Source organism: Vigna angularis, chromosome 11, assembly GCF_016808095.1.
Source record: "Vigna angularis cultivar LongXiaoDou No.4 chromosome 11, ASM1680809v1, whole genome shotgun sequence".
Classification (NCBI taxonomy): Eukaryota; Viridiplantae; Streptophyta; class Magnoliopsida; order Fabales; family Fabaceae; genus Vigna; species Vigna angularis.
This window is the reverse complement of record NC_068980.1, coordinates 4,238,490-4,307,500: the sequence shown is the minus strand read 5'-3', so window position 1 is coordinate 4,307,500 and position 69,011 is coordinate 4,238,490. Positions and strand designations below refer to the sequence as shown.

General features: G+C 31.9%; 5 protein-coding genes across 10 annotated transcripts in view; 3 read left to right on the top strand and 2 right to left on the bottom strand.

Annotated features, from left to right (window-relative positions):
* LOC108332313 (interactor of constitutive active ROPs 3) overlaps positions 1–5,782 on the top strand; it is a 6,164-nt gene extending 382 nt beyond the window's left edge. The window contains exons 2-5 of one of the 3 annotated variants that reach the window (XM_017567500.2): positions 1–7; positions 1,592–1,688; positions 3,033–3,204; positions 3,863–5,782. The exon at positions 1–7 is cut by the window's left edge and continues 76 nt beyond it. In XM_017567500.2, the coding sequence (XP_017422989.1) occupies positions 1,666–1,688; positions 3,033–3,204; positions 3,863–5,518 (1,851 nt within the window). In that variant the 5' untranslated portion in view covers positions 1–7; positions 1,592–1,665 and the 3' untranslated portion in view covers positions 5,519–5,782. Of the gene's footprint in view, positions 8–75; positions 1,112–1,577; positions 1,689–3,032; positions 3,205–3,862 lie in introns of those variants that run through there. The other 2 variants (XM_017567497.2, XM_052871067.1) reach the window with 2 other exon arrangements.
* Positions 5,783–10,296: 4,514 nt separating this feature from the next.
* Positions 10,297–12,258, bottom strand: LOC108333286 (dof zinc finger protein DOF2.1). Of its 2 annotated transcripts, none has more exons than XM_017568686.2 (2): positions 11,868–12,258; positions 10,297–11,517 (listed from the first exon to the last, which is right to left on the bottom strand). In XM_017568686.2, exons 1-2 carry the CDS (start codon positions 11,892–11,894, stop codon positions 10,681–10,683), a joined length of 864 nt encoding a protein of 287 aa, XP_017424175.1. In that variant the 5' UTR covers positions 11,895–12,258; the 3' UTR covers positions 10,297–10,680. The 2 variants fall into 2 exon arrangements, with proteins under 2 accessions (XP_017424175.1, XP_017424176.1); XM_017568687.2 differs by lacking the exon at positions 11,868–12,258 and adding an exon at positions 11,629–11,846.
* A 13,142-nt stretch (positions 12,259–25,400) lies between these two features.
* LOC108334014 (V-type proton ATPase subunit a1) lies at positions 25,401–45,273 on the top strand. Of its 3 annotated transcripts, XM_017569593.2 has the most exons (19): positions 25,401–25,487; positions 25,600–25,877; positions 26,565–26,609; positions 26,988–27,110; positions 27,324–27,431; positions 27,761–27,874; positions 27,996–28,169; positions 28,341–28,478; positions 28,854–28,961; positions 33,967–34,074; positions 34,159–34,307; positions 39,745–39,898; positions 40,678–40,838; positions 42,474–42,680; positions 42,768–42,951; positions 43,043–43,126; positions 43,494–43,687; positions 43,778–43,837; positions 44,530–45,273. In XM_017569593.2, exons 2-19 carry the CDS (start codon positions 25,734–25,736, stop codon positions 44,732–44,734), a joined length of 2,460 nt encoding a protein of 819 aa, XP_017425082.1. In that variant the 5' UTR covers positions 25,401–25,487; positions 25,600–25,733; the 3' UTR covers positions 44,735–45,273. The 3 variants fall into 3 exon arrangements, with proteins under 3 accessions (XP_017425082.1, XP_017425081.1, XP_052726427.1); XM_017569592.2 differs by lacking the exon at positions 25,401–25,487 and having other exon boundaries at positions 25,494–25,877; XM_052870467.1 differs by lacking the exons at positions 25,401–25,487; positions 43,778–43,837; positions 44,530–45,273 and having other exon boundaries at positions 25,494–25,877; positions 43,043–43,148; positions 43,494–43,633.
* A 2,858-nt stretch (positions 45,274–48,131) lies between these two features.
* LOC108332381 (protein ALTERED SEED GERMINATION 2) lies at positions 48,132–51,023 on the top strand. Its single transcript, XM_017567617.2, has 5 exons — positions 48,132–48,514; positions 48,904–49,155; positions 49,386–49,529; positions 49,609–50,283; positions 50,423–51,023. Exons 1-5 carry the CDS (start codon positions 48,380–48,382, stop codon positions 50,666–50,668), a joined length of 1,452 nt encoding a protein of 483 aa, XP_017423106.1. The 5' UTR covers positions 48,132–48,379; the 3' UTR covers positions 50,669–51,023.
* A 6,486-nt stretch (positions 51,024–57,509) lies between these two features.
* On the bottom strand, positions 57,510–61,258 carry LOC108333522 (protein NRT1/ PTR FAMILY 2.6). The gene is made up of 4 exons (XM_017568988.2): positions 61,121–61,258; positions 60,804–61,021; positions 59,314–59,855; positions 57,510–58,418 (listed from the first exon to the last, which is right to left on the bottom strand). Exons 1-4 carry the CDS (start codon positions 61,170–61,172, stop codon positions 57,635–57,637), a joined length of 1,596 nt encoding a protein of 531 aa, XP_017424477.1. The 5' UTR covers positions 61,173–61,258; the 3' UTR covers positions 57,510–57,634.
* Positions 61,259–69,011: the final 7,753 nt, after the last annotated feature.

The following is a 69,011-nucleotide window of genomic DNA, read 5'->3' as shown; positions in this document are numbered from 1 at the left end:
CTCAGAGGTTCCAAGTTCTTCATCATCTCCTACTCCCTGTTCTTGCTAGGAATGTGAAATGTTTTTCTTTAATTTCTGGAAAATAAAAATAAAAATTTTGTTAGTGATGTTTCTGCGTTTCTTTTTTGACCGCTTTTTTCACTTTGGACTGCTACACAATTTATTTAATTGGAAAGTTACGCTAATATTAAAAGTGGCATTGACGCGGTTCTCTGTTTCAAAATTTAGGAGTTGCAAGGTTTCGTTGCTTTATGATTTAGCACATAATTTTCGAATTTGAGTACATATATTAATGAGGGAAAAGTTGTGTTTTGAACAGTAGAATACATAGTAAAATCTTGTTTCTTTTCATTTTGGAATGTGAGATTTTAGTGTTAAAAGAGCTGGATTGGTTCCACGATGTTCTTTTTTGTGCTTCTTTCTTTGTTGGTTAATTCCGTGCTTGTTTCTTCTTTTTCGATATGCTTAATAAATAGAACTTCCTTAACTTTCATTTTTAATTTCAAAAGATGAATCTTCCATTACCTATTTTTGTTGCCGATTCTTTCTCGTTTATTATCAAGATTTGATTCCTTTGTTCTAAATAAATGATAGTCCTTTTCATGAAGTGATTTTTCCCCTTTTTTCTACTTTGGTGTCTCCGTGTTCAATGCTCGTTGTCCACCAAGCACACATATCAAGTTGTTATAAGAATCCCTCATCTATATTATCATCATGTCTATCTTTTGTACTTACGATAATGTTCATGTCTATTCCCTTCCTCATTGAAAATATTAAGGGAAAATGTCAATGTGTAAGTCATTGGATGGCCACTGTGAAAGCCCTTCTTTCACGGCTAAATGGAGGTTAAGAATATTTTTTTTCATGTAATTACAGAAAAGCCCACAGCACATGAATGTGATTTCACTCACATAAATGGGTAAAATGGGTATCTTAGTCATTTACAAGATGAAGATTTGGACGTGTCTTTAATGGGGTGTCCTATCAGTAGAACGTGCCTCTTAAATATTCTCTGGGAGTTTTTGACACAAAGTTCTAGTCATTCATATCATCAGCTAATAAAAAGATACTTTTGTCTTTTAGAGCGTGATTACGATATCAAATTACACAGGTAAAACTGGTTTTGTGGGTTATTTTTCTGTAACTAAATTGATATATAACATGTTTATCCAACAATGCAAAGTGAATTCTATACATTTCACCCTAATATGCCAGTAGCAGTTTTTTAAGGACTTCATCCATACAAATATTTCAAGTGCCAAAACTCTTGTAATTTTCATTTCATCTTTTTACAATGCTGTCCAGAATCTCTGCCCTGACAGTATTTTTTTTAAGTGATGTCTTCAATTTTAGATATACTTTCTTCAGGTACGTCTAAAAGGGAGTAGTAAAGGAGTAACTTTTGGAAATGAAATAAAGTGAAATTTGGTGGATGCAATTGTTGTGCATTTATGGTTTGATATGTGATGATGATTAGGAGTGCATTCATCCTGCATGAACCTATTTATTTTCTCCCTACTTCATTGACCTTTACATTGGATTCCCTCAGTTAATGATATTTTTCTGAACTGTTATAGTCCTTGTGGGTCAGGGAGCATTCAAGTAGCAAGCAAGGTCCTAATTATTAACCCCTTTTACTTTCCTGGAACACAAGGCAGTTAAGCCATGCAGCAGACCCCAAAGACAAAGTAAGCTTCAATTTTCTATTCTTACTTCAAAATTATATTGGAATGTTTAAATGCTATGATAAGGCTAAATCAACGGGTTTGTTCACCTTAAATTATGCTCTCATTTCTCAATTCTCATACTTTCAAATTCAAATGTCAACTACTATATCTGGAACATAATGTGCTCATGGATGTAAAACTTTAATGCATGAACTATATATAACTCTGTTCCAATTGACGGGTATAGTTAAAAGTTCACACATGGTTACTAACCTAGCACCACCTCAAGCAAATGTTTTTCAACTATTCACAATTTGTCCTCTTCGATTCAACTTTTAACTCTCCCCACTTTTACAAATCTCCTCACATAGTTCGTGTCATTTGAATATTGAGCTATTAGCTATGGTGTTGAAATATTCTGCAATCTCGGTAGTAAGAATCTTAAATTTTGATGGTTGTCTTTTTTTTGTTTAATTTTATTCCTTAACATAAAGCTCATGTTTCTGACGTTAAATATGTTTGTTGGGCTTTTGTCGCTGACGGTTTAATTGTCATTTTCTTCAAAAGACTGATGATTTGTTGTTCAAGTGCGTTTTGTATAGGCGGCGTTAACTGCGGAATTGAAGATTGGACCTGGGGCTTTTATTCCCTGTTACAATTATAATTATAATCATTAATACTGTGCGCAAAAGTTTTAGTTTTTCTAAATGGAATTGATTTCGCTGCAGCAGTGTCTATTTCAAATGGCTATAATGTTTTATGTATCAACTTTATCGTATTTTCTTGGATGGAGGAAAAAGCATCAGACAGTCCAGTCGCTAATTATCATTGATTGTACGATGGTAAATGTTTGACGATAGATATGTAAATTTTAAAGTTCAAATTTGAATATTTTTTACCATGTAAATCAATAATCATAATACGGATGTCAATGCTTGGAGAAAGTTTTAATTTTGAAGTTGAATTAATTAATTAAATGGTTAATGACATTTACGTTCGTTACTTCTGACAAGACTTGATCGTAACTTTAAGCAGTACTACTCACGTATTTATTACTCAATTACTCATTACAGCAAAAGTAAATGTATTTAACTCAGCTACTTGTCTGTTTAAATCTGTCTAATGGTTTGGGTTTAGGAGCATCCACCGTACTCTATGTTCAAACCACATAAAGGAACTCTGTAACGTGTTAGCAACTACCAAGTTCAGATTTTCCTGTGATTTAAAGAAATTGGTTTTGATTTATATGGCAAATTGTTTATTGCTGGTCTTTATTGCTAGAGTTCAGAGATGCGCGTTTCCACATACCAATGCAACTTTTTGGCTAACATGATAATTCATAACGCTTAGATTTTATGATTTCAGAAGTAACTCCTCTGAAGTGCCTCAGAAAGTGTCCCCTCGTGGTGGTGGACGCCAACTCAGGCCTGCCACACTAGATACTGCATCTTCATCAAACCAAGCTCACAAAACTTCAAAGGATCATAGAAGTCCTAAAGTGACTGAGCGCAGATCACCCAGAAGTCCAGCTCCAGAGGTAGGTGACACTTCTTTTGTTTGTGTAACAAAATCAATGTTCTTTTTTATTAGAAAGTGCTTTTGTGAGAAGGTAGCAGGCACGGAAAATCTGTTTTTAGTTTCTTTCTTTATCTTTAATTAAAAATTTAGCTTTATGCTTACTTAAAGCGCTTTTGTTTTTTTGCCTAAATTGTCGGATGTTGTTATGATTATGTTTATATTTTTCAAGGCTTGCTTTTTGGAAAGGCGGTGTTAACTGCTGTCTAATTCGTTGAAGGGTTTAATTCTACTAATTTTTATTGATATTCTTGGACAATGTACTGGTATAGCTAATGAGAACGTAATAATGGGGCGTCTACTGATGTGGGCACTCAATTCCTGTACAAATGCACGTTATCTGTTAGATAGATATTAAAGTCGTCTTTTTGAAGGATTCTGTTCTCGAGCATCTGTTTGATGCATTCAAATAAATTGAGTTGGTAGAATAAGCTACTTCACTGCCATGTAATAACTTGTCATTGGTTCAATATACTATATTTGGTGGCATTGTATATTCAAGCTTTGTGGAAGATTAGGTTTCTTCTGGGCCTCTTTTGTTTTGTTATTTTGTTGGCGTAGGTTTTTCTAATCCTTGTTGTTTTATAAAATTCCTAATAACTAATCTATTGATGTTTTAGAGGAAGCGTCCTAGCAGAATATCTGAATTAGAATCTCAGATTTCTCAACTCAAAGAGGAATTGAAGGTTGTGAGGAACCAGCTCAGTTTGTCTGACTCATCCAAGAAGCAAGCTCAGCAAGATGCAGAAGAGTCCAAGAAACAACTATTTGACGTATCTGTGGAACTTGAAGAATCTCAACAGCAACTTCTGAAGTTCTCTGCTACTGAACAAGCTCGTGTTATTGAGCTCCAGAAAACTATAGAAGAGCATGATAAGGCGTGGCAATCGGAACTCAAGGCTGCCCAACAGAAGCTCTCAGACAACACTTCTGCACTGACCTCTGCTATCGATGAAATTCAGCAGCTCAAGGTTCAACTTGAATTGGTAGCTAATTGTGAGAATGCACACACCCAAATTGCAGAATCATCGGACGTGGAATTACTGAACTTGAAGGATAACTTGGCAGAATCACTTTCCCTTGTGGAGAACATGAAAAATCAACTCCGGGATTCTAAAGAGTCAGGTCAGGCACAAGCTTTGGTCAACGAGACTTTGCGACAACTTGAAGCTGCAAAAAGAACTGTTGAGTTCCTGAGAGCTGATGCTGCAAAAGCTGTGCATGGCTACAACTCTGCTGCTTCGGAATTAGACCAATCTAGAACACGGGTGGACACACTAGAGACACTAGTCAGTAAACTTGAGTTTGGCCTCATTAGTAACAAAGGCAACCATTCTTTAAATGTTGCAGATGATGGGAACATGGAGCTGAAAGCTGAGATATCACAAAAGGGTGAGGATCTTAATCACACTGAAGCAGAAATTTATTCTTTGAGGTCTTCCATAGAGACTGATGACGAGACTAAGCACCTGGAAGAACATATTCAGTGTTCAGTGAAGCTCAGGAAAGCCTATGAGTTGATTGAGCAGATAAAATCAGAATCAAGCCAGAGAGAATCCGAGCAAGAGGTAGAATTGAAAAGAAAGAATGCTGATATTGAACATTTGAAGGCTAACCTATTGGATAAGGAAACTGAGTTGCAGGGCATTGTGGAGGAGAATGAGAAGTTGAATTTGCAGCTTCAAAAGAGAAATTCATCCCAAAGAGAGCTTGAACTTAAAAAGGAGCTTCGAAAACTAGATGAATGTGTGGCTGAGTTAAAGGGTGATCTAATGGACAAGGAAACAACATTGCAAAACATATCAGAAGAGAATGAAATGCTGAAGTTGGAGCTTCGTAAGAGGTTTGGACACGGTGGTAAAGTGGGGGTGGAAGTTGCAGCAGAACTTGAGGCTGCTAAGGCTGCCGAACGTGAGGCTGTTATGAAACTTGGTATTTTGATGGAAGATGCAGAAAGGAGCAACCGAAAGGCGGAGAGGGTGGCTGAGCAGCTAGAAGCGTCTCAGGCAGCAAATTCAATAGTAGAAGCTGAACTGAGAAGATTGAAGGTGCAGTCTGATCAATGGAGGAAGGCTGCAGAAGCAGCTGCTGCTATGCTCTCAGCAGGGAACAATGGGAAGCTGACTGAGAGATCAATGTCTTTAGACAACAACTATAACTCTATGATGAATAAGTACTCACCTTTCTGTGAAGAACTTGATGATGATTTTCAGACCAAGAAAAATGGCAACATGCTGAAGAAGATTGGGATCTTGTGGAGGAAACCTCAAAAATAGTCACTGTTTGGTTTAGACCACTTTCTAATGTTGTAGTGCAATGTAATCTTATGTTACTGCAATGTTTATGTTATGCAATTTTGTCTGATCACAACATTTCTCCTTGTTTGGTGAACATGGTCTACTACTTCTGCCTTGTATTCTATTTATTTAGTTAAGCCCTTTTATATGATCTACCATTTCACTATCTAGAAAATCCAGGAAATTATATTTTCTCTGTGACTTTGTAGTATCAGGAAGCATTGATTTTATAATCTGTCTCAATGTTTGTTTCTTCTCCATTTCATGGAAATTCTCAATATTTGTACTCTCTAGCCAATTTTTTTTTTAATTATGTATGTTGGAATTAAAAAATATATACTAAAATTCACAAAAATATTTTTCCAAATTTTATTCAAACATAACCTAAGTAGTTGCACCTAAAAGCATTCTCCTTTTATAGATTAAGATATTCTCAATGTTTCATAGACCCAGGATTCAAAATGAGGCTCTTTGAGCTTTTGTTATGGGCTTTTTCTCCCTCCCCCTCCATAATTTTTAACTGCACCCACCCCATAATTTTTCCAATGGCTATTTTACCCTTTGAAAGAGTGAATTTCTAATGATTATCTCTTTTCTTCTTTTACAGCGAAAAATGGAGATACGACAGTGATGACAAAAAGAAAGTATATTATCAGTGTCTGTTTATTCTTTGACCTCCATAAATTTCCTCCGAACACAAAGAAACTTATGTTCTTGTCCTTTTTAACTAAAAATAAAAAATAACTTTCAATTTTTTAAAAAAATTATAGGAAAATAGTTTCTAAATTACATAATTCAATTTAGAAGTCATTTGGCATCCCAATTATATAATCCAAAAATCTTTTTTTAAAGGAAAAAGAATTATTTCTAAATTTTTCGTTTTTGTTCTTTTTCAAATTATAGAGTCTGAAAATATTCTAACTTTAAAAAATGACTTTCAGATTGTACTATTATACTTTTAAGAGAGGACAAAAATGAAATTTTATTCATATAGAAGTGAAGGGAGAAATTTATGGAAGTGCAGCTCGCGAGTTTATGAAAGGGGCCAAAGTCCAATTTAAAGTCCACACTTTTGCCCTTCGAAAGCTTTAAAAACCAGATGATATATATATATATATATATATATATATATATATATATATATATATATATATATATATATATCAACACTTAAATCAAATTAAACTAAATAACATGATGAAATACCATTAAGAAAAAATATACTTTTAACATAGACACATTATTCTTCATTTTTTCATTACAAAATCTATGTCAAATAGATCGAATGTAAGTTGTAAAACACCAGAAAATGGTGTTTTAGAAGTAGTGGTAGTCTAAAAATAGTGAGACTCGATTATTTTAATATTAAACGGTCTTATTATAAATAGTTTTGTTCTAAACGAGTTTCATTATTTTAAAACGTATCATCTCTCTAGAAACCACTTTCATAGAGTTCTCTGCCTTCTCTCTAGATTTTCTCTCTATTGAGTTATCTATTCGACGATCAGGAGGTGCCTAGGCGATCCTGGCGTTGAAGGCAACAATCTTGACCGATCAGTTTCTTATTCTTCAGCTGGTAAGTTGTCTCCCTTTTCTTTCGCTCATTTTGGGGCTGTGAGCATGCAGTAGATTTTGTTTGCATGTAGTTTGTTGTATCTTCCTTCAATTCTTGGCTTCAATTTGGTTTTAAGACTGGTTTTTCCTCACCAATCGGTGAATCGTAGGTTTTCTTAGAAATACCTTGTGGTGCAAGCAACTGTTGGGAAAAAACTCTTGAGTGGTGCCGCTGTGTAGAGGTAAGGGAAGCTAGATTATTGATTTAATTAGTAGTTTGGCATGTGTATGATAAAATCTGTATTATGGTGCTGTTTGAGTTGAACATTAGTTGTTAAGTAGATTTAATTGTGTGTTAATTGAACGCCAAATTCTGTAAACTGTAAAATGATGATTATGATCTGGTTTCGATGGATCTAATTGTTATAATTGTGCATGTTGGAGGTACTGGTTGTGAGTAATCTGTTGTGATAGTAATAAGATAGGAAGTGAAGTGAATGGTGCTTGTTTAAAGTCAATTTGGAGAAAGTGAGGTAGTGAATTTGAGTATTTGAGGTCAAGTGCTGTTAGGGTCTGCTGGGGCAGTCTAGATAAGTCATATATGACTTATTTGAGTCATCAAAATGGTCAAAAACAGGTTCAAAGTGGTAAAATTGGATTTGAGTTTCTAAGTTGATGAAATTGAGGTTTTAGAGTAGGATTTGGTGCATAAACACTTTATTGATGTTAGAAATGTTTAGAATCATTTAATATAATCTAATTAAGTTTGTACAACAATCTAGGAGGTTAGAAGTTGGGAAAATTGAGTATAATTGGTAAGTTGTGGTTGAGTTGCATAATTCTGCAGAATTTCGTTCTGCAGATTATGCAAACTCGCTGTGTGAATGGATTCGCATAGCGAGTCACCTTGGTGAGATGCTCTCTGCCAAGGCATTCGCACAGCGAATGGATTGAGAAGGTTGCTCTCTGTTTGATGATTCGCATAGCGAATCAAGTCGCTACGCTACTGGTTGGGGTCTGGGGTTATTATTCTTTTTATTCGAACAACGAATGAGTTTCGCTCTGCGAGTGCTTGAGGAGCATGAACCACTGTCTGGGGTTCTCGCATAGCGAGCTGGGACGCTATGCGAATGGTTTAAAGGGTTGGGTCTTTGTCTGAGGATTCGCACAACGAGTTAAGTCGCTGTGCGAGAAGCCTCTAGTTTCGCTATGCGAATGTGTGCGCTATGCGAGGGGTTCTGTTCTAGTTCACTTTTCTTGTGATCTTAAGTTGTTCTAAATGAAACATTGAGTGTTGTATGAAGTAAGTTGAAGTTGTGGTATGTAATATCATTGGTTATTGATGTATGTTGTATTTCAAAGTGTAAGTTGGTGATTTCAAAGTGTAAAGTTCAAAGTATGGTTGATGGACGTAATTCCATGGATCTCACAGGGAGATTACATGGTGGTGCCCTATGTTATGGACGTAATTCCATGGACCTCACGGGAAGGTTACATGGTGGTGCCTCATATTGCGGTCTAAAGTGAGTTCTCTTGTTGAGATTCAAGTATGTTTAGAATGAATGCAGGAGCTCAGTCTTGGAGGTTATCCTGAAACTCCAATGGTATTTCATTCTCAAGTAGAGAGGATTGATCCATGTCGTGAGGAGTAGCAGGAGGTCCTAGTCTTGGGTGCTTCCAGTATGGCCCAAGGTGAGTGATAACAGACTAACCTCGTGAGTGTGGTAGGGTGAAACCCATTGACAATGGCATTGCAAAGCAGGCCACCACGAGTGCATGACCCGCCATAGCTCGACAATCATTCTAAGTCCAGACGGTCAAAGTCAGTGTGGTGTTATGTATGAAGAGTTATGTGGTGTGAATGAATAAGTATGCTTGTATGAAACTTAGCAAATGAGTATATGATTAATCTTTATTTAAACTAGCTTACCCTTGATTTTCTGTTGTCTATCCTTGTATGTTTTCTGTTTTGCGATGATCACCTGATTGGTGTGAGCTTAGGGAGACATTTGTTTCAGTTACATCAGTGTTAGGTGATCGAGGAGATTCAGGAAAGAATTCGGACGAATCTATAAGTGTAGTTATTATCTTTCGTAGGTTTGTTTCTTATATTAGTTAGTTTATCATATATGTAATATTCATTTTAGTAGTATTTTACTATTAAAGATGGGATGTTACATGAGTGTGTGTCATAGTGTCATTATTCATATGATTACATATGTTACCGAAAGGTTGACTCAAATTCTGGATGAAACAAATGAATTCCTGAAAATAAATAGTAAATATTATTAATACATAAATTAGCAATTGTAAAAGAATTACCACAATGTCAGTCATATAATTTTAAATTACCGTTATACTAACGTTAGTACATTAAAAGTACTTGTTAATAATAGTTACACATTGACATATCATTATTTTTAGCTAACATGGTTGTCTTTTGTGCTTCGAGACTCGTTTTCTTAAAACAAAAACAGGATATTTCTATTTCATATTTTGCTGGTTTTAAAGTTCTTCACAAATGCAGTTGGACAGAACCCCTTTGTGTTTGTATTGTAGTACTTGTTTGTTAATTGTTACTGGCTCACATTCTGACATTCATAATTGTCAAACTTATGTGTGGCTGCTTTCTCACGCCCAAATCCTACGTTGGATTTGGTCTGCCCAATGCATTTATGGCCAAACAGATTTCTTTCCCAAAATTTTCTTGCCTAAAGCAACTAGAGATGAATTTGATTCTGAAGTTTTGTTTTTGGAGCTTGATTTTGTAAAGAAGAACTTGAATACTGCCTTGGCTTACTTCTATAAAGTACATAATCAGGAAGTATTTCATCATTTTAACTATCAGAAACTATATAGACAAACAAAAAAGTCAAACTCTTTCCGTGATTAGCTCACAAACAAAGGGAAACACAGATTCACAGTGGCCTCAAATCACCAAAGATGTAAAGCCATCACCCTATGAAGATGATCACAATGAAGAGAAACCAACCAGAAAAATTGGAGAAAGATACATGAGCAATCGGTTTTCCTTTCGCACAGGTATTTCCCATGATGAAAGGTGTGATGTTGTTAGACCAAACCAGCAAAACATGAAGGAAAAGAAGAAGAAGCAAAAGTGATTATCTGGTCTAGCCAAGAAGAAAATGTCCACAACAATGCCCTGGTTAATTAGCTCTCAAGAAGCAGAGTCGTCAAAACAATTAAAAATGGAATAGTTTGCTTTCATGAACCTTCACAGAAGCTTGTGTGTAAACCAGAATATGTAGTCATTACAGATGGACAGAACCTTAGTCAGGCATCCACGGTTTTCCATCTCCAGTGATCTTAATTTAGATATCTTGCAGTGAGCACAGCCACAGCAATCTCTCCTCTAAAATTTTATCCATATTCATCAATAAGAAGATAACAGTACAGAAAATTTGACAGTTTTGGGGAACTAAACAGGAGGAAAAAAAACACAAGAAAAGAAAGGATCCAAGTGAATCATATCCCTGTTAACCCAATACTAAAGAGGATTGACAGTTTGATAAAGACTGATATTTTAGTCAAGAAAGTGCCTTGTGATTTTTCTTGCAGTTGGGGTTCTACATTAGGGGACTCTGGAGAAGTCCATGCCAAGAAGATGTGAAATTGTTCCAACTTTCAATTGCTCTTCCTGAATCAATTTCAGCAATGTTTGTGTCTGCATTAAGCTGCCATGGCGAACCCCCCAACAGCTTCCTTTCACTTTGCTCACTGCCACCACACTGTTCTTGCTTCAGTAATGCACTCACTGATTGAGTGGCTGCATTGCTCATCACTTGATTATAAGGGAGCATCATCTCTTCACTGATTCCAACTCCACCAGAATTGCCATTATCTACCTCCCCAATGTCCCCATTTCCGTACATGTAATACAAATTCTGAAGATGGTTTTGCGTTTCAAGGAACCCACTTCGAATTGCGTCCAAAAATGAAGGGTGGTCTGAGTAGGGATTCATGCCTGAATTGCTCAGAACGTCACAGAACGAGCCTGTGGGGTTCCCCAGAGCAGAAATTTCACTGTCATTGTAACCCAATTGGCCACATGATTGTTTTTGAAGTCTTGCTAATGCTAGAGTGAAGTCATTGGAGCCATAACACAGCTGAGGGAATGTAGTGAGTGGGTTAAGATTCGGTTTGAAACTCTGATCATGATCCCTCTTTAACGATGATGATGATGATGATCGCTTCTTTCGGCATCCTCCTCCCACTGGAACATTCCTCAGTGTTCCTCCTTTGGTCCAATATCTCCTGCAAGACTTGCAGAAATATCTTGGCTGAGAAAGACTATAGTTGTTGTAGTAGCAAAATTTTGTGCTGGTGGAATCGCATCTTGGGCATTTCAGAGCTTGTTCTGGATTAGGCCTTGGTTTCTTCTCCACTGTCTGGCTAGACATTTGCTGCAACATAATACATAAAATCCTATCAGTATGAATGCATCATGAAATGGTTGCTGAATCACATAGACATATATAATCAGAAAAAAAGGAGAGTTCAATTGGAATACATACATCCAGTATAAGACCATAAAAGATAAAAATAACAAATCTTCAGTCAAATATACACATAAAAGAGCTTGATAAAAAAGTCTTGTACTGCATATATAACTAAAAAAGGGTAAGAATGAAAATCAATTGCCAATTGCTCAGGGTTTAAGATGGATATCCTTGCTTATACTTGTAAATTTCTTCTAAGGAACAACTTAAAAAGCCAACATCAACGTGTTTGCATGATGCATCCAAATTCCTACCTGGGGTTGTTCACTAGAAGGATCCATCCACAGAATCAGAATCAGAATCAGACTAAGCAGTCCTTGGTTGGAACCTGAAAAGGAGTGATTTTGTTATGTGGGTGGTTTCTATCTGCTTGTCTAAGGCGTGCTGGGACAAAAAGAGAAGGAGAACAGTGAGAGAGCAAATATAGAAAATCGAGATCGATAGACAGATGGATGGGGGAAGTTCTCATGCAAAGTGAGGGATGGTAATAGAAACAGAAGGACTTGTCTCTATATATAAAGCAAACAATCCCAATATATAGAGAGAGAGGAAGAGAAAAATGATTCTTTTTGTCGTACAATGTGGTCGATGAATGAGGTTAGCTTGCACGCAGAGAAGGTAAGTATTCGAAATTCGAGTAATTGTACTAAAATCTATTGTGCAACGGTTTCATACCATCACTAACCTCAGTCTTTGTCTTGTCCCTATAGTGGGTCAGTGGACCCAACCATCAATGGCCCCACCATGCATCCACCACCACCACCTACATACAAATTAACATGAGTATTAAGTGGTCCAAATCATTCAATAATTTTTGCATGCAGAGCCGATTTTCTCAGCCCTCAATCCTAAACCTCGTGCAATATGGATTCCCATGTTTCTAAGTTCTAACTAACATTCGAGCCAAATACCACGTCTGTGTATTTGGTGAATAAACAAAAGTATCATAATCAGACATAAAGAAAATCAGAGGTTTTGGTCCAAAAAAGAGGCGAGAACGTAGATGTTTTTGCTGGGTGTGACGAGGTGGTGGGGGCCACACAGCAAGCAATTAGACAATAATTATTCTTGACATTGTTTGTTGAATGTCTGCTTGATGTGGACAGGTAATGATGTTGCAGACACTGATGACTGTGAAAGAGGATCTTCAATTTTTTGTGTGTATTCATCACACTCAAATCATTCACATTCACTTGTTCACACACTAAGCTAGTATATCTTGTTGCTTCTTTTATCGTTTTAATTTGTTACACGGAACACGTTGTGCACTCATAATACCTATGCTACCTCACCAGTTATTCATCATCACTCACTCTCATTTCATCAATCACCTTTGCTTTTCTCAGTTTGTTGGGTCTTTTGGTCCTTCAATTTGGGTGCTGGTGGTCCCTCCTATACTCTCAATCTGATCATCATGAATTATAACGACGTGTCTTAACTCACACACCTATTCAATGGAACTCACTGGTTTTGTTTCTATTGCCACTCGAGAGACATAATTTCCATTGTAGTCAGTTCACACCAAAACCAATGTATTTCTTTTTATAAAGACGACCACGTCATACATTAACATATCTGAGAGTTTTTTATTTTATCTATGATCCATGCTGTCCCTGCTCTGGTTCAAATATTTGTATACTGTGATTTGTAAATGATATCCATCGTTGAACGTTGTAATCATGGCAACTTGCAAGCTAAGTTTGAGTATGTTGGCACATTCATTCCTTAAAAGATACTAAGTCAGTAACCAGAGGATGTTAATTTCAACTCACTGGAAATTTGTAGGAACAAAAGATCACACTCACCGAAGCATACTTTGAAAATACTTCAGACTCTCCTCTCTTTTGTAAACTGCATATCCAACATAAATCTGTGTAACAGATTCATGATTTTGGGAAGCTATGGAATGTGTTGTGATTCTTCTTATTTGGCAATGCATGATGAAATGATTAGATTCACTGTGTCGTTACTTTTTTTTATTGATCTACAAATAATTAAACATTTCCTCACATGCATGATGCTTGATTTGTCGCTTAGCTGCTAGAAAAAACACACTCTCTGTCCTTTTTCCACAAGCAATCCATACATATCTTGGACTTGTTTTTTTTATCCGAAATCAAGAGAAAAGTTAACTTCTGTTCTTTAATTTTATAATTATTTAAGCCTGATTAATTTAAATAATTCATATAATGAACACTTTTTTGGTCCTGGTTACAAAGAAGATATGAACATGCAATCCACCCAAACTGCATATATAGTCTCTGAGAGAATAAACTATGGCTATCACATCCGAATCCCGAAAATGGATTGATTATATAAAATAAGAAATAAATATGCATGGCATGTGACAGATGGTCAGAAACTTAAAATTATTAAAGTAAATATCGGAGATTTTAGGTTTTGACTCTCAGAAAAAGAAAAGGAAGAAGCTATAATATAGGAAACTGTAATATATTTTAATTTTTTATTGTTTTTGAATTCAGCTATATATATATATATATATATATATATATATATATATATATATATATATATATATATATATATATTATATTCCAAATGCAGGACAGAAATCTTGGAATGGACGACGTAAAAACCAAATAAGGTAGAATTTGATGTGATGATTTTTTAAGTTGCATTCACTATTTACTTAAAAGAAAAATGAATATTAGTGTATGATTTAATGGTTTTATTATGATTTGAATATGATTGTGGAATAAGTTAGGAAATGGTTTTGAAGGTGGCAGTGTTGGATAAAATATCCATTGGATACTGTGAAAATGTAAGTAGTGGTGTAGGTTTGTTGTTTGTTTTAATGGGGTGATTGAGATAAAGAAGATTTGTTTGTATTGTTTTGGAGGAGGAGAATGTTGAATATAAACAAGTTAATTAATGAAAGATTGATGGAAAATATGGTGGGTCAGATATGTTGGTTGACCAGTCAAATTTATTTGAGTGCAGGAAACACAAATGCATAAAGCAAAAGTTAGTGATGAAAATTGTGCCAACATCTCATGCCATAATACACTGTAAATATATCGTTTTTGTATGCCTTTTCTACATTTCTACTTTCGACTTCAACTAAGGTTAAATTCTAAAGAAAACCTTTACTTCACTTTAGTGATTTTACTCAAGTCAAATAAAAATAAAAATAAAGTGAAATGTGAAATTGTGGAGGTTTTAAGATACGAACAAAATTTCACTATGAATATACATTATATAATGAACGATGTTACGTTGATACACTTTTACATTTATTTGACATAAAGTAAAGGGTAAAATGGTCATAAAAATATAAATTTTTAATTTTTTCAAGAAAGAAAAATATAAAAAGTAAGTAAGGATAATACTAAATGAATGTAAAATTTTTAAGTATGTCAAAGAATATTTTTCTTACATAATAAGAAACTGGTGGTACTAAAAGCAAATTTACACAAAAAGGAACAATATCTTATGAAGACTAATCCAATAGTTTAACTTAATATAAAACGTAATTAAGTTTATTTGATGGAATGAGTTCACGAGTTTGATGTTTAAATGGTTTGGTGTAGTCGAATCGCCGAATTCATTTAATCGTCTTATATAAGTGATAAATTGATTAAGAGGTTGAGTTCGACTTTTAATCTTAGTTTCAGTGGAAGCATAAATCGAAAACGAAAACGAAAAAGTTTCTTAAAAAGCAATCATATCAACTTATAATCATTTAATTTAGACCAATCTGGCACTTATTAAAAAAGCACGTAGTATTATGATTATGAGTAAGATATGGCAAGGATGTTTGGTGAATGATGATAATTGCCACGTGAACAAAATGATGAAGACACGAATGAAGAGAATGCACATGAAATTTCAAAGAGTTAGGTGATCAAAATGATGAGTGAATAGGGAAATATTCATACTAATATTGATATCATCATGAAAACAAAACGGTGTTTCAATTACAGCTTCCAAACTCGTTTTCGTTTTGGTAATTAGCAATCGAGATTTTCAACGTAAAAGAGAAAAAGCTCCCCATGCAAGACATGAACTCTACAGTAATAATTTTTATGTAAGTGTTTGCTCTCTGTTTTGTTTTGTTTTTCTTATAAAAAAACATTTTATACTTTTAACTTGGAGAAAGTTAGACCACCCTATATTAAAAGGGCAACAAAGAAAAAAAATTGAGGTTTATCTTACAAATAGTTCGGTAGAGATAAGAAACATTTAGATTTGTAATTTATAAATCAGGTTAGGTTGAATTGGATTTATAATTTATTTTTAGTGACATCATAATTATTTAAAGAATTATTTTGGCAAAATTTATTTTTTGTTAAACTTATTATAATGTGATATATGTCTAAGAAAGAATATGATCATTTTTAAATTTAAATCCTAAAAAAACATAACAAAAATAAATCAGAGAATAAGATAATAATGAAAAATCACAATCTAGCATTGATAAGTGAATTTTGGCATGTTAATTTTTAATTAAAATCAGAGTTTTAATTAATAACAAAAAAAATTCTCTTTTAAATAATGTAAATGAATATAATATGACTTAAAAGTGTTTGCATGAGTTTTTGGTACCTCTGTATATGTTAACAAAACTTATAAACCCTAACATAAACCCCACAACATAAACTTAAAAGAAACCAAAAATTATTAAATTCTGTCTAATTAAACCCGCTCGCTTAATGGGCCTAACTAAATTTGTTAGTCTAACGAATACAAACTGATTTGTTGAACAAATTTAATATTATTTAAAATTAATATTATAATTTATTTAATTTTCTAAATTATTCTTCAATTGTGCTCATATAGTCTTCTTATATAAGATTTAACGAGACGTTAGGAGTTAGACTATCCATAAATATATGAGTCTCCCGTTTGAGATGTACATAATTCAATAATATAGTTAAAGATTAAATATGCTTCCTCAACTACTAAGCGATTTTAGTTTTAGTCTTTCTTTCAAACTTTGGTTTGAGAAACTATAATTTTTAGTTAAACTTTGGTACACTTTAATGCTTATCCTTTGATAAACTATAATTTTTACTCATCCACAGATAACGGCCGTTAAATTTTGGCTAAAAGCAGGCTAAGGGTGTACCTCATTTTTCCTTCTTTTTTTTTCTGAAACGATCCTTGCTTGCTTCCTTCATGTTCACCTTCACGCTTAGGGTTTTTTTCCTCCTTTATTCATCTCCATCATTCTCCGAACTCTCTTCATCATTGGGTCGCCCCCTCTGCCTCCATCTCCGCTCCTTAACTACGACTACGAGCAGAAAGGTGTGCTCCGGTTGCCATGTCGCGTCTACGATTTCAAGCACATGTAGTTTGACACAACCCAAAATCGCTTCTTGGCTGCTTGTGAAGATGGCCAAATCAAGTTTTCATGTTCTTCTTCTCCTTTTTCTGTTGACGGTGGCGTTGATCTAATAGGAATCCAGGATCCGATCACTACAGCAACAAGCAATGGCAGGGGCAGCCTCGGCTCTGTTCCTACTCGACATCAAAGGTCGCGTCCTCACCTGGCCTGACTACCGACGCAAAACGCTTCTTCACCAAGCTCATCGAGAAACAGGTTCCTTCCGCTTTACATCTCTTCTGTCTTCCACTCACTCTCGCAACGCGAATCCTCACTCTCTAGCTACTCTCCTTTCCATTGAAGGCCGATCCGCAGTCTCAAGATCTGGTCGTGGTCGACAACGGCGTAACCTACATGTTCGTTCAGCATAGCAACGTCTACATCATGATAGCCACCAGACAGAACTGCAATGCCGCCAGCCTCCTGTTCTTCCTGCACCGAATCGTCGACATACGCCTCCTTCTTATTAAATCCTTTCGAAATCCAGAGTTTCTCGATTTAGTTTGTGCGAATAATTATTGATCCTTGTTTTTGCAGCAGGTGTTTAAGCATTACTTCGAAGAATTGGAAGAGGAATCGCTTAGGGATAACTTTGTCTCGCTGGCAGTATGAACTACTTGATGAGATTATGGACTTTCGCTATCCTTAGTATACCGAGGCACAAATTCTTAGTGAGTTTATCAAGATTGATGCTTATAGAACGGAAGTTACGCAGAGACCTCCCATGGTTGTGACTAATAGAGCTTGATGATTATATTTAGTGGACAGATAAAAAAAAACATACTTAACTATGATTTTATGAGAATAGTGCGTATAAAATGGGAGGTGGATGCAGTGGAGAGAGGAAGCGAAAAGAGGGGAAGAAACATGGTGTACACATGTGACACGGATGCAGTAAAAGAAAGAGAGGGCCCACTGCGAAAAATGGTTGGACAAGTAGAGACGAGACACGCAGAGAAGAGAGAGAAGTCCGTGGCCAGGTGTTAGTCATGTAAACCTAATTTTAACCGATACTCTATTTTTTAAGACGAAAAATTATAGTTTCATTAAAAAGAACAAAAATCAAAATGTATCAAAGTTTGAAAGATGAACTAAAACTAAAATCGTTTGATAATTGAGGGATTAAAAGCATATTTAATTTCATAGTTAAAAATGTAACATCAACTAAAGATAAAATATTATAATATACAAGTAAATAAAAATATTACTTTAAACTTATTTTATAAAATTGAATTAAATTTAAATTTACTTTTTAATTATGAGACTGCTTGAAAGTTTATTCTAATTTTATTTATTATTTGTTAAATTTTTGGTATTATTCCTTATTAGATTATTATTAAATCATCCTTCATATATATAGTCTTCCACTCAATATTTATATTTCTCAATATAAAAGATATATATTAAAAATTTTACACCCTCAAATAAATTTTCTATATACATACTAAACCTCCACTTAATTTTAAATATAAATATCTAGGTAGACTTAATCATCATAACACCACTCCAACAATTTTGAAGCTCTACACCAATATAATATTTTTATCAGACAATATAGAATAGGGATGACAACGGGTCGAGTCGGACACGGACAGTGCCTACCCGCAACTTTACCCACAAAAAAAATCTGACTCACTACCCGTTTGTTACCTGCACGGATATCCGCTTAGAAAATATCCACTAGTATTTTAAAACCAGCGCCAGATACCCACAAAAAGTTAAAAAAATATATTTTACACATTTTTAAATAAAATTTAAATAAAATTACAAAAAATATATAATATAATATAAAATAAATTAAATATAAATTAAAATTTAATTTTAATTAAATTTAACTTAATAAAATATAAATTAATTTTAAATTTAATTTTAAAAATAAAAAATAAATTTTTATTTTATTTTTTATGGGTAGCACTACCCGCGGATAATTTAATACTCACATCCGATCCGTTTAAAAATAAATATTATAATACCCATAGGTAATAAATATCCGTAATTTTTATTTTTGTATATCTTCGGATTTTTTTTTTGTCTCCCTAATTAATAATTGATGATAAGAATAAACAATGTAGGAGGTGTCTTAAGAAAATGGATTTTTACGTGTGTCGGTGGAACTTGTTTCCGTCCTCATTTTTTTTTATGGGATTAGGTTTGCGTCACTTCAAATTTCGTTAGCCAGGCACGCATATTTGTGTTGTCCATTTAAAAAAAAGAAGAAGAAATTATATGAATTTTGAATTTGAACGAGATTGTAGAATGTTAAGTGAAGTGCTTACGGAGTTTTTGGCAATTGATTACAGAACATGTAACGCATGTGTAACTACTTGTTTTTAAAATCGTCATTCTAATTTCTTCATACTCATGCAACCACCAATGTTTGAAATTCATATCTAATTTAAAATATTTTATCAAATTAGTTAATGGGTTAGTTTAGTTTTCATCTAGGACAGATGTTTTTTTCTAAAACAAAAATTACGTTTATTATATATTTTTATTAAATATTTGGTTAAAATTTATTTAAAAAGCATAAGCTAAAAAGAAACTATTTTGAGAAACTATCTCATTTATCAAAATAAGTTAATGTAGATGTTGTTTTAAAGTACATGGAGGGACACACCTTTAATTAAAAAAAATCATTTTTTATTTATATTTGTAACCAGTACAAGTAATTTTTTCAAAATTACATATTTTGGTCGAAGTAAATTTAAGTAAGACGAGCTTATTTTCCTTCCGATTTTTTTTTAAGTATATAACAAATTAATTAAAAAATGGCTTTAACATATTTACACTTCATTCTCTCTCTTTTATTTCCTTTAAAATCTATAATTTTAATGAGTAGTTCTTATTTATCTCGTTGATTAAATTCAAATTGAAGTTGATGAATAAATTTTTAAAAATGCTTTTGGATCATCTCGATTACTCTTCTGTAAATACCAAATAGCAATTTTTAATATGTGGATATACAAATATATTGAAAACTTGTATAAAATGTTATCCGGTGTTTCTTCTTATATCCTATCAAATTTCTTCCTGCATGTCACACAGGCTTGCGAAAATTTTGATCCCAAATAGAGGTGAGATGAATTTCTTTCTGAAAAATATTTCCAAAATGTGTTTCAAAAAATAAAATTAGCATTCATGGTGCAGGAAAGAAATTTGATGGAGTGCGGAAAGAAACAGGATATGAGTGGACCTAGCCGAGGCCTAAAGCGTGTTCACAGCCCAATGGGCTTTATGTCTAAGTCGAGGAAACAGGCCCATTTTTATTTTTTGCAACCCTTGTGGGCTTCACCCTTTATGGGCTTTTGTTTTAAGATCTGTCAAGGTTTGCAGTTAGTTGTCTGTTTACAGAGTGTTTCTCCCTGCAACACTCCACCCTTTTTCCTGTACTCTCATCTTTTTTAAAAATTTCAAAACTATTTTTGTATTTAAAAAATCCTACACTCCACTTCTTTTAATGAATTTCGAAATTTTTTGAAAGAAAAATCTTTCAACAATTTTCAAAATTCGTTGAATTTTTTTTCAAAAGTTTCAATAAATTTCAAAATCCATTGAGAAAATGTATTTTTGGAATGGGAGTGTAAGGAAAAAAGTGGAGAAATGCACAGACACTTTTCTTTACATTGTCAGCACAATGGGTCTCCATGTTTGGATTAACTGTTTCTAAAACTTTTAAAAATCATTTACGATAAAAATATTTAAAAAATAATAATTTGATTAAAAAAGAAATATATTATTTAAAATATATCAATTAACTTATGAAAAAAATAATTAATAACTTCAGTATAGAATAACAAATATATTTTGCAATATTAAATGTTAAAATAATATACATATTTTTTCACAAACGTAAAATATTAACAAATTTATAATTTTGTAAATAGCAATAAGAATATCAGTCAATGAAGAAAATATTAAAAATAATCATATTATGAAACTAAAAATTAAATAATTTTTTATATAATTTTTTAAAATTATTTAATAAATTAAATATATTTTAAAAATTTAAACAGTTAAAAATTAAAATGATATAAGACGGAGACAAAAAATGATAAATACATACTTTTGTGTCTCATAACCAATTTAAAAATGGATATTATATATGTATTGTTACTATATAATAGACACTTTAGATATATTTTATATATTTTGTATTCCTAAAAATTTATATACATCTATATAGACACTTTAAAATATTTGTTTAAGAGTATTCATACTTATACGCATTTAATGTAAAAAATTTCATTCAAAATGGAAATAGATTTTAATAATACCCAATTTCGTTTATCATCCCCGATTATTATATCTGCATTCTTTTAACGGGCAACGTATGGAAAAAAAATTAACAAGTAATGATAAATATATTTGATTTAAATGAAAACAAAAGTGCTAAAAGTAGAAGAATATTCTTCTAAGCCTGGAAATTTTTGTTTAATTACTTGAAATATATTATTTTATCGAAATATATACACAATACAGATATTCAAAATGTTATGTTAAAATAGATAGATAAAGAAAAAAATGTTTTCAATCATAAAGTAAATTGAATTTTTTAAGTACTTATTAATGTAGTTTATATTAATCAAATTGGTTTAATCCAATATTAATATAGAATGTAATAGAAAATAAAATATATTCAATTCAACTAAATCCGGATTACTTCTATCAAATGAAACAAATTTTAAAATTCCCAACCTAACCTTACCCACGTGAAGCACAAATTCTATTTCTAACACATGGCTTCTATATTACGTTTATAACACACGGTTTCAAACTATCATGTTTAAAATTCAAGTTTTGTTAGGAAAGAAGGTATTTTAAAGTGCTCGGTCACGTAAACTCTATTTTGATATATGAATCAGTAATAAGAAAAATTCAGATATACGAATGAAAATTTTATATGACACCTTTGACATTATTCTGAATCAGGCAAATTGAAAACAACGTCATGTTTATTCGTGTTTTTAGGTTTTACTGAATTGTTTTTAGAACAATTCTCAAACATCTTTGGAATTCGTCATGTTTGAATAAATGATTTAAATATTGCTGATTTTGACAGAAAGAAAATAGCATTTTCTTAAAGGCTTTCTTTTAGTTAGTGCATGTGTGGTACGCAAAGTAATCTATCCGAAGTTTTAAGAAGAAAAGCGATGATGATGTTCGTAATGGGTAGAGCACTTAGAGCAAAATGAAATTAAAATTGACATTGATATATATGTTTATCACATCTAATAGTTTAGAGTCGAATTTAAATATTTTTTCACCTTTCAAAAAGAGTTTTTTTTTTCAATCTTTAAAATAAATAATATCTTAAATATATGATGATTAATTCTATCAATGTCTAGATTTTTTTTCACTTTTTAAAACGTGTTTTAAGATAAAACTAAGACGGAATTTGTCTCTAAAATTAATATATCAAATATATGGTGATTAATCCTAATGATGTTTAAACTTCTTTCATATTTTAAAGTGTTTTTTAGGGACAATACTATGATGAAACTTTAGTCTCTAAAATAAATAATATCTTGAATGTATGATGATTGATCGATTGATCCTAACAATTTCATTAAGTGAACTTATCTCATATGAATAATCCAATAAAAAATAATAAGCTTTTTTTTTTCTCCAAAATTATCATAGTTGTTGTTTTACCTAATAATCATTCCCTTTTTATTTATTTTTTTCATTACATGTTTGTAGTATTTGTTTGCATTCATATGAAATAACATTGGCTAATAATTGAAAGAAAATATGTAAGATATACTTTTTCTCCACAGTTCTTACAAAGAGCAACTAAAAAGTAGTGATAGATTCACTCCAAGAGATGTCATTTGAACTCCTTTTGGTTTGTTGTATATGTTGAAGTTATGTGCTTTAAAGTTTTTTCTTTTTGCAATAGTGCAAATACCACTCTGAAAAACAATAGACATTTAGTGCACTTGTATTGTAACCATATAATTTATTTGTTAATATTTGTGAAGAACATTCAACAATTACACTTGCATCGTTTATTTGTATTATTATAATTTTCTTCGAAGTAACATATTGAAAAAAATTTATGTTTGTTGTAATTTGTTGGTCTTTCATGGTTCATGTTATATTTAGTTTTTGTGATTTTATATGTGACTGTGAGAGACTCTCTTTTAATGTCTTTGAACAATTAGATATGTTGATTGTATTCACATATATATGTTTTTTTTTGTATATTTTATTGAGAATTATATGTTCTCTTAAATAATTGTATACATTCTAACAATTAAAAAGTCTATGTTTTAGGCTAGAGATACATACGTAATTAATTGTATTAACATAAATAATTATATAATATAATAAAAATAAAATAATAATCATAGTAATGAGATTTATTACATAGTAAAAATATAATTATGAATTGATAAGCAATGATAATAAAATTAATATTAAAATTCTTAAATAGTGACAATAACAATATAAATTTAATTTAATATTAATTAATATTAATTTATGATAAAAAAGGTCATAATTTTATTTTATAAATATATAATATCATAACTATTTTTAAATTTATTTTTATATAAATTAAATTATTCATATATTTTCACAATTTTTTTATTCCTCTCAAATTTTCACTTTCTTTCTCTTAAGCAACCCGTTCTCATTTTTTTTTCTTGTATTTTCTCATCAATCTGTGAGTAGTATAGCCTTAGTTAGAGAAAATGTTCGTTATGCACACTTTTAAAAAATAAAAGATATTAAGAGAAAAAAAAGTTATTTGAATTATATATTTAGCAAATTAATCAAATGTTGATATAAACTAATTTTATTTAAATATTACATTTTAATTTTATTATTATTTAATAATTTTATTATTATTTTAATATTTTATTATTGCTATATCATCATATTATTATTGTGTCTTTATTTTTATTATTATTGTTTTATGATTTTAATAATAATAATAATATCATTATTATTTACAATTTTGTATTATTACTATTGTTATTTTATGAATTTATTTTAATTGTCATTGTTGTTTTTTAAATTTTTGTATTTTATTATTATTAATGAGTTGTTATTATTATTAAAAAAAAACGCACCACGTCCATAAGAGACATAATCAGTTACCACCATGTCCATATTCTACTAATGTGGACAAGTTTCACATTCACGTCCTTTTTTTCTACTACCGTTTTAACTGACCAAATATTTGTTATTTTGTTCTACATCTACAAAAATGAAAATTATGAGCATAATTTAATATTTTTCGTTATGTTGGTTGATTTAAATTATATTATTGAAGTAAGTGTTTGTTTCAAAGTATCATTTTTATTCTATAGAAAAGTAAAACAAATTAATACTTGGTGAAAAACAAAATGTAAATATGCATAAAAAGACAAAAAGAAAAGAAAATAAAAACTAGTGTAATTCTAGTTCTAAATAAATAAAAACATACTAAATTAAAAACAAAAGAGACTTATCTTTGAATGCACCACAAAGTTTTTAGTCATTTTCAGACATAATGACATCTATTTTTAATCTTGTATTTATGCCATTAATAAATTAAAAAAAAAAATCCAGACTCTTTTTAAAGACTACCAATCTTTTATTTGTTTTTTTAGTTTATAACTATATTATATTATTACAGTATGTTAGGCAGAAATTAACCTTTATGATACTTAAAAAAAAATTGTGCAAAACTTTTAACCTATATAGTACATACGTTAAACTTTTTCTAGTCTTTATCATCTAAAGTTATAAAAAGTAAAAAATAAGAAGAGTGTCTATATAGACTAAAATAAATTGTGCAAATTTTTTAAGCTATATAGTACATATTTTTAGCTTTTTCTAGTTTTTATCATCTAAAGTTATAAAAGGTAAAAATAAAAAAAAAGTGTTTATACAGACTAAAATTAATTATTTATAAATATAGTTGCCAATTTGTAAAATTTGGTCAACTACATAAACCAATTAATTATTTTTATTTTAACTTAAAAAAAATTTAAAGAAAATCTGAGTAATTAAAATAATCTGTACAAATAAAAACGGTTAGTTATTTTGTCAAAATATTGTTTTTCTTTCAAGATCCAAAATATAAGGTGTGTGTTTAACATATATACATATACATTTATTGCAATACATATACATTTACTACAAATTCGGATTACAATAAAGTTTATATATTTAGAAAACTTTTCTTTTTCTATACATCAAAATAAATATTATCCTGTAAGATATAACCTTAGTAAATATAAATTTTAGTGGTAAGTATTTTCCATGATCACACACGTAAATAACTTCAGATGAGTGTTAAACTTGATTTTATAATTAGGTGGTAGTTAAAAAACCATTTTACTTGTGTTTAGATAGTGTTTTTACTCATTAAGATAAAAATTATTTTTTTTCAACTTCTAAAAGTGAAAAAGTCAATTAAAAAAATAAAGTCATACCAGATACACATTACTCCATTGACGGCTAAAATTACAGGGCGCATGCCATTAGATTGTGATATATGACCGCACCGTCACCCGGTGCATTCGTAGCGGACGAGGTTGGGGAATTTTTACTCAAAAGAGAGACAACTTATAGTTCTTCATATATATTTTATATAGTTATTATAAATATTTGTCCCACTTTATTTCTTTTCTATCATACTTTGCAAGGCACCGAAAATTTCCGATTCTAATTGCGGTTGGAGAGGGGAACTGAAAGCAGATAAACAGTGTCTTCTTCTCCCACTTCTCGAAACTTGACAGGGCTCAGATCTAGAGGAAGATCCATTTTCTCGATCGAGAAAATGGAGCAGTTCATCGAAAACTTGCCGCCGATGGATCTGATGCGATCTGAGAAGATGACCTTTATTCAGCTCATCATTCCGGCCGAGTCCGCACACCGCGCCATCTCCTATTTAGGCGAACTCGGTCTTCTCCAATTCCGCGACGTAAGTTCTCTTCCAGATCCGACCAAGCTCTTTCGAGATTCCTTGCCATTTCCTCTTTTCTTTGCACTTTTCTTCTTTGCATTGCTTCTCAAGGTCTTATTTGAGCTGAGTGTGGAGTTTTGGCGCTTATACATTCCTGCGTCGCGGTGTAGCTTGAATTAGTATGTTCTTTTGTTTGGATGTTAGTTGAACTGAGTGTGGACCTCTAGGAATGATGAAAACGCAGCACTGTGGGATTCAATGTATATTCAAATGCTGATGATAACGGTGAATTCGGCTAGTAATTCAGGACGTAGTGGTTTTTGGTTTCACTTATGGTTGACCAGTTTCATTGCTCAGGTCTTGTTGTGTTCGGGATTACTTTTTTTTTTCAGAACTGTTGTTTTTATTAGGTCATTAGCATCTGTTTTAGAATGTTATAGGGCGCCCTCCTCGGTAGTTGCTTAATAAGTGGTCGAGATCTGTCCACACAACATGCAATAATCGCTACGCGTCTTGAGAGTTGTTGGGCTTTTGATGGTCTTATAGGAAACATTTGTAGTTCAAACTAATTTCTTTCCTTCTTTGTATAGTAGAAATACATTTTGGCCGGCCTTGTAAATTTTATGGATTGGATGTTGCTGGAGTAAAAGTTTTCTGTGGTTTGTCATCATTGCATTTCTATTGATACTGTTTTCTTGTTTGCAGTTAAATGCTGATAAAAGTCCCTTCCAGAGAACATTTGTTAATCAGGTAATCTGCATTGCACAAATGAGAATTCCTGTTAATTTACTGGTACAATTATGATTGTGGTAATGTTTTTGTGTCCTCCCTTATTACAGTTGGAGATATAATCCCTGCAGGGGTTCGTTATATAGTGACTGTGTAATCATATAGCAGTATCTATAATAGAGAGACATGCCTTTTCTCAGTCAAGTTAGCCTAGCTGTTATGTCTGTCCTATATAGTGCTAAGTCATCAACTAGTATAGGTTTAGGTTGTTAGAGACAGTTCTCAGAGTCTATATAAATGTACTCCCTCTCGCATTGAGACATTGAGAATTACAACTTCACTTTAAGATTCTCTTTCCGATTCTTCTAATGATTAATATTAATTGCATCTCTTTGGCAGGTCAAACGATGTGCAGAAATGTCAAGAAAACTAAGATTCTTCAAGGATCAAATCAGTAAAGCTGGCCTCTTGTCTTCTTCTCGTACTGCATTGCAACCAGATATTGACTTGGAGGATTTGGAGGTCTGTTTCTATTTTTTATTCTTTTCTCACAATTGATTACTGCCTGACGGACTTAGAGTTAGCACTTGGGTTACATTGTGCCATGCTGTCAATAGTAACACGATGCTCTAACATAATTTAGTGGTAATCACTTTGCGGTTTTGCGAGTGTGATCAAAGATTTTCATTCTTAAATCTGACAATATACTTTTTGTTTGCTTTATTTTTATTCCAGATACAACTTGCTGAACATGAACATGAGCTGATTGAAATGAACTCTAATAGTGATAAACTCCGGCAATCATATAATGAACTCTTGGAATTCAAGATTGTATTACAAAAGGTATGTTTTTCCCTGGGTATATTTTGTGGTGAGCATATTCCAGGTTATCTTTAAGTACTGAAGATGTTTTTGCTTCCTGTTATTTTGGTTACATTAAGCTTCCTGTTGAAGTTGAGTTAGCAAATAATGATTATGATTATCATAATTTAACATTAGTTATACACTTTTTTTATATTATTTTATCTGCTTTCTTTATAATGTATTCCATCCAATTCCAGTATTGTATTTATTTTTAATTCATGAATTCACCATGTTCTTTTAATGAGTAAAATATCTTCGCAATGCCTTTTGTCATGTATTCAAGATATAAGTTTTTGGGTAAATTTCAGGCATGTGGCTTTCTTGTTTCAAGTCATAACCTTGCACTTTCAGATGAAAGAGAACTACAAGAGAATGTATTTTCAAATGATGCCTATGTAGAGACAGCATCTTTGCTTGAACAGGTTTTTTGTTGTATCCTTTATCATCCTTCATATCTTTTAGCATGATTAGGACAGATACTGTCACTAATTTTCAAATATTATTTCATTCTGCAAGTGCACTATTCTAAATTGTTTATTACAGGAAAGGAGGCCTCAGTCATCAAATTCGTCTGGTTTAAGATTTATCAGTGGGATAATCTGTAAATCCAAGGTTCTTAGGTTTGAAAGAATGTTATTTCGTGCTACAAGAGGCAATATGCTATTCAACCAGGAACCAGCTGATGAACAAATCATGGATCCTGCTTCAACTGAGATGGTTTTCTTCCTTCTTTTTACCTCTAAGAAGATTGATAATTGAGCTCTTTGTTTCCTTCTTCCCCCCTCCTCTTTCAATCTGTATTTGTCATTTTGAGTTCCTGATCCTAGTTGGCTTGTATTCCCATTTTCTATGCATAATAACTCTGACTTCTGTGGTTTTCCTTTTCAGATTGAAAAAACAGTGTTTGTCGTGTTTTTCTCTGGGGAACAGGCAAGAACAAAGATTCTGAAAATTTGTGAGGCATTCGGTGCAAATTGTTATCCTGTTCCTGAAGATATTAGCAAGCAGAGGCAAATAACTAGAGAGGTGAGTGTGCTTCAGCTAGGAATATGTTATTTTTGGTCTCTTAAATTATAGTGTTTTTTCATTATGAAATGTGGTTCGAGCGTATTTGTCTGTGATTTAAACTAATACTTTTGAACTCCATATATTGCTCTTGTAATACAGACTCTTTTTCAATTAGCAGCACCTATACCTAATTATATGCCATCAGTTTTTTGAGTTTCTTTTTTAGCAGTACCATTCATGGTATGAATGTGGTAAGTGTAGTTTGGATACTCAATCGAATTCAACTGTACCTTATACTTAATATTCATGTTGTATGTTTCACCTTAACTAACTACACATACAAATAGTTGCAAATATGATGCTTATAGTGGAAACGTTTATTTTTTGGTACAGGTTTCATCCCGTCTTACAGACTTAGAGGCAACTTTGGAAGCCGGGATTAGGCACCGGAACAAGGCTCTAGCTTCTGTTGCAGACCATCTAGGGAAATGGATGAACATGGTAAGAGTTTGCTTCTTTGTGTCTTATTCAATAAGATCTTTATTTTATCTAAGTTTCTACTACAAACCATTCCTAATGTTAGGATATTTATCCTATTTTATCATCATTATAGTGTGTCAAGGGTTACCCTATTTATCATGATTATATTATGTCTAGGATTACCCTATTTATCATGATTATATTGTGTCTAGGGTTACCCTATTTATCATGTATTTGTGTATCAATTTATTCTTATAAATAGAAGATTGTGAGAGGGATCAATCAAGCCCTCTAGAATTATTTTACAGTTTCAATCTTAAGTTGGTATCAGAGCGGGTCGATCCCGCTCTGGTTTCTGTCTCGTAATATATATTTGTCCGGCGCCACAGTTCTTTGTCGCCCGCCGCTGCCCGCCGCCGGCCACCGTCAACCGTCGGCCACCGTCGGCCGTCGCCGGCCACCGTCTCCGGCCACCGTCCGGCCACCGTCACCGCCGGCCACCGCCCGCCATTGCCGGCCACCGTCGTCCATCACTGTCAAAGTTTCCTTCGTCTAAACCCTTAGGGTTTTCTTGTTCTTCGTTAGTACTATTCGTCTTCTTCAGAAATGGCGTCTGGCAGTACTCTTTCCTTCTCTGGAAGTCCATCAATTACCTCCGAGAAGCTAAATGGAAAAAATTATCTATCATGGTCTGCTGCCGTTGAAATGTGGTTCCTTGGCCAAGGGCATTATGACCACCTTGAGCGAGATGGAAGCCATGTGCCTACTGAAAAAGCTGATCAGTGGAAACAAGCAGATTTCCAGTTGTGTGCCCTGTTATGGCAATCAGTGGAACCCAAACTTTTTGTATCTTTGAGGGCTTTCAAAACTTGTCACTCCTTTTGGAAGAAAGCCCAAAGCATTTATGCCAACGATATTCAACGTCTCTATGACACTACGAATAAACTTGCATCTCTTAAAATGACAGACCATGATATGGTGTCCTTCATGACTGAAGCCCAATCTGCTGTCGAAGAACTTAGGATGTTTTTGGAAGTAGATCCATTAGAGGATATAAAAAAGAAACTAGACAAATTCTACATGGTGTTGATCCTTCGTGCCCTACATCCCGATTTTGATCATCTCAGAGATCAACTTCTAACTAGTCATGAGGTCCCCTCTATGGAAACATTGACCACTCGCCTTCTGCGTGTCCCGGTATCTCAAACTCAAGAAGCGCATGAACTAGTGGAACCATCTGTCATGGTTGCCACACGAGGAAGAGGAGGACGTGGCACTAGAGGAGGAGGACGAGGAGGTCGGGGACGTACTCAATGCACATATTGTAAAAGGATGGGTCATACTCAAGAGAATTGCTACTCCTTACATGGTTTCCCTTCCAAAACCGCCAATATTTCGAAGACTGAAACTTCCACTTTGAAAACTGAAACCTCTACTTCTATGTTTTCTGAGGATGAATATCAAGAGTATTTAAGGTTAAAGTCTAACAGCTTGGCACAACCATCTCAATCTCCCAATACATCAACAACCTGCGTTTCTCAATCTATGGAATGTCAAAATTCATGGGTAATTGACTCAGGTGCTTCTGATCACATTTCTGGTAATACCTCTTTGTTCTCATCTATTTCCTTTCGAGAAAAACCTCATTTCATAACCCTTGCAAATGGATCTAAAACTTCTTCCAAAGGAGTCGGTCATGTTTCTTTGTCTCCCTCCCTCAATCTCAACTCAGTCCTTTTTGTCCCTAATTGTCCGTTTAATTTAATTTCCTTAAGCCAGTTGACTAAAATGTTAAATTGTTCAATAACCTTTGATCATAAATCTTTTGTTATACAGGAGCGTGGTTCGGGGAGACAGATTGGAGAAGGATATGAAGCTGGCGGATTATACCATTTTGGATCTCGTCCAAGGGTGTCTTGTGTTGCTGCTCTTAATCCTAAAGTGCTACATGATCGACTTGGCCATCCTCATTTGTCCAAATTAAAAAAGATGTGTCCTGAACTTAGTGGTCTCCAAACCTTAGAATGTGAGTCATGTCAATTAGGAAAACATGTTAGATCTTCCTTTCCTAAAAGGTCTCAATCAATATGTAATTCTAGTTTTTCCATCATCCATTCTGATATATGGGGACCTAGTCGTATCTCCTCCTTTGGTTATAGATATTTTGTTACCTTTATTGATGAATATTCAAGATGTACTTGGGTTTATCTTATGAAAAATCGTTCTGAATTGTTAGTTATCTTTACATCCTTTTTGAATGAAATCAAGAATCAATTTGGTCAAGTAATCAAAATATTAAGAAGTGATAATGCCAAAGAGTATTTTTCATCCTCCTTTTCTGCCATCTTGAGTTCCCATGGTATCTTACATCAGTCTACTTGTCCTCATACACCACAGCAAAATGGTATAGCAGAACGAAAAAATAGACACTTGGTTGAAACTGCTCGTACCCTTTTGCTTGGTGCCCATATTCCTGTCCATCACTGGGGGATGCCATCTTAACTGCATGTTATCTTATTAATAGGATGCCCTCCTCCTCTCTTGATAATAAAGTCCCTTTCTCCATTTTGTTTCCTAATGATCCTCTCTTTCATACATCTCCCCGAGTGTTTGGCTGTGTATGTTTTGTTCATGACATGTCTCCAGGTCTAGACAAACTCTCCGCTCGCGCTCTCAAATGTGTCTTCTTAGGCTATTCTCGACTTCAAAAAGGATATCGGTGTTACTCTCCTGAAACTAAGAAGTATTACATGTCTGCCAATGTCACATTCTTTGAACAGACTCCTTACTTCTCTCCATCTGTTCAGGATGTTTCTATCCTCCAGCAGGTCCTTCCTATTCCAATGGTTGAGTCAAATAGCTCCACTGTCTCTGTCATTCCCAGTCATGATCACAATCCTTCTACACCTGTTTCTCCACATACTGAGATCATCCCACACAGGGCCCCAATGGATAGTCCACCTCCCCAAGACAATGGTGAATCTCCTACTTCAGATTCTTCTCCCTCGTCACCTCCTCCCACGCCTCCTGGTGCAAATGATTCAGCATGGCCTATTGCCCTCAGAAAAGGTACTCGTTCCACTCGGAACCCTCATCCCATTTATAATTTTCTAAGCTATCATCGATTGTCGCCCTCCTATTTTTCTCTTTTATCCTCAGTGTCCTCTGTTGTTATACCCAAGAATGTGAAAGAAGCACTTGATCATCCTGGATGGCGACAAGCTATGATTGCAGAAATGCAGGCTCTTGACCACAGTAATACTTGGGAGCTGGTGCCCCTTCCCCCAGGAAAAAAGGCGGTTGGTTGTCGATGGGTGTATGCAGTTAAAGTTGGCCCTGATGGTGAAATTGATCGGCTCAAAGCTCGGCTTGTTGCAAAAGGTTACACTCAAGTTTATGGTCTTGATTATTGTGACACTTTCTCTCCTGTAGCCAAGATGACTACTATTCGTCTCTTCTTTGCCATGGCAGCCATTCGTCACTGGCCACTTCATCAATTGGATATCAAGAATGCCTTCCTACATGGTGATCTTGAGGAAGAAGTTTATATGGAGCAACCTCCAGGGTTTGTTGCTCAGGGGGAGTCTGGTATGGTATGCAAATTGCATCGATCTCTATATGGCCTCAAGCAATCCCCACGTGCTTGGTTTGGAAAGTTTAGCTCCATTGTTCAAAAATTTGGGCTAAAACGCAGTGAAGCAGACCATTCAGTTTTTTATTGTCATTCTTCTCTCGGGAAATGTGTTTACTTAATAGTATATGTTGATGATATTGTCATTACAGGAAATGATGCTGTTGGAATATCTCAACTAAAAGAGTACTTGTGTAGACATTTTCAAACCAAGGATCTTGGAAGTCTCAAATATTTCTTAGGCATTGAAGTAGCGCAATCAAAAGATGGAGTTGTAATCTCCCAAAGGAAGTATGCTCTTGATATATTACAAGAAACAGGCATGATTGATTGTAGACCGGTAGACAGTCCCATGGACCCAAACCAGAAATTAAGGACAGAAGAAGGTGAATTATTCTCCGATCCAGAGAGGTATAGGAGGCTGGTTGGCAAACTGATTTATCTCACTATTACAAGGCCAGATCTATCCTTTGCAGTTGGAGTGGTTAGTCAGTTCATGCAGGCTCCATGTATTGACCATTGGAATGCTCTCATTCGCATTCTAAGGTATGTAAAGAAGGCTCCCGGGCAAAGATTGTTATATGAAGATAAAGGAAGCATTCATGTCTCTGGGTATTGTGATGCAGATTGGGCAGGTTCACCTATTGATAGACGGTCTACAACAGGATATTGTGTTTTTCTGGGAGGAAACATTATTTCATGGAAAAGTAAGAAACAGAATGTAGTAGCTCGATCAACCGCAGAAGCCGAGTATAGGGCAATGGCATCACTAACATGTGAACTTATATGGGTGAAACAATTCCTTCAAGAGGTTAAATTTTGTGACATCCATACTATGAAGATGTATTGCGACAATCAAGCTGCTCTCCACATTGCATCAAATCCAGTGTTTCACGAGAGGACTAAACATATAGAAATTGATTGTCATTTTGTTCGTGAAAAGTTGTTGACCAAAGAAATATGTACTGAGTTTATTGGGTCAAACGATCAACTCGCAGATGTATTGACCAAGTCATTAAGGGGTCCTCGGATTGAGTTTATTTGTTCCAAGCTTGGTACATACAATTTGTATGCTCCAGCTTGAGGGGGAGTGTTAGGATATTTATCCTATTTTATCATCATTATAGTGTGTCAAGGGTTACCCTATTTATCATGATTATATTATGTCTAGGATTACCCTATTTATCATGATTATATTGTGTCTAGGGTTACCCTATTTATCATGTATTTGTGTATCAATTTATTCTTATAAATAGAAGATTGTGAGAGGGATCAATCAAGCCCTCTAGAATTATTTTACAGTTTCAATCTTAAGTCCTAATATCTGATTAATGTGCACGTGTAATAGATATATATTTTGTACCAATAGATCTCATCCTTATCAATTTGTCCTAGGTAAGAAGAGAGAAGGCTGTGTACGATACACTGAACATGTTAAACTTCGATGTTACAAAAAAATGTCTTGTGGGAGAGGGCTGGTGCCCTCTGCTTGCCAAAACACAGGTATTTCTTCCCAAAAATTTTAATAATTGAAAAATCATCAGTATTCATTTTCTAATAAAGAGCTTGCATTTAATGATTTTCCAGATGCAGGAGGCACTGCAACGTGCAACTTTTGATAGCAATTCTCAAGTTGGCATAATCTTCCATCCACTAGAGGCAGTGGAATCACCACCTACATACTTTCGGACCAACACTTTCACAAATCCATATCAAGAAATTGTTGATGCATACGGGTGAGCGTAGTTACTATTAATATTGACCTTGTATAGTTTCTTTAGTAGCTGCCACATGAATTATTGAATATCTTGTAGTAATTTTTGGAGAGGTTTATATGCATTGTCTTTTCTGAAGTTAGAAATTTGCATTATATGCCATACCTCTGTCTGATAGGTATATGTTCTACCTCTAACATGTTGAGCTTATTAATAGAAATCAGAGTTTACGAATAAATGGAACAATCGAAAATATGAAGTGTGAAAAGTGGAATAGTGAAAATTCACTATTATGATAAAACAGAAAACTTAGAAGGTTCCAGGACCCTCTGCCCAGAGCCAAGCTCCTGAGAAGAATCGTAATAATTCTTCTCCTCCCACTCCATCGAAAACAAAACGTGTCCCCTCTCACATCCTACAAACGTGTCCCCTCTCACATCTTCCCAAGTTGCTTCGTCTGCATTATGTTCCCTCCATTGAACCAGTTCTTGCTTCTTAGTTTCCCCTCTTTTGGTGTAGTTCCTAGTGGCTAATATGGCCATAGGAACTAATACTTCGGCTCTGTCATCATCTAACCATGTAGGGAGAGCATCCTCAACCTTATACTTGCCCACCGCCTTCTTCAGCAAAGATACATGAAAAACAAGATGGATCTTTGAAGTAGGTGGTAATTTCAGACGATATGCCACCTCTCCTACTTTCTCCTCTACTTCAAATGGTCCATAGTATTTAGCACTTAATTTATGATTAATTCTGCTTATGACCGACTGCTGTCTATTCTGTTTCAACTTCAAAAACACAAGATCTCCCACAGGAAAATGTCTTTCCCTTCGATGCTTATTAGCCTGAATCATCATTCTGTCTTGGGCACGCAATAAATGGACTTCAACTGTCTTAATGCTTCATCTCTCTCCAGAAGATCCTTTTGAACAGCTGCTACCCTCACCTCTCCTTGAACCACCTGTACAATCTTAGGAGGAGGTCTTCCATACACCGCTTCAAAAGGAGTCATTTGCGTGGAGCTGTGATAAGTGGTATTAAACCACAACTCTGCCCACGGCATCCAAATCACCCATGTTTTGCGTTGATCAGTAATAAAACATATGAGGTAAGTCTCTAGACATCGATTAGTTACCTCAGTCTGTTCGTCCGATTGCGGATGATACGCCGTGCTCATTTTCAGCTTTGTTCCTTGCATCTTAAAGAGCTCCCTCCAAAACAAGCTCATGAATATAGGATCCCTATCACTCACCACCGAATTTGGTACTCCATGCAGCCTTATTACTTCTTTTACAAAAATCTCAGCTAAGGACTTTGCCGTATAAGGATGTTTAAGGGGAACAAAATGGCAGTATTTTGTTAAATGATCCACTACTACCAAAATTGCTTCAAATCCTTTAGACCGGGGCAATCCAGTAATGAAGTCCATACTGATATCCTCCCAAACTCTTTCCAGAATCGGTAAAGGCTGAAATAAACCATTAGGGGCTGCTGTTATGTATTTCTGCCTCTGACAGGTATCACATGCTTGGACAAATTGTTGGACATCTTTCTTCATTCCTTTCCAATACACATTGGCTGCAATTCTTCTGTAGGTTCGGTAGAACCCTGAATGACCCCCTTGCGGAGTAGAGTGAGCTTCTTCCAATAACCTATTGACCCACACAGATTTCTCCGGTACCACTAAGCGGTCCTTATAATATAAAACACCTTGTTTATATTCATATCCCACATAAACTTGTCCAACCTTCATTTCTTCTATTAACTTCTTCAATTTATCATCAACATGTACCGCTGCATTAAGGTCTTGCCAATCTAACCAAACTAGAAAAGACACCATGCTCTTCATTTCTCCTTCATCTCTACTTCGGGATAGAGCATCTGCCCCTTGATTTTCTTTGCCAGGCTTATAACCAATCTCAAAATTATAGCCTAATAGTCTAGCCAACCAGTTTTGTTGTCCTCCTGTTGTTATCCTTTGCTGCATTAATTGCTTAAGACTCTTCTGGTATAAAAAAACAGTAAATTTGCGACCCAAAAGATAAGGTCTCCAATGTTGGATAGCCAATGCCACTGCCACTGCCATCAACTCTCTTTCGTAGGCTGACTTAGTCAAGTTGCGTGAACTCAAGGCCTTGCTATAGTACGCCACATGTCTTTTTCCCTGCATTAGGATCGCTCCAATCCCTGTCCCCGAGACATCACATTCCCGGACGAACTCTTCTTCAAAATTAGGGAGCCTCAACACTGGTGCTGAAGTGACCCTTCGTTTGAGCTCATCAAATGCTTCTTGAGCTCATTCATTCCACCCAAATCCATCCTTTCTAGTAAGCTCTATTAGTGGTTTAGCTATCTTACCATAATCTTTTATGAACTTACAATAATAGCCTGTGAGACCCAAAAATCCACGAACTCCCTTCACGTTCTTGGGAATTGGCCACTCTAACACACTACTAACCTTCGTTGGGTCCACCGCAACTCCCTGTATGGAAATGATATGCCCCAAACACTCCACCTTCTCATGGCCAAACAAACATTTTTCCTTGTCGCAAATAATTGGTGATCTCTCAACACCTTCTCAAGCAATTGCATATGCTCTTCCCAACTGCGGCTGTACACGAGTATGTCATCAAAACACACCAATACCCCTCGTCTCAACAGCGTCCGAAAAACTTCATTCATGAGAGCTTGGAATGTCGACGGCACATTCATAAGTCCAAAGGGCATCACGAGGTACTCATAGGGACCTTCATGGGTTCGGAATGCTGTCTTTGGAATGTCTTCCTCCCTCATTCTGACTCGATGATATCCTGAACGGAGGTCCAACTTAGAGAAATATTTGGCCCCATGCAGCTCATCCAATAACTTCTCAATAACTGGGATTGGAAATTTATCTGGAATAGTGGCCTTGTTCAAAGCTCGATAATCAACACACACATGCGCCATTTGTTATTTTTTTTCTTCACCAAAATGACTGGGCTAGAATAAGCACTCTGGCTGTGCCTGATATGACCCACTTCAATTAACTCTTGCACTTGTCTCTCAATTTCATTCTTCTGATGATACGCATATCTGTAAGGCCTCACGTTAATGGGTTCTTGTCCTGGTTTGAGATGAATTTTGTGTTCCTTTACACGGATAGGAGGTAGCCCCTTAGGCTCTTCAAACACATCTCTGAAATGCTACAGCAAGTGGTTTAAGACACACCGTTGCTCTGTACCCAACTCTGCAACTTCCATCTTCTCTCTTTCCTCCAACACCCCACACACTGAAATTAATAATGAATCCCCATGAGGGACCCCTCTTAGCAGTTTCTCGCCTTGCTGGGTTTGGATCTTCATCCGCTATTTTTTCCAATCCACAGTGGTCTCTCCCAACGTTGTTAACCATGACATCCCCAATATCACGTCCATGTCCTCCAAATCGAAGAGATAAGCATCAATTTCAAACTCACCATCATCAATGCTTACTTTGATACCTCGACAAATCCCTTGAGTCTCGGATTTGTGTCCATCTCCCATCAAAATCTTCATTTGTTTGGTTCTTTCCCACTGCCAACCCAAAGCTTCGACAAGCTTTCGCGAAAGAAAATTGTGTGTGGCAACGCTATCGACCAAGAACAACATCGGAATCTCCCCAATCAGCCCACGTAGCTTCATAGTCCTCGGTTGATCATTTCGGTCTCTCGTGAGGGAGCATAGATTTAACGTTGTGCATTCTGCCACCACCTCATCTTCGTCATCCCTCTCCTCATTTTCCTCTTCATCACCCTCAGTTGCTTAATAGGACATTGATGAAGGGGACCGTACATCCCACCGCATTGAAACACGAGCCCCTTTGTTTTTGGTCGAGAAGTTCTTGATAGGAAAGATGATTTTCTCCTCTATCACGTGACCCCCCTTTACTCTTCGCACCCCAATCCTTCTGAACACTTGGGCCAGGCCCATTTCCTCCCCAACTTCCCCCATTTTGTTTTGGACCAGTTTTTCCCACCACAGTCAAAATGGGTCGGTACCCTACTTGAGATCTGTCCCCTTGTGACTCTTCCCTTCCCTGCCATACTTTATTTCTCCCTGATATCTCCACATCGATGGCGCAAGCTACATTCATCATGTGCCCCCTGGACAAAGGATGTGCCACGTGCAAGCTTTGTATTCTCGCACGTATTTCATACTTCATCCCTTGTGTAAAATACGAAAAATACTGTTCATCGGGCATTCGTGGCACCTGGGCAATGAGACATTCAAAACTTGTAATATATTCTTCGATACTTCCTATTTGTTTTATGGCAGCCAATTGATCATAAATACTCCCTTCTCAGCGGCTTCTCTGCGTATGGTTACGATCTGTTCTGCTGAATCCTTACGCAACTTCTCTAAGTTGGTTTGGCTCTGCAACGATTGCGCCACAAGCTCCTCGACCACCGCTTTGAGTTTAGCTACCTCACCCACTACAAGCTCCGCCTCATTCTCCTCAACTGCCCGTTCTCCTTGAACATTGTTCTTTCTTGGTGGCATGGTTTCCGATCAAGAAATATTGATCCGGCAAGTCGGACCAATTAATAGAAATCAGAGTTTACGAATAAATGGAACAATCGAAAATATGAAGTGTGAAAAGTGGAATGGTGAAAATTCACTATTATGATAAAACAAAAAACTCAGAAGGTTCCAGGACCCTCTGCCCAGAGCCAAGCTCTTGAGAAGAATCGTAATAATTCTTCTCCTCCCACTCCACCGAAAACAAAACGTGTTCCCTCTCACATCCTACACCTCATAATATATAACAACCCATACTCTTTTTCTCTCTCTTCTAACTAACACATTTCCCTCACAAAGCCACGTCACCCTTTTCTCTTCTCTTATAAACTCTGCCCCACCTATTTTTATTATTTCCTCCTCCTTGAATCAAGGGTTCATTGACTTCCCTAACACCTGGGTACGTATCACTTATTTCTTGAAAAGATAAACTTTCCGTGAAAGAAAACTATTTGTAAGTTTTTAATATATGTTTCACCTTAAGTTTCTTTCACCAATCTTCTGATGGAGTCCACAATTTGAATTGTCTTATGGGTGGGGTATTTGAGTGATTAGATAAGTGAAGAAGGATAGCAAAGCTTTGTATGTGGGGAGTGAAGGGGACAAATTTCAAGTATTAACCTGATCTCAGTACTGCACAAAATTAACATTTGCTGACGGGAAGGTGCAGGAATTGTCTTTTTCCCACCCTTTTTACTGTTTTTAATTTTAAACTTGTTTCTGGATCGAATGTCTGTTCAAGGGTTTTCAAAACTTCCTTGGCAGTTAAATCATGTAATATTACTATAACATTTTATTGTTTGAATTTGTTTTCCGGATTGATTCTAGGGATTTAACATGATCGATACTAGTTATTTAGCTTCCTAGCTATTTCATAAACCCACGACAATGATTAGATTCCTAATAGCCCTTTTACATGGCAGTGTTGCAAGATACCAAGAGGCGAATCCTGCAGTTTACACAACTATTATATTCCCTTTCCTATTTGCTATGATGTTTGGGGACTGGGGTCATGGAATTTGCCTGTTGCTAGGAGCATTGGTTCTTATAGCACGTGAAAACAAGCTCAGCACACAGGTAATTTCATTCTAACTGTAATACAATAATATAATATTGGAAATGTACCCAAAATTACGTTGTTGGTGATGGAAGATCAGGCGAAATGCACATACTGGCGTGAGATATGTTGTGGTTCATCTTGGGTGAAACATAGTATTTAGTTGAGACATGTCACATTTGAATGTTCCTTTTCCTTCTACATCTAAGTAGGGTCATCAGGGTTGGTGTCAATGAAGCTTTTTATTAGCTGCCGAGCATTCAAATTCCCATTGCTGGGCTTCCAGTTTGCGTATACCAAATAAAGAGATAGTAAATTATAAGGGCAAGATGGGAACTGAGGTGGAGTTTATTAGAGGAGCCGGGTAGAGTGGACAGATGGCAGTAAATTAATGATAAAAGAAGTGTGGAAAGCACTGGGAATAGAGGGAATACAAGGGAGGGAATGCATTCTGGGAGGGTTTGGTGTAGGGGCAGAATAGCGTTACTGCTTCTGAATTTAACTCTATATTTTTCATTTCTATCTGTTATTCTTCTTGCTTCTGTTGCTGAAAACAGAGCTCTGCTCTATTATTTCCCTGTAATTCCAGTGTGAATACCATTTTCCATCAGAATGAATTAGCTTTATGGTGGATTTTGTTTCTTGGATGCCAGCATTGCTTCTTTTCCCCCAAATATATTGAAAATTGAAATGTTATATTGAAATGACTGTCTATCATTACTCTATTGTTTACTTTTATTCTGCTGTTGGTTGCAATTCACGCTCACAAGTTTTATTTTTATTTTTTAATTTCTGCCAGAAACTTGGAAGCTTTATGGAGATGCTGTTTGGTGGGCGCTATGTGCTTCTTCTAATGGCTCTATTTTCAATCTATTGTGGCTTAATCTACAATGAATTCTTCTCTGTCCCTTTCCACATATTTGGTGCATCTGCATACAAATGCCGCGATAGTTCTTGCAGGTGTTCTATTTGTCTCTGAGTGTATGATTTCGTATTAGTTAATTATTTTTTTGTCTTAATATCTGGTATACCATGCCTTACTAATTGATTGGATATGTAACTATTTTACTTGGCTTGTACAATCAACATTTTTCAATAGTTTGCCAGAGTTGTTTATCTATCTATCTATTTACATCTATTTACATTGGGACATTTGTAGTAAGAGAGCGATTGAGGTGTGAAGAGTAAATCTTCATACAAAAATTATCAATATTATTTGAATTATATCATTGAGATTCACTCCTCTCACATTACACACATACATACATGCACACAGACACGCAAATTTACATGATTGAGGGTTCATCCATTTTCTTGCCCATTCCCGCTCCCAATTTCACAGATTTTCGCCCCTCTCATTTTTCCTGCTCCTTTGCATGATTTTCTACTGACTACTTTTGCTGCCACTTAATTTTTTCCTGCCACTTTTTCAATATTTTCCACACCATTTTTAGAATAGTTCTAGGATAGATCTCTTTTTGCAATAGTTCTAGAATAGTTTTCTTGACTGCTATATATCATGTTGGTTTTTATTAAAGATTGTGCATATATATATATATATTTGTCTGTCTGTGTTTCATGTATCTGTTAAGGAGTACTGTCCTTTATATGTCACCTGTTAAACTAAGAAAAGTATCCAAAAACACTCAATTCACCCCCACCTCCCCCCCCCCCCCCCCCCCCCCACACACACACACACACTGGAGAGTACACACACTACTATTTACAGTGCTTAATATAATAGTGCATTTTTTTTTCCTAATTCTGAGAAACACAAGATCATTTTCAAATGTATTAACTACTAAGTTCCTTTATACATGTTTATTAATGTGATGTCTACTCATTTCCCATAACAGTAGTAGATGCATTTATTATTGGGCTATTAACAATGAGGCATAAATACTCATTGGTTGAAGAAATTACCCTTAAATTGAGTGGTGTCATCAAATATAACTACCTATTAAACCATTAATTCCATGGATATTTTAGGAATAAAGTTAAAACTTATGGCATTATTAATTAAAATTAACCAATTTAACAGCTTTATTAATCTTGATGAATTAGGTATTTGTGTTTTATATAAAGGACCGAGGTAGTTTTTAGTCCTAGCTTATTTTTCCTATAATCAGCTACACTTCTGTGTATACGTGTATTGTACAACTGCGTATCCAGATTAAAAAGAGAATAACAGGTATAAAGCTGGGTGTCGTATTTAAGAAGAGAATATAAGTTACAAATGGCTTTAAATGTCCTGCTATCCTATGTGAGTTTACTGTTTTAACGACCAGAAGATTTACTATGCAACCATTGACATAATCCAGGACTATTGAGTAATGATTCACTTTTCACTCAGTTTTTTATCTTCATATTTATGTCATTGGGAATAGTTTGGTTGGAATCTCCTGCACAGTTGCACTACTTTCATTTACTTTATTTGTTTTATATCCTTTTCCTCCTTCAAGTTGTTCTAATTATAAATGTATTGGATGTGAATTTACATTTTGAAACCTATTCTGCAATTTCTTGTTTTTTGTACGCATCCAGGTTTTAACCTTGGTGCTGTCTAATGTTTCAACATTCCTCACCTTTTATCAGGGATGCACATACTATTGGTTTAGTCAAATACCAAGATCCATACCCATTTGGTGTGGATCCCAGCTGGCGTGGAAGTCGTTCAGAATTGCCTTTCCTGAATTCTTTGAAGATGAAGATGTCCATTTTGTTTGGTGTCGCACATATGAACTTAGGAATTATATTAAGTTATTTTAATGCACGGTTCTTTGGAAGCTCATTGGATATAAGGTGTCTCACTATTCTGCTTGGCCTGTGCTGATATTATTGTGCCATTCTTTTGTAGTTGATTTAATTTGCTCTTTATGTTATTACCAGGTACCAGTTTGTGCCACAGATGATTTTCCTTAACTGTCTATTTGGGTATCTTTCCCTTCTCATTGTTGTTAAGTGGTGTACTGGCTCTCAAGCAGACCTTTATCATGTAATGATATACATGTTTTTAAGCCCCACGGACAATCTTGGCGAGAATCAGTTGTTCTGGGGCCAAAGACCACTTCAAGTATGATTCTCGTTCTTCTATTCATTGTTGAATAATAGTTTGGTGTTTCTTGCTTTTTTTCATCATTCTAAATTAGTGCTTTGTTGTGCAGATTGTGTTATTGCTTTTGGCTGTAATTGCAGTTCCATGGATGCTCTTTCCAAAACCTTTTATATTAAAGAAGCTTCATACTGAGGTGCCACATCTACCTGTTTTGTGTATGGTTTTCTTGCTTGAAAGTTTGTAATTATATTCAGCAAGATTACTTTATTGTATTGATCGATATTTACATGTGCTTGGCTTGAGTTTCCCCCTTTTGGCAGCGAATTTCTGTATAAAGTTGCTGAAAATTGATTCTCCTTGACAAGCATTATAAGATTGATTTTCTTTTGAATCAATATGTTTAAGTAATAAATTACTTATCACTCCTGTCAGCTGTGCTGACAGCTTTTCTGCATATAGTTTGTCTTTGTTCCACACTTTCATTGCAGTTAGTAATTAAGGAGTTGATGCTGAGGAGTTTGTCAAGATTATTAATCTTTTGTCTTTCTGGCATTGTATAGAGATTTCAAGGTCGTAGTTATGGCTTACTGAACACTTCTGAGGTGGATCTTGAGGCTGAGCCTGATTCTGCCAGACAACATCATGAAGAATTCAATTTCAGTGAAGTCTTTGTTCACCAAATGATCCATTCCATTGAATTTGTTCTAGGTTCTGTTTCTAATACAGCATCATATCTTCGTCTTTGGGCATTAAGGTTTGCACAGTCACCATTTTCCTTCATCTCCATGTATTCCTATATTATGGCTTGTTGTTCCTTGTCTAATTTTAATTTCCAATTGTACAGTTTGGCTCACTCTGAACTTTCTACTGTTTTCTATGAGAAAGTCCTGCTTTTAGCTTGGGGGTAAGTTTGTCTAATAACGTGTTATATTACTTTCAACATTGCTATTAAGATTTTTCTGTATTGTTTAGCATTACTGAAATGTTTAATAAATAAACCCGCTTGTGGGTGAAAATGTATTTAGTCCACAACTATTCATTTTTAGCCCCTAAAAAACTGTTTGGTTTTTTCCCCTCTTTTTTTTTTTTTTTAGATAGTGATCACGATATCACAATTTTCATAAGCAAAAGATCACAATGAGATGGATGCTTTGATTTTAGGGACTAAAGTGAATCAAAATTTTGCCTTGATTTTAGTTAGAAACAGTTTTTTATCTCTTCCCGGGATAAGTCTAAAAGATATTTTTGAGGTACATTAATTTTTAAAAAGATAATGTGTTCGTGTTTTGTTTTATTAATGTATCCATCATAAAAATTAAGGCCGATCAATTTTTTGTAATAATAAATATTGGTTCTACAATTAATATATTATATATACTGCAAATTTGGTTATATTCGAAGCCTCATGGAAAACCTGTGTTTGGGTTATAATTTCAATATTTTAGCTTTTAGAATTATCTATCTCTCTACTTGGTTTATAATTTCAATATTTTAGCTTTCGGAATTGTCTATCTGTAATGTTTTTTCATTCCATTGTTGTGTGTATATATAATCTTATTCTTTAATAAATGTCATTCCTGGATATATTTAATACAGATATGACAATCTTATCATTCGGTTGGTGGGGCTCACCGTTTTCTCCTTTGCAACTGCCTTTATACTACTAATGATGGAGAGTCTTAGTGCTTTTCTTCATGCGCTGCGGCTTCACTGGGTAGAATTCCAAAATAAATTCTACCATGGCGATGGCTATAAGTTCAGACCTTTTTCATTTGCTTCCTTAACGGAGGAAGATGATTGATCCATTTATATATGCTGATTCATGGCAAATATATGCAAGGGATATTTACACAAGTGAAGGAAGCACAAAATGAGAATTTGTAATTTAGTGGCTATGGTTGTTAGGTTTTCTTGGTAATATTCCTGCTTGATATTGACCTGACAACAAAATATTCCTGCTCATTTCCTGTGGCTATGGGGTTGTAAGAAGATCTCAGTGCCGATGGTCATGGAAAGTATCTCTAACAGAATACCTGCTTTATAGTTTTGTATTATTTTTCTTTTGCTTAGAATAGGAAACAGAGGAGCCAAGGGCAAGGGAAGACACTGTTTAGAGTAATTTTTTGTAAAGAGGGGTTGGAATCCATCAGAGTGTAGCTACTGGATTTTGGTTGTTTGGGGTTACATACATATATATACATGATGTAGGTCAGGATTTGCAGGGAAATAACCAATTTTTCTGAATTTTTTTTTATGTTGATAGATGAAGTTATAGAACCCCAATCTTCTTTTGTAATGATTGATCAAATATATGGAAATCTGAAGTTGAATAATGCCATCTGGATGAGCTTGTATAATGCCAATTTTGGCAACTTACAATTTGAAATGTCACTTCCACTGTCTGTCAAGTTGAATAAATACTTATATATTTGTTTAATTGTTTAATTAAATTTTAGTGTTATTCAATAATTTCTTATCTTTTTAAGGATTTATATTATGAGTTTATTTATAACTTATAATGGTCCAATAAATTCTTATTTTTACGTTTAATTTCTACACATGTGTTTTTAAAGCGTCGTTTTTCAATGGCATGAATGTTTTAATATGTAAATGAAAAAGTAGTAATTAGCTGTTTTTGTTAAAGTAACTTCTCTGAGATAGATGACACAACACAACCAACATATTACAAGGAAATGGACGCGCTTCCAGTGAATGGATTGAGGAGAATATTTCAAAGTAATGGGAAGCTTTTTTATGGATTGCAGAAAGTTATGAACATGCTCTTTTGTATCGTGCTATTTTAGGTTTTTTTAATGCTTTATTCACATTGATAAAAAATACTATGGCGATATTGGATTATGGAGTATATTGTAATTGTTTTTTCAATTTCTGTATGCCTTGTGCAAAGTTTGATCTTGATAAAATTGATTGGATTATTAAAAGCAATTGAAAAATAAAAACATTTAAATTAATCTATCTATAAACTAAATTAACTCATGCATAAGTTAATATATGAACGCTCGTTTATATTATATATATATATATATATATATATATATATATATATATATATATATATATATATATATATATATATATTTTAATTTGTATACAGTACAATTTCAATTTATAAGAAACAAATTTTAGTTGACTTATAAAGAATTGTTTTTTTTATAATTTTTTCCTCTAAAAAAAACTTGTATAATGAAATTCGTTTAAATATATACTCAAGATCACAAAGTGCATTAGTATCAATGTTGAATGTAATTAATGCGAAAAACAAGAAAAAATATTATGAAAAGGAGGATGAGAAAGTTTGTTAAATCGTTGGTCAGTATGATAGCATTTTAAGTGTTTGCTTTATCGAGAATGAGAATTGATTCTTTTCACTCCTAACTCATTTATTATATTCGCAACTATCTATATAAAGTTATAGCTTATAAAAATATTTATCATATTCTCTCTTATCTCGTTAAAAAAATAGCTTTACAGGGAGAGTCAAATTGTTGTTTTTTTTTAATATAAAAATATATTATTATATTCTCTCTTATCTATTACAAATTAATTTTACATATTGTCATTGACAGTAAGATCATTTTTTTTCAAGATTTTACTCTTTTTTTTCAAATATGAATTATTGTTGTTATTTTTAAATTAAAAATTAAACTAGATTATAGTTTATTTTAAACTTTACCATTTTCTATTTTTTAACTTAAAATTAAATATATTTTTTATTTTTATTACGACTATGAGCATTTTTCAAAAGAGTGTATGAGTATTTTATTATCTCTAAGGTAAATTAAATCCTGTTTTATTTAATTTCCAACAAAATTTTCATTTAAAATGTCATTTTCATAATTACATGATCACTTTAAAGTTAAATCAAATTTGATGACATTTTTATAATGATTCAATTCAGTGAAATAATATATTAAACTTACCTTCATTTAAACTCTTGCAAAGCAATTTTCCATCCATCTTAATCAGATTTGGAAATTCAAGAACTTATAGATTCAGTTTAAGAACTTATCATATTTTGAAATCCAATATAGAAACTAACCAAATTTTGACATACAATGTAAACTCACTGAATTTCAAAATCCAGTGAAGATATCTTTCAGATTTTATATTTTGGTAAACATTTCTCAGATTTTGAAATCTGGTAAATATTTCTCCTAAATTTCAAAATTTAATATTTATTTCTCCCGAATTTTTAAATATGATGAACACTTTCTACATATATCAAAATTTCATATTGATTTTTTAAAATTTTATTTTGATTGTTTTATTTATTTATTTTTATATTCTTTTTTTTTAAATGTGTTTTACTTGTTTTGTTTTAATAAATTATGTTAAAATATTAAAATATATTAAAATATTAAATTAAACTAATTAAAATATTTAATAAATTTTATTAATTTTTTGTTAAATTAAAATAAAATAAAATTTATTTTTTAATTCATATTAATATTTAAAAGAAAATCATACTACTTAAAATATTTATTAAATATTAATTTAAAACCAAATTTAAACCAATATAACCTGATTTTGAATTTTAATAATAAAAAATTGAATAATAGGATTTCATATGTTAAAATTTGTTTAAATTTCAATACTAATTGGATTTTTAATTGAATTTTGAAATCTCGTGTTTTAATTAGATTTTGAAATTCGATTAATTTTAAAATTTGATGAGTTCTAAAATTGAATTTTGAAATTTTGACGAAATTTTAAATTAAATTTCAAAATTTTTAAATTTTTAAATTTAATAATTTCTTAAACTAAATTTTGAAATTCAATAAATATTTTTAATTGGATTTTGAAATCAAGTACTTGAAAAAAATATATAAAAATTATTCATAAAATAAATAAAAATTATCTATAATTAAATTGTAAAAATTATTTATATTTATTTTTATAATTATAATTTTATTATTTTTTATTATAAAAAAAAAGTGAACACAAACATGTGTAACACATGTGTTTTCACTATTACCACTATTAGATATATAATTTTTTTTAAATGTCAAATATAATTTGGTCATAATTCGATTGAAATCCAATTTCTCTTTGAACTAAAAACATTATTAACCTTATATATTTGATCTAAAAAAAAACAACAAAAATACCTAAAGTTGTATTTGGGCCATGAGTCCAGATTGGATAAGTGATATTTAATTGGGTCAGTCCATGAAATTCGTCGAGTAACTGCGTTCACCGCTGTTAACTGATGGCAACGACAACCGGAATGGGCGAAATCTAAAACGAGAATCTGTGCCTACGCAATCTCCCCCATGTCTGCATATGAAGACACGTCGTTCGCGAAATGGAGAATCGCTTAAGTTAGCCTCTTCAACACTCATCTCTTCCACAGAAGGAATCAAACACCTTCTTCTGCAACTGCAACTGTATCAAGCAGACGACGCAAACTCTCAGAAAAAACAAAATGGAAAACCTCCATAATCACAGGGGCATTACGAATGCCAATAATAGACCTCCACGTGGCTTTACGGATATTTTCAGGAGAGAGTTGGGCTTCTCTCATCCCAGCGCTTTTGCGCGTCGCTTTTCTGCTTCCGAGGTTTTCTCAATCTCTCTCTCACATTCGGTTTTCATATTTTTCCCTTTCCAAATTTCTCTGATTAATCATCGCCAACTGCCAAATATTTTCATTGTAACTTCAAACCTATACAATACAATTCAATGAATGTAAAGTGAAAAATCTATTCGCTCAATTAACTGCGATTTGTAGGTATCTTGTTTTATGATGTGTGTAAGTTAACCTTACTCCGGACAATGTCATACAGTTAATATATAACTCATTTCCTTGAGCATTTTGTTAACTGTTGAATTCCTATTTGTATGGAGATTTTTTTCGAAGATACAGAATTTGCTTTGTATTTAAAAAAAAAAATAGTTTACAACTATCTATTTGCTTTGTTGTGAGGGTTATTTTATTTCCACTTTCAGGTGCTTGTGAAGAGCTTGAATTTATACGGGAAGTTAGATGGTCACGGAGGGTGTGTGAATGCGGTGGAATTTAACTCCACTGGTGACCTTCTTGTATCTGGTTCTGATGACCGACAAGTCATGTTATGGAATTGGGCATCCAATGCTAGATTGCTTGCATACCCATCTGGCCACACAGACAACATATTCCAGACAAAGATTATGCCATTTTCCGGTGATTGTCGAATAATAACTTCTGCTGGTGATGGCCAGGTAAATAAATCCGTCAAATTCTGCATCAAATCAAATATTCTGTGTAGCTCCAAAATAGGAGGCTTCAATTCCCTTTGCTTCCTCTTTTTTGGGAACAAGTAGTATACGGGTGTTGATTAATTTTACCAAGATGTTATGCCTTTTGTCGGTCATCCAAATGTTACTATAATTCGCCACACCCACAGTCCAGACTCTGATTTAAGGTCGACATAACTCGTGCTTTTTAACAGGTAAGGCTTGGCCTTTTCCGGGAGGATGGTGGAGTTGAGACTACATTGTTGGGGAAGCACCATGGTTGTGTATATAAGCTTGCTGTGGAGCCTGGAAGTCCCCACATATTTTACAGTTCTGGTGAAGATGGATTTATTCAACATGTTAGTCAAGTATTACAGCATACGTTGAAGCTCTCCTTTATGCTATCCCCATACAGTTATAAGTTTGTTTCTTTTGCAGTTTGATTTGCGAAGTAATTCTGCTACAAAACTTTTCTGTTGTTCCTCATCAACAGGAAAACAGACTCCAAGCAAAATAGGGTTGACTTCCATTGTGATTGACTGTAGAAATCCGTATTACTTTGCTGTTGGTGGTTCTGATGAATATGCACGCGTTTATGACATAAGAAAATGTCAATGGGTTTCAGCTAGAAATTCAGATCAACCCGTTAAAACGTTTTGCCCCCGTCACTTAATTGGTTCAAATAATGTCCATATTACAGGATTGGCTTATTCAAGCTTAAGTGAACTCCTTGTTTCTTATAATGATGAGCTCATCTATCTGTTTCAAAAGAATGAGGGCATGTGTTCTTCACCTTCATCTGAGGATTTGAAGAACACTAATGAGCCACGGGTTTACTCAGGCCACAGAAATGCACAGACAATTAAAGGGGTGAATTTTTTTGGCCCGAATGATGAGTATGTCTTGAGTGGTTCAGATTGTGGTCATATATTCATCTGGAAGAAGAAGGAAGCTAAGCTGGTGAGATTAATGGTAGGCGATCAACATGTTGTAAATCAACTTGAGGCCCATCCTCATATACCTATCCTTGCTACTTGCGGTATAGAAAAAAATGTGAAAATCTGGGCTCCTCAAGGGAATGATATACCTCCACTTCCTGGAAATGTGAAAGAGGTACCATCTATGCTGTCTTTATGTTTTCCTTCATTCATACTCTTTCCATTACTCAACTACTTTCTTTACTTACACAGGATATGTTTGATGCATTTTTTTTTTCATATTCTAATTTTCTGATTGTTGTTCATGTGACCAGATAATGGAGGCAAACAGACAAGGCAGAGAAGACCGATCACGAGTAACCCTTACCCCTGATGTTATAATGCATGTTCTTCGCCTGCAGAGACGGCAGACATTGGCATATATTGAAAGGAGACATAGTAGGGCAGATATTATGAGTGATGACGACGATGCAGAGGGCTACCTTTTAGGACGCTTGGATGGTGATTCCTCTTCTGAAGAGGATTCTCCTGGAAATTCCAGAGATTGCAACATTAGCTGAAGCTTACACTAGCGGGTTTGGCTTCTTTGGCTGACTAATTCTTTAGAAATACTAAATGATGTTAGCTTCACTGTTTTTCACTAAGCAGTACCATATACGTATACATGTATGGAACGTGTGCTAATAAACATAATTAGGCAAGACACTGCAGAGGTGTAAAATCTGGATTGTTCAAAGTTGAAGTTTAGGCAGAGTGCTTTTATATACTATTTCATATGTACAGGTATAAATTTGTGTTGGTAATTAAAGCAAGTGTACATTTGATACTGTAGAAATAAGTGAATAACCCTCCTTTTGATTTTATAATGCTGAATGTTAACGGTTTTGACAATGTACAAATAAGTGAGTAACCCTACTCCTGATTTTATTATGTTTAATGTAAATGGTGTTTTTCATCTATAGTTTTTTATGATTTTATGTCATGATAGATTGACAATATAGAACTCAACTGTTGTCTAATATTTTTCTAAAGGGTATGATTGAAATATATAAAGTTGATCATGATTTTCATTATTCTAGGAAAAGGAAAGTTTGAAGCAAGATTTTACATCTTTTATTTCTTTCTTGCCGAACAGTAGAAAAATCATCTTCAAACATGTGTTCTTTCTTTCTGGCCAATTTCTTTTTCTCCAAACAAACGGTCAATGTTGAACTTGATCTCATCCAGTAAAGAGTAATACATGTTTTCTCACAAGGATATGGTATAATATTAAAAATTATACTAATATTATACCAAAAGAAAATAAATGAAAGAAAACTATTGCTTCCTGCCACAATTACTAATTGCACTCCCATAATAACAGGAAAAAACTCAAATAAGTACCCACTTCATCACACCACTGCTGCTATGGTGGCTACTATCACCGCCCTCATTGACACTGTATAGAGAAGATATGAAGAACATGGCAGAAGAAAAAGAAGAGAATAAATTAAAAAAACATTTTGAGGGCTTTTTTTGGAACCTATTTAATGTGTTTCGAAAGACAATATTTGCGTTTTGGAAATTTTGTTCAGAAAATCTTATTAAAAAAAACTTGTTATGGAATGTATCTCTGCATTTTGGAAATTCTATCATAAAAATCTTATTTCATAACTTCTATCATAAAAATCTTATTTCATAAATTCTATTCTAAAGATCTCATTCAGAAATCTTATTTTAAAAATTTTAGAAAATTTAATCTTAAAATTTTCCAAAATATATAATCTGAAAGTCAGTTTTACATGGACTAAAAATGGTAATTTTGAAAATTTGAGGGAATGTATGAAGAAATTGTGGGTGTACAGAAAGTAGAATCCATGAAGCCCAGAAGCTTTGGTTCAACCTAGGAGGTAGGCTTTGGGTTTTGGAAGGTGAAAATGATGAATTTATGAGAAAGAGGATGGGTCCGTTCTTTCTGATTCATCTTCCCTCATAACCCATGCTTGCTCTTTCTAATCTATTTAACTTTCACTTGATTACCTGTTTTATCATGTTATTTTTGTGAAATTCATTGCTAATTTTAAATTTTAAAAAAATTACTATCTAAAATTGAAATTAGTAATTGTATTTTCAACTATATATTTTACTGCTACTGTTTTCTATTTTGTGAATTTTATTATGAATTTTCATAAATTTTATCATTTAACTTTATATTACCGAATAACTTCAATTTCATCGGCTTTAACAATTCATTCTCTATTCTCAAAAAATTATTGTTTTAAATTTTATTAATTAATGTCTATTAATGATATCATGATGTGATGAATAGATGAAAATATCTTATGCTATATTGATAAGAAATTATGATTTGAGAAATATATCTTTTAAATAATAAATACAATACACATCATTTATGAAAATTTAAGATTTTTTGTAAATTTTATGATTGGACATAATTTATATATTCTAAATTGTTGTAAATAGTTAAGTAAACATTTTTAAAATAAAACTTTTTTTAAGTTATGAATAAATTATTTTTATTAAATATAAAAGTTAAAAACATATATTATTTTTAAAAAGTTGGATTTAAGAAATGGTTAATTAGCTATTTTGTAAAAATGGTTGGATATCATGCTTTTTTTATTATAGATAAAGTGAAACAAATTTAAATAAGGATTGAATTTAATTCAAGATCTATCTTAATGAAGTTTATATAACCTATTATATAATTTATTATTGGTTAAACGTCCACATTGTTGTGTCAATGATAATATACGATGAAATAATGATATTTTTTGAGTTATATCTCTAAAACAACACATTTTTAACTTAATAAAAAATTCAACTAACAAAACAATATTCAAATGCTTTGTAAAACTATCAATTTTATCAATTATGAACTTCACATGTAATTTTAATATGACATAATCTTATTCTAAAACATATTTAAAACTATACTTATATTCATTCCAATAAGCATACCAGACACCACGTGTGTCACCCATCTAAACAATCAATACATTAAATAAACGTTCATTATCTCTCCTTGCCTATGTATGGTGCCTACAAGCTAAAATTATCTCCTCAATCAATTTTTACCCTTACTACATTTCTCATTTACCAAATATCAAAAGAAGAAAAACCTAATATTTAGTATAATAATATAGTTTGATATTCTATATGAAATGAAATAATATATAATAATAATAACTGATAAATGATTTTCACAAGATATATTGCTAGGCAATTTATAATTATTAAAATAAACAATGAGAACTGGTAAATGGTGATGAGATTGGGAACAACACACACATCAAACACATTGTGGTAGGTGAGTTACATATACAAGACATTCTCTCAAAAAAATTCAAAGAACAAAATGCTAAACCAATTCCATATCTTCTTTTGTTATTATCAAATTTAACACTGTTATAAAAAATAAGATTATAATTATATTGAAAATTTAAAAATTTGTGATATTACATTAAAAAAGTAGACCAAATATGAAGACAAATTCTATTTAACTTAAAATAAATAAATAAACACATACTTTTTATTTATAATTTTTTATTATTTTGTATTCATTTAAAAGTTATCTTTAAAGGAAACAACAATATTATTAGTTTGATGAAAAAATATTCTAAATATTTTATTTAATTTTATTGTGATAATCATTTATAAAATATTAACCATATAATATTATAAAAATAAAATGATTAAATATATTTTATTCTCTTAACTTTTAAAAAATTGAAATTTTATTTTTGAAATTTTGATTCAATTTAATTCTTAAAATTTAAATATAAAAAGTTTAGTCATTTTAATTAATTTTTTATTAAGTTTAATTAACATTTTAAATACATTTTTCAACTAAATATTAAAAAATTTGATTAAAAAATTTAAATATAAATATTTCAATTAAAGTTTTACAAATGATTTATTTCGATTTTACTAAAAATTAAAGAACTAAGTCATATTTAACTAAAAATAAAATAAATATTTTGTGGTAAAACAATTATCACACTATAATACAACTATTTTTTTGGATTTATTTATTTTTATCTGACAGTAAATCAAAATGGTACGTGTTTTGAGGTGCATTTGGTGCGGTTTGCCTGATACCACTAATTCAATGCTTCATTCAGCGAAGGCAAAAGGAAAAGAAAAGTCAAAGGGATTTGACACTCATATTTACATAAAAAGTGCCCAATTAGCATATTTTGTGATATTTTTTTTTATCGTATTAATAACTTTTTAATAATAAATTATATGTTATTATTTATTGGTATGTATATTTGAAAGATTAATTACAAACTACTATAGACAGTCATAAAAAAAATATCAAAAGTTGTTCAAAAAATATTTTTTTATTTTTTCAGAAAAAGTGTAATAAATAAAAGAAAGAAGATTCAGTCCGTAATTATGATGTGACTACACTTTTTCAATGACAGTAGTAATCACTACGGGAGAGAAACGTGTACATTATAAATAAAGCACTACCATCCTTTTTCATTCCCACCGTATCAGTGGAATCTGCATTTAATATGATATTTTAACAATTTTTTTAAAATGTATTATTATTTTATTGATTCATATATTTGAAATACATTTGTCATAAGCTATTATATAAATTGTTATAAAAAAATTATTAAAAAAATGTTTAAAACACATCTTCTTTTTAATTATACTGTATACACCTCTAAAGTTACCACTATTTTATTTTAGGTATCTATCATAAAAGTTTATTGTGATTATCTAAGTATAAGTCTTTTAAAATATACTTTAAGTATATCATAGAGGTAAATAACTATTAGTAGAGGACAGACAATAATATTAGTTGTAATTATTGGTGTGCATATAAACAGAGTTTTTAATATATCGAAACTAAAACAAAAGTTTTGTAACCTTCCAATAATCCAAACTCTTAATTCAATATTTTGTCTTAGAATTCATTAATTTTTTCGTATTTAGGTTTGTAATGAATTTTGTTATCTTATGACATTTAACTTTATAAAAAAACAATTTATAATGAAGTTTGTTAGATACTTTTTTGTTATTTAACTTTACAAAAAAAAATTATTTAATTACTTTACATACATAATAATTTGTATACTCCTCTTCACACTGTCGTATTAAGGAAAAGGAACTCTGAATACAACTTTTTTTCATCTGATATATAGTAAATTAAGTTCAATACTTGAATGTTACTTTTATAAATATAGTATTTATTCAAATAGATTAATTTTATTAACAGAGTATTTTTTTTAATATAAAATTAATAATGATTTATCCAATGGAATATATTTTACTGAATTAAATAAATACAATGACAATACATGCATATTATTTTATATATGACTTTTAAGTTGAATTTATATATTGAAAATTATTATTAAAAATAATTATAGAAATATTCTTTAATTTCATATAACTAACTTTCGAATATGTTTTAAAATATTTAAAATATATTCATATAATTTAATAATAATGATGATGATTTATTTAATCATTTATTGAATTAAATTGTATTTAATTTTCTTTTTATATTTGGATTGTTAAACAATTAAAGCATAAAATTATAGCTATGATTCCGATTTCCACCTTATCAGGAATAGTTCTATCACATGTGCGCTATGGTAGCATTTAATTAGTTTTGAGGTAAAATATTTTTATTTTTATAAGTTTTTAAGATACATTTTTAATCTCCTGTAAGAAAATCTACTCGCTTTTGCCATTAAATTTTAAAAATACACCTTTCCCTTTTAGGAATTTGACAAAATTAATTAAACTTATTAGACTATTAATCAATTACAGTATATTAAAAAAAATTGTTTATCATAAAAATTGAATTACACTATTTTATAATTTAGAAAATTGAATCTCTAATATCATCTGTTTTTTAATTATTCACTAATTTAAAACTATTTTGTTTTATATCTTTTTAGAGTTTTTAAAGTTGTAGTTCAGTTTCACTATTTTTGATTCGATCAAACTTTAGTTAAAATTTATTAAATTTAATCAATTTTGATTTTATCAAAATTCAGTTGGGACTAACTCGATCGAGTTTTGGATGTACTTGATTTGAATAAATGTTGCCAATTTTTGATCGGGACTAACTAAGTTGAATTCAGCAAATTTTTTCTCGGAACTAATTTGATCAAATTTGATTGATTTTCAAATTCGGTTGATTTTTTATCGTCTTGGTCGAATTCGGTCAATTTTTTATCGGACCAACTCGACTAAATTTCGATTATGGTCGCCATGGTCAAATTTGACCAATTTTCGACCTGGGCCAATTCAACCAAATTTGATTGATTTTTTGGTTAGGACCGACTTGACAGAGATTTAACCATGACTATTCCAATAAAAATCGATTGATTTTCATCTAAACCGATTCGGTCAAGATCGAGTTGACTAGGTTTCATATGTGGCCTTTCCAACCTAATTCGGTTGAATGAGTTTCGACTGTGTTTGTTCCGGATGAATTCGATCGAATTTGAGTCCCAACCCATTTCGACATTTTGCCTGGTTTGACCTGTTTTAGCCTTTGGTCTCACCGGACTCATCTCAAGTTTTTAATTTTGTTGTATGTGGAAGAACCTATGTTATTGAATAAAGCCAAATTTTTCCTATCTACTTAGTTAAATTTTTTTTAAGTTTTTAAATAAAAGTTTAATTCCTAGAAAAAAAGTAGTTTAGTTGAGTTCAAACAAACTATTAATTTAGTGCAATTTTTAACAGTTAAGCGATTTAATTAATTTTTTCTATCTATTGGTCTAATTAAAGAAATTTAATATTTCACTCTTAACTTTATTAACATATAATTTAGAATTAACTATACTTTACTTTTGATATTATTCAAAGGCAATGGTTTTTCTTACTCTTTAGTTAAGGTAAGCGGTGAACATATATACAATATTGTAAAAGCATTTTCAGTCAAATTATTTGTAAAAATTTAATTAGTAACATATTATTTTAGTCAATTAAAATCCTAATTAATTGTAAAATAATTTAATTTGATTTTTTCTATTAAATTAATATTAATAGTGTTTGAAAATATTACGTGTGAAAATCTAGATTTTTAAGTATAGATTTTGACAAGTCACACGTATCCAAATTTTGACATGATAGATATCTTCGTATGCCATTGTAATTTCAAAAGAAAAAATCACATTATTGAATTTTTTTTTTTAAATTAAAAACTTAATTAAGTTTTTTCAAATAAGGAATCCATTGAAAAAAATATATAAAAATTAAAACAAATTAAAAACTTTAAATATATAACTAAATTTAAAAAAACTTTCTTTTTAACAACTTTTTTACAATAGATTATATATCAGTATTTTATTAATCTATATATTTGAAATGAACCAATCACAAACTATCATATAAAATGTTATAAGAAAATTGTTAAAAAAAATGTTAAAAAGATATTTTCCTTTCTAATATCCTTAACAAGTAAGAAACATTAATGTTAGATTGTTTCAAAAACAAAACTAGTGAGCGAACTGTATTACTTATTACAATCCAACCTCGTTATTCTCCTCTTACATTTTTGTGTGCTTGTATAAAGTTGAACACAGCAAGTAATACAGAAAGTTGATGCCTCCTATGAAAACCATCATCCAGTAAAAATGATCTAATTTCCCTTCATTTATGTTATCAGGTAGCCAATCAGTACTCTTCTGCACTTGATCGATCAAGGCTGTGCTCAGATAAAAAGATATTCCTATAATCATTGAAATCATAGCAGTCGATGTGCTTCTGAGTGACTGAGGAAGTTGCTGGTAGTAGAATGCAACTTGTGCAGGAAAATGAAAGGATTCTCCAATGCCAACTATCACCAGAGCTGGAAGCAACCAGAGTACAGACATTGTGATTGAAGGGTTGGAATGAATCATCTTCAGCCTCTTTGATTCAACAAGAGCAGAAACAGCCATTCCAAGCACATTCAACACATGACCTGTTCCGATTCTTTGGAGAGTGGTCGGAGATTTACCATTGAACTTGTTCCATGCAGGCCAAACCACCCTATCAAGAAAAGTGAGGAAAATCGATGTGGAAATTAAGGGTATAACACTAATGGAACCTGCTGGAAAATTGAAGTGCTGTCCTATTTGACGATCTGTGGCTAGAGCTTGAAGAACTGTCATGCTTCCTTGAATCCCTATTGGAACTGATAGGAATATGCTTGAACTCCATAGTGGCAAGATCCCAATTATAGCTTTGAAATTTTCCACTTGCTGGACTGTGCACAGTCTCCATGGTTTACCGATTGAACCATCTGATTGAAGGTCTCCATCAGTTATCAGAGCTGCACGATTGAAGAATCTGCATTTCCATGTACGACAATGTTGTTACTGTTGCTAGTTCAAAAGTCACTTTTACAAATAAAAAAAGTAGCATGATCTACCACACTGCTAAGGTTTTCTGTTTCAAATCTTATCCATAAAATATATAATATATTTACACACATAAACCTTTTACATTTCATTTCACAGTGTTTTTTTTTTACTTTTTCCTATAATTATTTGAAAAAATATACAAAAATTTAAAATTTTATAACTATTTTAATGCAGTATTTTCTTTTTGCTATAATTATTTTAAAAAATATTCAAAAATTTATTCTTTTATAATTATTTTAAAAAATATTCAAAAATTTATTCTTTTATAATTATATTATTCTTATAATATGTGTTAAATGAATGTAAAAATGTGTCATCATATTATTATTTATTAAAAGTATTAGAATAATAATATTTGGACCCTTTTTTAATAAAATTTTTACAACATTATCTTTTACTTTTTTTAATCTTTCTTTCTTAAATACAAAAACTCATTTTTTATGATCTTTTTATCATTATAATATATGTCAAATGAATGTAAAAGTATGTCGTCCTATCAATACTCATAAATATTAAGATTTTTTGTTTTAAATCTTATCAATAATTTGTTTTTTTTTAATTTAATATTCATAAAATTAGACTTTAATAAATAATGTAATAAAAAAATTAAACAATAAAACAATAAACAGTAAATTTTATTAAAACAATATCTAATTCATAATTCTTATATAATAGTGATAAATGAATTTTAAATTTAATTTAATTTTACAAAAACCAAGCTTAAAGTTTTCATTCTTTTATATTTTATTTCTAGGTAGTAAATTGATTTTGTCTACATAAAACTTTTAACATAGTCAACAAACTTCACGATAACCTAGTACCTTAATCTTTTTCCAGGAGTTGTAGCAGGTTGTATTGGAAGTGTCTCATCCTTGGCGATATAGTAATCCTTTGGTGTGGAAGAAAGCTGAGATTTCCATTTACGGATAGATGCAACAAGAACACGAGCAAGATCCAAGAAGGCGCTTCCTTGAGGTTTATGAAGACGATAAAATCGGTAACCGAGTAAGAGAATGATTAGGCCGATGAAGGTGGCCACACTACAAATGCCGAAACCCCAAGCCCAGCTGACATTATCTTGGATGTAAAAAATGGCAGTGAAGGATACAACAGAAGCAACGTACCAAGTCAGAAAAAACCAGTTAAAGAATGTGTCGTGATGCTTTGCCTCATTAAATTGATTTGCTCCTAATGATGCTGTTGTGAAGCGTGCACCTCCAAAACCAAGTGCACACAGCGCTATGCCTCCGTATAAGATTGCATATTGAAACTTTGAAGGGGGGTTGCATGCCTTTGATCCATTGTTACAGGGTTTAGGTTTCAATGAACCAATAATTGTTGTCAAGACAAAAATAACAGTGCCCTGAAATTTATTAAAAATGTATGTCTCATTAATTTTATTTAATAAATCAATAGTATTTGTATTTATAGAACTCCATTCTAAATAAAGATAATGATATTTTCACAACACTTTTTTTACAACATTTTAACATCATCTACGTGTCATTCTGTGATTGATCTAGTACAATCAATAATAATAATCACAAACACCAACATCGATTAATTACAAAATTATGGTGTTAAAATGTTGTCAAAAATATTATCAAAAGTATCATTATCCTTAAATAAACTTTATAACGAATAATTGTGAATATAACTGAGAATGTTTATTAGTTATAGTAAATATATTTTAACATCGAATTTCATATTATTTGTATTTGTATATATTTATTTTTGTAAAAAATTAAAATTTAATTTATATTTTATTTTAGTTAAATTTAATTAAAATTAAAATTAATTTATATTTTATTAAATTAAAATTAATTTATATTTTATTAAATTAAAATTAATTTATATTTTATTAAATTAAATTTTAATTTATATTGTATTTTTTTATTTAATTTTATTTTAAAAACATCATCTTTTTAAAATATTTATAGATACCACAACTTTTAAAATATTTGCAGATGGGGTGAAAGATGATTTTTTTTTTAAATATCTGGTAAGAGATATATACTCATCTGTGATGTGACTGTGACTGTCCATTGCCATCGGTTGTAATAACTGCTAACATTACTACTAATAATAAACAAATAAAAATAAAAAGCAGTCACCCCATCTCAATGAACCATTTGTGGCAAAGTTGAAACTTAAGATTAGTCTTTTTATAATATATTACTGTAATGTTATCAGATTTCTATAATTTCATTGAAACAAGTATAAGAAAATAAGATGTTTAAGGTTAAGTTTTGGAGAAAAGAATATATTGGTATTGACATAGATGCATGAAGAGAGAGTATGAATAAATTACCAGGAAAGAAAGAAAGGAAGAAAGCAAGGCAACAGAGAAAGGTCCAAAGAAAGAATCAGCCATGATAGCTGCAACAATGGGAAATAAACTGGAGCTTCCATTTGCCACGTTTCCAACCTGTGCAGCATTGATGCTCTTTACATTGAACTCACGTATCAGATACACGATCAAGTTTCCAATTATACCTGCACCACCGAGTGACATACCTGCCGTTGAACCTGTTCCAGTTTAACCATTAATCAACAATTAATTAACTGATTAATATATATTATCGATTAATGATGCTCACAGGCAAAGAAAGAGAGAAGAAGACCGACCAATTATGAAGGGAAAACTTCTCCAACCACCTCTGCTGCTGTCACTGTTCATCTTCTCTGTTTCTCCGCCACTTGTTTTACTGTCACACGTTCTTTCACTTCCACTTCAGAATCAAACCACAAAACCCATCTGGTCCGTTTTTTATAGGACATGTTTCTCTTACACGTTTTTCTTTTGTTTTCTTTACTTAAATTGTATTTCTTAAAATATTTGCCAACGTCAAAGAATAGACGTTTGGCTACCAATAATTAGCTAAACAATGCATACATTTGCCATAATCGCACATGCACTATATATTTCAAACTCTCACTTGCATAATTGATGATTTTCCTTTTTCATATTCTTAGTTTTTTTCTTTCTTTTTGTTTCTGTATCTCTATTTATCAGATAAAACAATAATTGCTAATGAAAAATCATTGTCCAAGAAACATTATTGGCGAAATTTTTATAAACTAAGTTTATCACTACCTGTGATATTTATGAGACCATTGCTCTGGTGAGTTTATCACCAACCACTACCTAGTGTATCATGAATTCGTTGTCGTTCTGTGTGTTGACTTGTTCCCTCCTTTGAACCCACCACTCATTTGTGGTTTTTCTCGAAGGATGATAGCTGAGCTTCCCCGCATCATCTCTTATTTATTAATATCTTTGATATCATATTATTAATTAAAGATAAAATCAAATTATAAGTGAAGTTAAATTTCAATCCAATATACTGATCTACTTATATGTTATTTTAGTGTTACAATAACATTTTTTATTTGAATACTTTCAAACGATAGTTATATATAGATATCATTAAAAGTCATGTTAAATTTTAAACGAGTTTTATTTTTCACTTTTTTTTGTTGGTTGTTCTTCTCGCATGGTTTTTGAAGTGCTATAAAAAGAGAAGAATGAGTCTACTTTTATGAGAAGAAGAAGAAGAATGATTATGTTTTTGCAGGAAAAAAAGAAGAAGAAAGAATATATAGTTAGTGTGTTGTTGTTATAAATATTTTATTATAGTAATGAATGACAATAGTTTTTCTAAAGTAACAATTGAAAGGGATCTGATTTATTTAAAATATTTATATTAGTTTTCTAAAGTAATGTGTTTTTAATAAAATGTTTAATTTATTAATATATTTTTCAGAAAGTTTTGTTTTAATTAACTAAAAGTGGATTCTTATCTCACTTAATGGGAATATTTTTGTAATACACTTAAGAAAAATTTGTTTTTGAAAAAGATAGTTTCCTAAGAATATTACTTTTTGAAAGGTAAACAAAACATAAAATAGCCAGAGAAGATTCTTCTATTTATCACACTTCAACCTCTAGTATGATCCATTATAGTAATAATATTCTTTGACTAAAAATAGATATGCAATTCCAATCTCTTTTTTTTTGTATAAATTCAAGTGCATAATGGAAGAAATTGGATTATATACATAAAAAAACTATGTGAAATGCAAATGCGCGAATTATTAATTAAATACGCTAGTTATTTTAATTATTCATATATTACTTTATATTTTACTCACCCGCTTTTAACCATTCACTATGAACAAGGAAAAAATTGTATATTATTTTATTGGATTTCAATCCAGCATTATAAGCAATTAAACCTTTTTAAAAGACAAGCTCATGTAGAAAATTTTCAAGCAATTTACCTTATTTAGAAATTAAGGTGTTACTCCCTCCACCACCACATAATGTTACCTGTACCTCCCCGTTTCTCTTTTTACCCTTCAACAATAATATTTAAACCAATATGATTCATAAACGGATGTCAACATCCGTACACGAATATCAACATTCGTTTAACCATAATAAATCATTGAGAAACTTAAAGTCCTCATCAATTATAACATGGTCATCAAGAGAGAAAGTTCGTGCTAGACAAAACCAACAAGAACCCATCAAAAGAAGTCCTCATCATTACATTAGTTATTACATGCGTTATTACTCTCTCAGCACAGTGAACAATATTATTTTCAAGTATTAGACTAAACATTGTTTTCTCGCGAAAATCCATGAGAATTTCACCTTTGTGGCAAGGAAAGAGAGAATTTTGTGCTTGTTACAATGTTCCAGCCAACTTGGTAGCAGGTTTCAAAGAAGGAGAAGAGTTTGATAGGCGTTGTGAACTAACATAAGCATAAAGGTGTTTGGTTAGTCCTCCTATGCAATATAAAATTCCTTTCTAGTGGCCAACTAGCAGGGATGTTATATGGAGTGAAAATGTGAAGATAACTAGAAAATAATTTCTTTCGTGTGGAAGTATGACCAAAAGGTACTTCTTTCTTCATGCCAATTACGGGAGTAAAATGGAACCTCTTTGGATTAAAATACTCATCAGACGAATGTCCATATCCGTGCACGGATTGTGACATCCGTTTAAGAATTCAATACATATATATTCATATTCGTTAATATATTAATTAAGGACAAACATTCATTAATATATTAATTAAGGACAAAAGATGAATATATTAATTAAGGACAAAAGAGGAATTGGAGAAGTGCAGTAGACGGTGGTGGAGGAAGTAACACCCCAGAAATTATTTATTAGATGGTATAAAGTCAATGGGCCATTTTAGTAAATACCTTGCAACCAACACAAAATTTCAATTGCAAAATTATTAAAGTTGAGCATGATTGCACTCTGACCATTAAAACAATAGATAAGTTACAAGGTACAGAATCAAATCACAAATAATTTATTCGAGGCACTCAATCAATATTGAGTGAGTATACATAAGGATAAATAAGGTTTATTCGTTACACAATTCACAACAACAAAAGATTACACATTATTCATTTTATTATTTATCAAATATTTGTTTAAAAAATATTTACACATATTTTAAAATTTATAAGTATATTTACATATATTAAAAAAATATTTTATAAATTTTTAAAATAAAATTTAAACAAAATTAGAAAAAAATATAAAATATAAATTAAATTAAATTAAATATAAATTAAAATTTAATTTTAATTAAACTTAATTTAATAAAATAGCAATTAATTTTAATTTAATTGAATATAAAATTAAATTTAAATTATTTTAATAATAAATATTTACAAATATAAATAATATAATAATAAATAAGTATTAAAATGTTCACTGATAATAAATAAGTATTAAAATATAATATAATATAAATTAAATATAAATTAAAATTTAATTTTAATTAAACTTAATTTAATAAAATAGCAATTAATTTTAATTTAATTGAATATAAAATTAAATTTAAATTATTTTAATAATAAATATTTACAAATATAAATAATATAATAATAAATAAGTATTAAAATGTTCACTGATAATAAATATATATGCATATACTAACTATTACTGCTAGAGATATTTTTATCATCTCTGATACCTTTACAACATCAAAACCTCTGTCCTATTAGCATATATATTTTTAAGGAAATAATTGGAACAATAATTAAACATACAAATTATTTCTCCTATAATGAACCTTAATTTCATTAAGGTTTCGGATTGAGATGTTACATGAAATGTTGATAAGGATAATTAACCACGATTGAGACTTAGAATTAATCACACGAAAAAAACTTGAGAGTGTGATTGGAGATTTGTCATCATTCAAGTTTTACCACAAGGGTCAAATCACACTATCACGAACTGCAAGGATAATGGGTGTGGATATTTAAAAATATGTTTAGAGAGAATTTAAAAAAAAAAATCTACAAATAAACATGTTGCACACCAAAAATAAATTAATGTATATTACGAAGAATATGGAATATTATTAGAGCTGGCTGATATCTTAAGCTAATGAAGAATCGAACATTATACGAGACTCATGCATTTTTCTATCTTCCTCAGTCTCTAAAATATTATTCCTTAGCTTTACTTTTTATAATTGGTTCCAAATTAGGATTTAAAGCTCCTGGAATTGAAAGGAAGAGGAAACAGAACATTTTAAAATAAAAGATTATTGTAAAACATCGTATGGATGGAATGAAGGGAATATTTTTAAATAGTTAAATATTGTTATAATTTAAATAATTAATATTGATACTTTATGAACTAAATGTTCATTTTAGAAGTCTTAGTACTCTGGAGTCCGATCATCCATGACAATGTAACGTTAATCAATTGATAATTTACTATTTAAAGTAGGATTGTCAAAATTGACTGTAACCTGCAAGTTAATCCGGCTCATCAAGAATTTGAACGTAATTAAATTTGAAAAAAATGTAATTTTTTTATGCGGGCTAGTTTTTAACCTGACTCACTTAGAATCCGGCTTACCGGATTCAACCTGTGGTGAGTCGGGCTGACTCACCAACCCACTTGTAGATGGTGATAAAGAAGATGTTTCAAAAGGGAAAAATATTATAGATTTGTCTATTCAAGACTCTAATATTTTAAATAGACAAGTGATACAAAAATTATTTGTTCGCGTTTTGTACATGTTTTTTTATTAAGCTTGGATTGTATGATACTTTTTTCTTTATTTTGAATTATTTTTGGAGTTTAACATCATTTTAGTATGACATTTATTTAGATTTGAATTAAAAATAATAATAATTTTTTAATTTAAAAAAAAAACTTATAATTAAATGAACTAATGACTCAACCCATTTAACCAATCAATCCATGGTGGGTCGGGCTGGGTTCGAATTTTTTCAACTCGTTAATAAATGAACTGGGTTAAGTTGACTCACTAAGTGATCAACCGATCGAGCCGGGTTATCCATTTTGACAGCTCTATAAAGTATACTCATAAAAAAAACACGGTAGTGTAAGAAAAAAAATTAATAATATATATATATATATATATATATATATATATATATATAAACAAATAATTTATAGTACTAATTAAAACTAAATACTTAAGGATTGATCATATCAATTTTTTCAATACTTATATTGTCGTAGCAGAATCAAAACACGTAAATTTTATGAATTTTGTAACATATTTTTCTGTAAATACGAATGTAACTCAAACCACTCACAGTTAAACTCTTTGGTAACAACTTTAAACAAGAACATATTCACACGTCAATATTAATAATTTAATGATTTTTATGAGAATAAATAATTGATAGATTGAAAATTTAAATTTTTTAAAATAATGTGATGGTATCCAGAAAAAAAAAGAAAAAAATACAAGTATAAAAAATACATTTTCGGGGTCAAAAAAAATATTTGAAGATATATGATAAAAAGAAATTAAACACCACAAAAAGCTTAATTCTTTTAAATATTTCAAAATAACAGAAAAATAAACAGTTATTGAAAAGAATGAATAACATGGGCCGAAACGATAATACACTTCTATTGCTGTACCCAAACTTTAAGTATACAAAAAAAAAATAGAAGAAAAGCTTTTGAAAAGAGGGTTTTTATGCACCTCCAAAGTTTATTTTTTTACCTCCAAATTTTTGTCTCAATGCTTAAATTATCCTTCAAGAATAAATTCTTTTTCTCTCTCATAATTATCTCACCACCAACTACTCATTTTTACTCTCACTTCTTGTTAACATATCGTATTTCCCTTCCTTTAATTTAATTGGATGAGTTTATTAGATTTTGAAATTCAATTAAATAGTTTATCAAATTTTGAAATCCATAATTCATCAGATTTTGAAATAGAATGAAAATATCTTTTGAATTTTAAAATTTGGTAAAATTTTATTTTAGATTTCGAAATCTAGTAACCACTTTTATACTCATTTGATATTCATATTCTCAAAGTTTGAAATTCTTATTATTGTATTTTATTTTCATTTTTATTTTTTAAATCTTGTTGTTTTTAATTTTTTAAATGTGTTTTACTTGTTTTAGTAAATTATATGTTAAAATATTTAAATATTAAAAATATATTAATTTATATTAAAATATCAGATTAAACCAATTAAAATAGTTAATAAATTTTATTTCAATTTTTATTAAATTAAAATTGATTCAAATAAAATAAATTTTATTTTTATGTTAATTCAAATAATATATAAAAGAAATCTATACTGATTAAAATATTTATTAAATTTTAATTTTAATAAAATTTGAACAAATATGTTATCATCATTTTGAAATTTTAACAATAAACATTTGAATCCATTTTAGCAAAATATTAAATAAAATTTATAAAATATTTTAAAATCAGGTAATCGGATTTTATTTTAGTATAATTTATAGTTAATTAGATTCCATTCAAGTTTAATTTAATATATGTTAACTGGATTTCGGTTAACATATTTATTTAAAATATATTTTAAATTAAATTAAATATTTAAAAAATATAATTTAGTTTCACTGGTGAATTCTATTATAATAAATGAAAATAGTAAAAGTTAATATATATTATAATAATTAATGATGGAAAATTATATCATTAATATTATTATACTAACATTTATAATACCATTAATAGTATTATATCAGTTATATTACCTTTAATAGTATTAATGATAAATTATTTGTAAATTAAAGTACATAATATATAATTTTGGTTTAAACCCTCGTCTGGTCCTCGTATTTGTGTGTCAATCTCAAGTGTGTCATCGCTTTTTTTTTCGGTTTCAATCGAGTTCATAAACTTGTTAAAATGAACCAATTAAGTCATCACCGTTAATTTATCAGTAACGTCATTTGTCTGTGATGAAGTGGTATACAGAAAATTAACTAAGTTATAATGATTTCAATACGTGGATAACCCAACAGAAACATGTGGTATAGCGAGAATCACGTGGTAACCCAGCAGAAACAGAAAGAGATGAGTAACCCAGCAGTGCCATCCTCCATTCTTCTTGCGCCTCCCAACAGCGTAGCCTCTTAGCGGGACAGAAGGTGAAGGATGAATCTTGATAAAGATATGGTCGAACGGTAGTTCCCCATTACCATCTTCTTCACATGAAATAAGAACATCTTTACGAGCTTGCTGCCAATGGTGGAATAAAAAATTCATGGGAGAGAGAATTGGGGGATAGAGGAGGCAGAATGGAAAGACAGAGGGAATAGGAGTGTGGTTATATCTTCAATAATATTATTGAGTTTGCTATTTATATTCTGAAGAGATTTTATAATGGAACTTGCTATAGTTCCCGTTGATTCAAGTTTAAAAGATAATCAAACCTTATATGAATAGTGGTTCAATTATGCAGATGCAGGTTCGTTTGAACAACTTTTTTATTTATCTTTGTTAATTACGTTCTTTAGTGATTAATATAAATTTGCAAAATAATTAAATTTTGAATTATTTTAAAAACTGTTTCTATTAATAAAGTTGTGTGATTGTTTTGTGGAAAAAATAAAGTTGTTCTTCTGTTAAAAATTGATAGTTGAATGTTTCCAAGTGTGTTTAAGGAGCTGTTGATGTTTTGACTAGCCTACTGAAAATTCTAGAAGATGCATATGATGGTAATGTAGTGTTTGAGATCCTTCCAGAATCAGAAGCGATGCAAAAGTCTCCAAATCCATCGATTGAATCCAGAAGCGGTGCATATGATTAGAAGACTTTTATTCACCCCATTTGCTTAACCTAACTTCCATCACCTTAGGCCCACCTTCATAATCAACCCAAGCATTCAACTTTTCCCCATTATTGAGAACCAACAGCGACGAAGACAAGGAGCTCGGGGACACGGAGGAGACCGGAGGAAGAAAGGGAGGGATTGGTCAGGCGCACATGGAACACTTCGCCGGCGAGATCCAACCGAGAAATATTTCTGGCAGTCGAGGTCAGCGGGTACAGGAGGAGAAGAGGCGGCGACCAGTGGGGCGATTAGGGTTTCAACTCCGTTTTTACAATCTCTGCTTCTTGTTTCAGTCTTGGGTAAGGATAAATATAAAAATTTTAAACATTTACATGGAATTATTATTGGACAACAGATCACTAATTTAATTTAATACATAATGTC

Coding starts and splice junctions, on each gene's coding strand:
- LOC108333286 (XM_017568686.2), bottom strand. CDS start 11,894: ATGGATCCTTCTAGTGAACAACCCCAG. Junction 11,518..11,867: donor CTTCTAGTGAACAACCCCAG/GTAGGAATTTGG, acceptor ATTATGTTGCAG/CAAATGTCTAGCCAGACAGT.
- LOC108333522 (XM_017568988.2), bottom strand. CDS start 61,172: ATGAACAGTGACAGCAGCAGAGGTGGTTGGAGAAGTTTTCCCTTCATA. Junction 61,022..61,120: donor AAGTTTTCCCTTCATAATTG/GTCGGTCTTCTT, acceptor AAACTGGAACAG/GTTCAACGGCAGGTATGTCA. Junction 58,419..59,313: donor ACTCCTGGAAAAAGATTAAG/GTACTAGGTTAT, acceptor ATGGAAATGCAG/ATTCTTCAATCGTGCAGCTC.
- LOC108334014 (XM_017569593.2), top strand. CDS start 25,734: ATGGAGCAGTTCATCGAAAACTTGCCGCCGATGGATCTGATGCGATCT. Junction 42,681..42,767: donor GGAAGCTCATTGGATATAAG/GTGTCTCACTAT, acceptor TGTTATTACCAG/GTACCAGTTTGTGCCACAGA. Junction 43,838..44,529: donor GTCCTGCTTTTAGCTTGGGG/GTAAGTTTGTCT, acceptor TATTTAATACAG/ATATGACAATCTTATCATTC.
- LOC108332381 (XM_017567617.2), top strand. CDS start 48,380: ATGGAAAACCTCCATAATCACAGGGGCATTACGAATGCCAATAATAGA. Junction 48,515..48,903: donor GTCGCTTTTCTGCTTCCGAG/GTTTTCTCAATC, acceptor TTCCACTTTCAG/GTGCTTGTGAAGAGCTTGAA. Junction 49,156..49,385: donor CTTCTGCTGGTGATGGCCAG/GTAAATAAATCC, acceptor GCTTTTTAACAG/GTAAGGCTTGGCCTTTTCCG.